The 72089-nt window shown below is 42.1% G+C and overlaps 1 protein-coding gene across 1 annotated transcript; it reads left to right on the top strand.

The window, feature by feature from the left end:
• Nucleotides 1-28383: 28383 nt before the first annotated feature.
• Nucleotides 28384-66981, top strand: dsc2l (desmocollin 2 like). Its single transcript, XM_030050361.1, has 16 exons — nt 28384-28638; nt 34398-34488; nt 35381-35577; nt 37980-38111; nt 38934-39089; nt 40854-40998; nt 42147-42301; nt 43050-43184; nt 44170-44355; nt 50378-50625; nt 51487-51629; nt 55044-55268; nt 59693-59914; nt 61827-61936; nt 62783-63103; nt 65798-66981. Exons 1-16 carry the CDS (start codon nt 28597-28599, stop codon nt 66005-66007), a joined length of 2718 nt encoding a protein of 905 aa, XP_029906221.1. The 5' UTR covers nt 28384-28596; the 3' UTR covers nt 66008-66981.
• The last annotated feature ends 5108 nt before the right edge of the window (nt 66982-72089 follow it).

Genomic DNA, 72089 nt, shown 5'->3' with positions numbered 1-72089 from the left:
CACGAAAAGGTTAAAAATAGAACAAACTCGAAGTGGTTTGGTCTCAGTCTGGGTCAACCAGACCGAAACAGATAACATGAACAGATTTATAGATTTACGTTAGCTAATCAGATAAGTTCCTCTGTTTTTATCACGGGCCAATACACATTTTTAGTCAAATGATATTTCTCAAACATGATTACATTTCATTTAGCCTATGGATTTATTTAGCAGATACGGCACAATGTGAATTTCCATCTGTTGGCCCCTGTGGTGTGTATGTATACAACGTAAATACACATAAAATATATAAGAAAGACACCAATACACGCACCTGTCGGCCAGGTGAGGGAAGTGTTTTCACACCTTAATGACACCATGACTGTCCGTCCTTCAGCCATTTTCAACGTGAGTTTTATCCTGACTGAAACTAATTCTTATATCTGTACGGATGGTTTTCCACTGTTTAGTTGCTGCAGCTGAAAAAACGATGTGAGCAAATTTTGGGGTTTTGTCCCACAGTCTGCCCTCGCTGGTGATCCTGCGTGTTCTGTTTCCCCATGAGCCTTTGCAGCAAACTGGTGGAGAGCTGGGGAGCTGAACCATGAAGGATCTGACAAAGTAAACACATGCAAGTCTTAATAAAAGAAAGAAAGAACAATAACCTGGACTGGCATGTGATCTGGCAAAACTTGTCTTTTTCTTCCAGAAACCCCAACCACCGTATTATCCACTACAATTTTATACAAAGGACATATCTCACTCCCCGCATTTTGTTTAAACTTAAAGCCTTGCCCTCTCCTAATTGCACCCTGTGTTCGCAAAAGAGCTTAGGCACTTTTTTACATATGGTTTGGGAGTGCCCAGGTGTTGTGGATTTCTGGAGGAAAGTTTGTTGTGTGCTGTCCATATTACTGTCTAAGCAGATCCCTTATTCGCCTACCATCTTATTACTTAATGATTCTTCTAGTTTGGACCTACCTGCTAAACTGAAACGCCTTTTTTTGGCTGGCCTCACTGCCGCTAAAAGGCTAATAGCATGCAGATGGAAACCTCCCCATTCGTTATCTCTAAAGAAATGGTTGTTAGATTTCATAGATATAGCCATTATGGAACGTTGGGCAGCTAACTTACATCAGGCCAATCCCGAAAACATTGCTTGTTGGGATGATGCCATCACTTCCTTAAAATCATTATTGTAGTTATCTCTGGTTTTTACCTTGGGTCCTGTGGGTGAGTGGGTGGAGGGGAGGGAAGGGAAGGGGATGTTGGCACTCCTTGTATATATTTTCTCATTTATTTTATCTCTTTTCATTTTTTTTTCTTCTATCACTCAATGCTACTGATTATAACTGATGTTTTATCAGTAATATTACTGTTGTTATCTTTTTGCTACAGTATCATTTCTTATTCTTTTGTATCACTGTTGCTATTTTTTTTTTTTTTTGTTTGTTTGTCTGTTTTGTTTTGTTTTGTTTTGTTTTGTCTAATTAATGTCTGCCACATCTCTGTTTGTCTGTTTTCTGTTTTATTAACTATATGGAAAAAACAATAAAAGAATTGATCACAAAAAAAGAAAGAAAGAAAAGTTGTATTTTTCGATAATATTGCAATAGCAGTAGGAGTTTGTTTGTCTTCCAGTGCTTTAAGAGTTGATGTTACACGTATGAAAATTAAAAAAAAAGTGTTAGTATTTAGTGAAGTTTGTAATGATAGCCTAATAACTTTATCTGTATAGCACATTAATACACAAACTTAATAATTAGGATAAGACAAGAATATGTCAAATAAACCAGATAGAAACAAGAGCAAGGTAAAACAGAGGCAGTGACAGGCTACTTATGCAGGTCAACTCGAGATGCTAACAACACTAAAAAAAAAAAAAAAATGAACATTTGTCATGTTTGGCTTGTCTTAATCCCAGTTTGCACTCTGACACTGATCCCACAAGGCTTGGCAGAATTTGAGGATCCACGTTTTTTAAGAGTTATAAATGCTCCCGCACTCCTCAGCACATGAAAACGTCTTGATAAAAGGTTTTACATGGACAAAATTAAAGTATGAAGCAGAATTCTTATGTTGTCCTGTTAGGTTTCCCTCTCAGAGCCTAATGAGCATGACGTTTGGTGTGCACATTTCCGTCTCTTCATGAATCCATGTTATTTCCAAACACTGCATCCCATCCCAGAGCATCTTGAGGTGTTACAGCTTGTTTCTCTGTTTTCTTTTTTCAGATGTTTCCAAAGATGTTGACTTGGCCTGAGAGCCGGTGGCTGTGGAGGGCAAGTCAGTACCGATTGCTCTTTCCTGGAAGTCAGAGAGGCCTGAAGTTTTTGGTGCAAGTTTAGGCCCATTGAATCCTCAAAACCGCAAAACAATGGCACGCCTCTGCAGAATAAAGGGCTCTCTGCGCCTTTTCTAACTGCTTCTTTTTAAAGCCGATAAAGGCTTTAAAATGAATATCGACATATAAGGACATCGGCTAAAGATCCAATGTTGTGCAGCCTTAAAAATAAATAAATAAATAAATAAAAATGGCTTTTCTTTTTACATAATCTAAATTCAAGTAATTTTCCTATTTTGCCCAGTGAATATGTCTGCATCTGCCAGTGGGCCTTCACAATAAGAGCGGGCATAATAATATGTTAATTCTACTACATGACAACCATGATGTTCTCTGCAGTTAGGGTGTCGCTTCACACTTATATCAGCAATCATCCAAATACTCAGAGAATACTGGAAAATATCATAAAATATCACTGGTTTGAAAGGCTGAGAAAGGAAATGTCAACTTCAGAAATGTTTATTTCCTCTCTCACTTTATTGCACAAACAGTTTTGGCCTTCTCATCTCTAACATGGAGCGCCGTCAGCAGCGTTGGCGTTTCTCAGTTATTGCAGAGCTTGTTTTGGCTAAATACCAAAATATTTCCACGTTGCTCATATTCCTGTGTTGCTAACTGCTATTTACTGATGCTATCAAATTGCTTCTCTCTGCTATTTAATTACAAGTTCATAATGCTCAGCTGCTCTAAGCAATAGAAGCTGCTTCAGAACCCAGAACCACCTGACTGGACTGTTATCACACCACTGAACGGATGTTATCAGTCATTCATTAATGACTTGATTACGGTTAGGGAAGGGTTTGTCATGACGGTTAGGGTTAGGAATATGTGATGGCTAAGGTTAACAAACTGTAAGGTTAGGTAAAATGACCAATATTCTTGCTTCAGTCGGGACTAGATCCTGGGTCTCTGGAGTGAAGATCCGTCTGATTTCTCCATCCACCCCTCCAACCACCTCCTTCAGTGACCAACTTCATTGGTCTTTAGTCTAAGTCTGGCTACAGGGTCCCATCTGATTGGTTAAGACAGACTGATGATGGGAACAGATGCTAACAGCTTCTACAAGGTGCAGTAAGGACACACTGACCCAAACCTGTGGAGGGAATTACGACTGATAATGTCCATTCAGTGGTGTGATTACAAACAAATCCAATACTGTGTATCCCTAATTATTATTAGTAGTATTATTCTCCTGGATTTCAGTGGAAAGTGTTAGAGTCCCATGTGGGAGTATTAGCGTCAACATTATTGCGGTTTCTGGTGTCATACCCGTTCAAATGAAGCGCACCAAGAGGGAAAAGGCACCTGAGTTCAGTTCATATGGACTAAACAGGTGAGAAAATGCCCTCAGGCTTGTTTTGTCTTACCAGAAGTACTCCTGTTTGGAAACTGTTACACACCCACTAAAGTGGCTGGCTAGTCACTGTTTGACTGTACCTTTACCAGCTGGATTAGGGTGTTGTGTATCTTGGATGCAGATGCTGTTCTGTCTTGAAAAGGTAAAACCTTGATGAACTGGTCTTCAGGTGTGGTGACTCTGGCTCTGACTGCTCTTGCTGTGAAAGAGAAATGCTTCTGATGTTGTGACAAAAAATATTTCAGTGGCACGCCATTTGTCAAAGTTGGAGCATGAGATCAAGTGACCATATTAATAAAGTCAGTTCTTGGTGTTAGTTGTGAAAAAACGAAAAAACAATTCACACCTATGCATTAGGAACACATGTATTAATATTTATTTAGATATAGTTCAGATTCATATGAGCATTTCTTAGAGATCTATTTGTGTCAGTTCCAAATAATATATTTTTAAATAAGAATAATTGACTGAATAAAAAAATGAATTTATTTTCAGCTCTTGGTGGTGAAGTCAATCTCGGACTTTACTGTAGTTAAATCATTACAGTTTGATGGATATTAGAAATTCAGACGCTGAAAGGGATTTGAAATGTAGACCATCATAAGCACAAATTGCATATTTCATTTTAGTCAGTTTCATAAATGATACATCTTTAAATTAAAAGTTAATCCGTTTCTGTGGTCTGCTGGGTGATGGAGAGGGAAACCTCACAGTGATGTGGCCAACATGGCGGCTGAGGAAGAACAGGCTTCCTCTCTCTGCGGGATCAGAGTCTGAGGAGGTCGACTGTGCGGCTCCGCTCAGACACACCTCAAACAGAACGCTGACTCAGCTGAAAACTGCACAGTGAGTTTCAGCCTTAAAGGTTTAGTGCAGCGAGAACCACATTTCTCAGTTTCATGATAATATTACTTAAACAAAGGACCTGTTGATATAAAATCACTAACATGATTAGAACTCTATGCTTTGTGGACATTTGAGCAGCGTTCTTTGGAAAAAAAACTCTCCACAGAACTGAACAGGTTCTGCGTTCCAGACGGCTTCCTGGTGTAAACAAAGTCACGCACGCTGCACTCGCTCGTGCAAAACGTGCAAGCGACGCAGCCCGAGTTTGCCATGTTTTGGTACAGCAGCACAGCAGTGCACAGAGTGAAAAGTGAACAGAATTCAGTTTGCATCAAAATGAATTCCTCGTTAAAGGTTAAGGTCACCATACTGTTTTAATATCAGCAGGCAAAAGGTGTGTTTCAGTGAAAATCATCCACCAAAGGCACTTCAAGCACTTTGAATGCAGCAGCAGTTTCAGGTTTTAATAAATTCTTAAACTGTAACCAACTGAATTAATATTCTTGAGTGAACATGACCATGTGTCTTGGCTTGTATTAATACGCATGTACTAGTTTTTGCTGTCTGCCAGTTGCTATACTGGCCTGTAGATGCCTGTACTCCATCTAGTTTGGTTCATTAGCTGGTTCCTCACATGTTAACTTTAATGAGTTAGTTTGTTGGATTGATAGTTAATTAGCTTGCAGAGTAAATTTTAACCACAACCGTATGCCTTTAAAATAATTTACTGGTGGTTCTGTTGGAAGCAAACAATGCAAAACATGAGCTAAAGTGCAATATAAGATTCATTTTGAGTTGAGTGAAGGAGTAAAAACTGTACAGCCATCCAGCAGGACCAAGGCCAGGTCTGTGCACTACATCTGGGTCACGACCTCAGCACATTTTCTTTTTAAATATTCACACCACAACCAATTATTCCTCACCCACACGATGCACACAAAGTGAAAACAGGAGAACAAGAGGATTGAAAAGAAAAAAAAAAAAAAAACACGTTATGAGTGGAGTGGAATTTACTAGTTGACCTTCAATGTACTTTGTGACTTTTACAAATTCAAGAAAAAACTCCCAAACATCTAACTGGAGCAAGGTCATGGAAGACGTGGTAGATTTCCAAAGCAACGCAGGTCGTTCGGTTTTAATTCATTCTGTTAAGAGCTCCTGTCAGCGGGAGTTTTGCCTCGTTCCCTTCAGCCCCTGCCCGCCCTGAAGGCCTGAAGGTTAAAAACTGAGAGTTGTAGTGCAGCTCAAACCCTAAATCAGCCTGACGGAGCGTTCAGAGCAGTTTAGCAGCGCATGAGGCCAAACCAGGTGACAAGGGCTCAGTTTCCCTTACCTGCGGCCACACACCGGCCTCTTTTTGGGGCCTGTAGGCACAAACAATATCATTTACAAGCCGTACGAGAGCAGGAAAGCCTGCAGCTCCTGGGCATGCCGAAGACAACAACGCTGAGATATACGAAGACAAGGAGGAACATGTGAAGTTTGTCTGCAGGATGTGTAGAACATGAAGGTTGGGAGCCCGCCAGCCAACCTCAGGTCTTTAGGGAAACCACAAAGAATCCAGCGTGTCCCTGGCTGATCCTCGTGGGTAAAAGCAGCCGGTGTTACAGATCATAAAACTGTCACGGTGCCGCTGCGACTCCTCAGATTTGCAGATTTGGATTGTGATAGATTACCGTCTCCAGCGGGTTTTGGACTGAAGCTGCCAGTTGAGCGATTCCATGCTAGGAAATCCCAAAAATGCAAAGTATTCCACATTTTCTTCAGAGAAAGTATTTCTGTCTCTGAAACAGAAATTACGCAACATGGGACATTAAACTCAGGATAATAATACAAATACTAAAGCTAATATTAATACTAATACTAGTGCTAATGCTGATGCTACTACCAAATGGGACCCTGAAACTATCCACTTAAATCCAGGATAGTAACACTAATACTAATAATAATGATTAGGGATGCACAATACTGGATTTTTTGCTGATATTCATCATGCAGATATTTTCCAACTCTTTTGGCTGATTGCCAGTGCCCGCAGCAATATATGCCCATATTTTTTCCACGTAATTGCAAAGAATATCAAGAAAAAAAAAAAAAAGAAAACTGCTTCACCTTAGGTTATGTAAAATGTGCCGCATTTATTTTTACATAACATTTTCCCTTTCACAAAAATGTGAGATTCATCCTGCTGAAACAGGCCTGGTTGATTTGCTCTGCCGGAGAAATCAACAGATCACATCAGCCTGTCATATCAGCAAACGTGTATTTCAGGCCAATAACAGTATTTCATTTTAAAGCCAATATCGGCCAACAGCGATAAGGCGCCGTCACTATTGTTTATCGCCCATCTAATAATAATACATCACTCTGTTCTGATCAATCTGATGAAAACGTGTCATTAGAGTTAGTTCAGTTTAGGGCCTCTCATGGAAAGCCAGTGGATTATTGATCACCTCTACAATGAATATGTGATCAATCAAAATCCAGTCATATTTATCGTGTTGCTCAATATCAGATCCATAACAGATGCCAGTCAAAGCCTGTGAATGCCCACAAGTTTACAAGAGACCGACATGTCCTCATTTAAACCTCACGAAACACACACACACACACACACACACACACACACACACAAACACACACACACAAACATCAACACAGGCACCTGAAAAGGGGAAGGTATGCTGTGAAACTGTACGACGTCAAATCAATTTTTTTCTCCCTTTGACTTTTACTTGGTCAGCAGATTTAGGGGAGAGAGAGTGGAGAGCTTAAGAGGTTTATTTGTTTCTGTGTGTGTGTGTGTGTGTGTGTGTGTGTGAGTGCTGGAGGGCAGGAGACAGGGTGTGGTGTGTTTTCTCCAGCGTGCTGCAGGTGTGTCAGTGTGGGAGTGTGCAGTGACTCACCACCAGCTCGGATTATTTACCGGCTGTTTACAGGGAGCCGAGGCACCGACGTGTTGTGTTTAAATCAAACGATGTGATTGGATCGGTCGCTGATCTGACGCCGCCGGCCGGAGGAGGCGTGGGCCATCAGAGCCGCCGTGCAGCAGCAGCAGCAGCAGCAGCAGCCCAGTGTGTCTCTCTGGCAGGAGACAGGACAGTTGCTTCTGTAAACATGTTGTGGTATTTGAGGTGTACATACAGCCGAGCAGCACCGCACCTCACTGCTGCTCACACACCACCACCACTCTGCTTTACACCCAAAAAATAAAAACATATGATGGGGTTTAACTCTTTTGGACGGCTGAAATTTTGTCACGTTTGCCAGATGATAAGCTATATATTGCCAAAATTTCACCGTAATGTATTAATATGCCAAATAGGGTAAAAAACTGTGTCAGTGTGTCGTTTTGCTTCGACTTGCTGTTAAAACTCCACACAGGAACGCAAAGTCATCAGGCTGAGCTAATGAGCTGACCTGTACATGTGCCAGCTAATGTTAGCCAGCAGGCTAACGTTAGCGAGCACGTTAAACTCTGCTCTTGTTTGGACTTGTTTGAGTTCTGTGTTAATTCCTTTATACGTTACTTTTGATTTACTTTATTTACTTTTACACTACATCACATTACTGCTGCTTTATACAGTGCATTCAGAAAGAATTCAGACTCCCTTCACTTTTTTCTTTTTTGTTATGTTGTAGCCTGATGCTACAATCATTTAAATTCATTTTTTCTCTCATTAATCTACACTCAGTACCCCATAATGACAAAGTGAAAACAGAATAGTAAATGTATTAAAAAGAAAAAACTGAAATATCACACTGACATAAGCATTCAGACCCTTTACTTTGTTGAAGCACTTTTGGCAGCGATTACAGCCTCCAGTTTTTTTGGGTATGATGCAAGAAGCTTTGCACACCTGGATTGGGGGATGTCCTGCCGTTCTTCTTTGCAAATCTTCTCGAGCTAAGTCAGGTTGGATGGGGACCATCGGTGGACGGCCATGTTCAGGTCTCTGCAGAGATGCTGGATAGGGTTCAAGTCAGGGCTCTGGCTGGGCCTCTTTAGGACATTCACAGAGTCCCTAAGCCACTCCTGTGTTGTCTTGGCTGTGTTCTTAGGGTCACTGTCATGTTGGAAGGTGAACATTCGGCCCAGTCTGAGGTCCTGAGCGCTGTGGAACAGGTTTTCATTGAGGATGTCTCTGTACTTTGCTCCATTCAGCTTTCCCTCAACCCTGACCAGTCTCCCAGTCCCTGCTGCTGAAAAACACCCCCACAGCCTGATGCTGTCACCACCAGGCTTCACTGCTGGGATGGTGCTGGACAGGTGATGAGCGGTGCTTGGTTTCCTCCAGACATAACGTTTGGAATTGAGGCCAAACAGTTCAATCTTGGTTTCATTAGACCAGAGAGTCTGGGAATCCTTCAGGTGCTTTTTTTTTGTGCTAAGGAGAAGTTTCCGTCCAGCTGCTCTGCCATAAAGCCCAGACCTGTGGAGGGCCGCAGTGATGGCATCCCTTCTGGAGCTTTGTCTCATCTCCACACAGGATCTCTGCCGCTCAGTCAGAGTGACCATCGGCTTCTTGGTAACCTTTATTACTAAGGCCCATGATTGCTCAGTTCTGCCATGCAACCAGCTCTCAGAAGAGTCCTGGTTGTGCCAAACTTCTTCCATTTGAGAATTATGGAAGCCACTGTGCTCTTGGGAACCTTCAGAGCAGAAGAAATATTTTTGCAGCCTTCCCCAGATCTATCCCTGCATTCCAGTACCCATACTACCATGCTATTTAGTATGCAAGAAAAAGAATTAGTATGTCCCAATACATAGTATGTCAGATGCAGTATGCCAAGAGTACCAGGATGTTCTACTACATCCAGTCAGATTTCACAGTATGCATGTCAGCATGCTTCTCTGGCCATTCTGACCCACAATCCTTTGCGCAGCGGAAGTTACGTCGCACTGACTGAGCTCCGTGTACAAGCCACGCCCACAGTCAAATGTGGCCCTATAGACAGCGGTGGAAGTGAGCAAGAGGGTTGGAGTTCAGGGATGACGTATGCAGTGTGTCCCAATAGTATGCATACACATGCATACTGCATACTACACCACATACTTTGTAAGGGCAGCTGCAGTACATACTAAAAGTAATAATGTAGAATTATGCGATTTGGAACGCAGCCTGTGCCTTGCAACAACCCTCTCTCTGAGCTCTGCAGGCAGCTCCTTTGACCTCATGGTTTGTGCTCTGATATGTATGTCAGCTGTGAGGCCTTCTATAGAAAGCTGTGTGCCTTTCCAAATCATGTCCAATCAGTTTAATTGACCACAGGTGGACTCAGCAGCAACCATCAACAGCAACCATCAAGATAAATGGGAGGCACCAGAGCTAAAGTTCAAGTGTTGTTATTTCAGTTATTCCTTTTTAATAAATTTGCAAAAAATTCTACACTTCTGTTTTCACTTTGTCATTATAGGGTACTCAGTGTAGATTAATGAGAGAAAAAATGAATTTAAGCAATTGTAGCATCAGGCTGCAACATAACAAAAGTGAAAAAGGTGAGGGGGGTCTGAATACTTTCTGAATGCAATGTGTGTCTTTCATGCCTACATGATGCAAACAGTGATGCTGCGATGTTTGACCGGCGGGTCTGTCGCTCGCTGTGTCTTGATGTCGGGCAGCGATACAGGAAGGCAGCTGTTGCTGGTGTGATTAACAGCAGAAACCTTGTCTGGACTAGTTTGCTTCAAATCGACATCACTCAGCTCTCATTCAAAATAAAGTTATGGACGCTGACAAATAAAATAACATTCAGCAAGTTTTATGAATGCAGAGTTTCACTACGTCCTGTCTCCTGCGTGACAGGCGCTGACTGTCGGCTGCCAGCAGCTGTCTGGACGAGGACGTGATTAATCATTAAAAAAGTGAAAAGCGAGGCTGCTGAAACCAAACTGCCACAAGCCAAGAGAGCAGAAATTTGTTGCCCCCAATCATTCAAGCAGATGAGGCACCAGGAAACACAGGGAGAGCAGAGCTGCAGATGTTTAGCTGAGGACCGAGCTGATGACCGAGGTGAGGACATGTCATGAGGTGGCGTGTGGTATGCGAGGCCTTGAGGCTTTTGCCTGTCTGAACCACTCTCTGCTTTCTCCGCTCATATCCACAGATTTGCAGCATTTGCAGTCAGGCGTTTATTCAGCCGCTCCAAAGTGTCTTTACTTCCAGCTGTGGGACGGGGTGTAGACTGTTGAAACAGGTATATTCTGTAAAGTGAGAAAAAAAAAAAAAAGCTGTGTGTCTGTTGTTTGTTACTCAATTGTGTTTGTCCACATTAAAATACAAATTCGGATTAAATCATGGACACACTGCGAGGTGCAGGCCTCTCTGCTCTTAAATGGAGGAGAGTGAGCAGGTGGACTAAAAAATGTGTTTCGGAGAAAAAAAATATCCTGAGAAATACTCAATTAATTACCTATTTTAAGAAATTTTGAGTCCTTTTGTTTACATCTTTAAACATGGAGATATTAATAAAACAAAATTAAATTATTAACAGGCCAGTTTTAGAAAGTGGAAATTTCAAGGACCATTGTGTTTTTATTTTATTTTGTAAAATGTATTTTTTTTTTATTTGTTTCTTTTTTTTATTTATGGTGGTTGTAGTATTGTGTTTCAGTGTGGAAGATAAATTTTCATGTCGTTTATATTTTTTCAATTCACTCTCCGTTTGTGTGTTTTCACCTCCAAGACAAAAAAAAAAAAAAAAAAAAAAAATCTCCTCAAAAATAGATCATGTAGTTATTTTGCAGGAGAATACGCACATGCATAAATGTGAATCTTACTGCAGCTGGTAGTTCAGCACTGCAGAGCAAAAGTAAACCAACCTTTCACCTGATTCGCTCCACGGGTCTGAAAAACTAAAGAAAAGACTTTTGCAGGCTTGCTATTGTGCGTGGCAGCAGGGCTGGTCTGACTCTGAAAGAAGGAGAACCGGTTTTATAGGAAACTCCCTGCTCCTCCTCCCAGGCAGCACTGTGTGAGTGACACACACACACACACACACACACACGTAGACAAAGAGGGAGCTGCTGAAACATGTTGGACAGTGTTACTGACGAAGGTGCAGCTCAGAGACAGACACACCTTGGTAACATACATGATGAACCAGCCTCCTTCCAGCACTTTCCCACACAAGAATTCTGACTCCAATTATATTATCATACTACGTACATGCCATTTTATATATATATATATATATATTTTAATATCTTTCATGCTTTTATGCCATTGCCTCTGGTTGAAAAATAAGATAAAGGTGCATTTCATATGGAAAATAAATAAATAAAATAAAATAAACTTTAATTCTATGCATATCCACTCAGTGTCCACTTTATCAGCTCCACCTGTATAATCTAATCTAATCTAATCCAGCTCTAATTTCACCTCCTGCTGCCTATAATGCTAAGCTTTTCTTGTTTCACAGTAATAGAGGTGTTCATTCACTTCTATGTTTGGCATTGAGCTCATAGTTAGTGCTGCTGTTGGACTGGACTGCACTTTACTGACAGCTGTTTCCACTATTCTGTCCTCCTTAATTGTATATAAACAGGGAGGGACAAAAAATTAGAAACACCTTTCAATATAATGTTGTCCAGTAGCAGACCTCTGCAAACTACAGCCTCAATAATAAACACAGAATTAAAGTGACACATTCTGCACAATGTCAACACAAACTGAACATTATAAACTTTGTTAAAAGGTAGAATTTATGGCAGAGCTGCTGTCAGACTGGACAGGTGGAGCTGAGAAAGTCGCAAGAGTGTAAGTCTCTCTCTCTCTCTGTAGATAGATAAATATAGATACTCGAAGTATATAATATAAACTATAATCTGATGCTTAAGTTTGGCAGAATTGTTCTTGTGCCTTTCATACCAGCCTCTTCATACCAGCCTTTCATAAAGGCCTTGATTTGAATTGAAAATCAAATTGATAGATAGATAAATGGAAAATGTATTTTTAAGTTTGTCTCCTCTTTAAATAAACATCCTGTGTAGAGTACAACCTGCAAACAAACAAACAAAAAAACATCCAAGGCACACTGTCCCGTAGAAAAAATGTTAAAAAGCCTGTATTACTACATGGCAAAGTGGATAGAGAAAGTAGATGCTTCTACTTGTGTATTTCAGTTATGTTATCGTCTACTAAAGTGGTTCTCAGCCTTTTTGGTGTGAAGTATTTGATAAGATTATCATTTCAAGGGATTCCCATCTCATCAGATTGAGTTATTCCAGAACTGTATGTGTGCAGATTAGCACATTAACAGGGAAGAGTGTGAACCCTGTGGACTGAATAGTCATTCTTACACACTCTCTCTTTGGGCTAAACTTCCAGTCAGTGAAGTAAAAAATTAAAATATTCCCCATTTTTCTAGGGACCCCCTGCAGGACCCCTGTGGGACCCCGGGGTGAGAGTCACTGATCTACACCGTCAACCTGCATTTCAAAACCAGGTCGGCCTGACCGGAAGAAAAACTGATAGCAGAAAGAGAGAGTGAATTTGTGTGTGCATATGTGTGTGTGTGTGTGTGTGTGTGTGTGTGTGTGCGTGCGCGCCTGCGTGTGCATGTGTAAAGAGAACAGGGAGCGCCCCAGCACGTGGTCTCTCTTGTTTACCATTTCTCCAGGACATTTTGGCCTTGGACAACCTGGCAGCGTCCTCCACATTCCTCTGTCCCTCTTTCTCCCTCTCCCTCTCTCTCTCTCTCTCTCTCTCTCTCCCTCCCTCTCCCTCTCTCTTTCTCTGCCTCTCCCTCTCTCTCTCTCTCTCTCTCTCTCTCTCTCTTATCTCTTCCCATTCAGCCTTGGTCCCTCCCTCTGTCTCTGTGTTGTTGTTTTGGTTTCTGTCAGGCTGAAACACAACCCTGGTCGTCATGGTAACCCCGCGCTGCGGTAATGCGAGCGCTCAGGTCAGTCTCGGAGTAGAAAGGCCCGCTTGTTCTGAAACTGCTGGTGACCCTTTTCCATGGCAGCTCCTCCACCTGCATTATTGAAGTGAGAGAGCGGCTCGCTGTCGGGCCTGAGCTGCAGCTGTGCTCAGGTCACAGTCTGAGGCTGATTTTCCTCTCAGCTATTTTTCTCAATCTGTAACTAAAATATCTGACTAGTGAACATTTTGAGGTGAAACATACGTTGGTAAATTGATATTTTGCACAGAATTGATCCTGTTTAATAGTGGCCCGAAAAGAGGATTAATTTAAACAATTACCGAGGCAGTTACTTTTCAAAACACTTCAAAACAGAGACAGTAATTACATCATTTGAATTAATCATTTTAATTTGGCAACATTTTTGAGTAACATCACTTTAATTCTTTAACTTCTGTCTGATTTTTTTAAAAGCGCAAATTACTGCCAAAGACCAAACCAAAGTGACTAATCAGCTGTGTTTTGATCAGGCAAAATATTAATAATTTTCATTCAGCAGAACCCAACCAAATGCATTCACTCACATCACTCTGAGAGGCCTTTTGTGGAGATGTATTTTTGATACTTGAGCACCTTTGTTGCCTTTATTTTGCCATTTCTCATTTTTCCACTCCAAAAGAATGTAGTTTGAACTCCATGCTCCCAAAGGATCAACCTGGAGCGCTGTTCTCTTTATTTCTAAAAAAACTAACTCAACAGCTTTTACTGCCACTACATTTTAAATGCGTGGGTTCAGAATCGGTGAATAACGTTTGACCTTTTTTTAAGCAGTTTTTTTTGTCATCAGTACTTTCTCTTCAACCTCTAAAACTGACAGTGCTTGTACCTGATGAGGATGTGTCAGTACCTGAGGCTGAAACTTCCTCATGCGATTTGGTTGCATGAAACTGAGCTCCAGTGAAAATCATGAACTGGGTTTGCATCATCGTTTGGGTTTGTTCCATGTGGGTTTGGTGACACAGCAATGGTATGAATTGTGTCTTTTTTATGCTGTGCTTTTTTTTCTGAAAGGAGCTCTGTGTATCATTTTAACATCGATAAATTCTTCATTTTGAGACATGATTACCGTAAACAGACAAGAGCGCTGCCATCAGGCCTGTCAGGGCCTGTCTGCCTCCTAAACCTAATTTTGCTATAGTTTGCTATAGTTTGGTGAGGTGAGACGAGAGGGGCGCTGTTCCCGCAGGGTGTGCAGGTCTTTATGACCCCTCTTGGATTGCTTTACCACACAAAACAAGAACAGGGCGCTGTTCTTCCCGAACAAACAGAGCTAAAGCTTTCAGAGTGTCTGGCAGATGGTGGAAGGAAAATACAAGACTTCAAGACTTCAAGATGCTTTATTGTCAATTCTGCAGTTATGTGCCAGACATACAGAGAATCGAAAAAAAAAAAAAAAAAGTTTTACTCTGACCTTATCCACGGTGCAAACAGTGCAAAAAAAGTTAAGTATAAAAACAGTGCAAAAAAACAGTGCAAAAAAGGTAAGTATAAAAACACAATTAAATACTGCAAAAGAAAAAAATTCTTTAAAAGCGATACAAGAAGCAATATAAAAACACTATTAAACAATAGGATGCAACAAAACACAAAAACAAAACAACAACTCTCCTTCCACAGTGTTTAAATTCATATCACGACAGACAGACAAACCAAGGATAGCAAGTGGAGTAGGTGCCTTTTTGAGCCGTGTTTGACGTTTGTTCCATACCTCAGTGTGTGGTGTAAAATAAATAAAAGTGAATCTGAATCAAATGGAAGCCAATTTTTGCCAGTCAAAGAAAAAAAAGGGTTCAAAATGATCAAAAGTGTTAGATAAAAAGTCATAATAATGAGATGAAAAAAAATCAAAATTATGAGATAAAAGGCACATGTGCTGTCTTCAAAGGTCAGTAGTGATATTCAGACTGTTCCTCTGTCTGTGACCAGCGTTTCGGTGCAGCCACCTGCAACCACGACACGGACCAGATGTTTCCAGCTGCCGTTCGATGAGGGTTCCCACTTCATCACTTTTTCTCTCCACACCGGAGCTGCTTCTCGCTTAAAATCTTTCCTAGAGGGCGTTTGTTTAGTTCAGTCGTGTGTGAGTCAGTAAGCAAATGATGTTCTTCATCTGCTGCAAAGCTACGTTTAAAGTCCTTTCTGTGTCAAATTGAGCAGGAGAGCTCCTAACAATCTCACAATTTGGACTTTCTTTATCATTTTTTTGGCGGAAATGGGCTTCCATAGATTCAGGTTTGAAAGGCCGGTGGGAAATCACTTTGAACATGTTGAACCTCTTCAGGGAGGCGAAGGGGGGACAGGAGGCAATGGGGCTGATGGGAAATTTTGTCTTAATGTGGAGAAACACCGGCACAAACACCACCACTGGGCTGAGACTTTGTAGTAAAGATCAAGGTAGTCACAGTAATTAGTGATGTATTGATCTCCTCAATCAAACGCTCTCATTCCCTTTTAAGTAAAATAAAAGTTAACATTTACAGCCGCTGCCACTGTGCCCTTGAGCAAAGCACTGCATCTTTAACTGCCACCGGGGGAAGAGTGTGTGTAAACGTGTGAATGTGGAGCTGGAAAAAAGCAAAGCGTCCCGACACCAGCCAGGCGCTAACCACATTTTGTTTCCCTGACGTCGTCGTTACCGCCATCACAGTTTCATCGTTTGTATTTGTCACACATTTAATGAACACGACACACCTCGATGACTGGAGTGTGTGTGACAGAACCGGACTGGGATGACAAGCAGGTGTGTGACTGCTGAGGTGAGTCATCAGCTGGTGATTGACACACACATCAGCATGCATGTGACATGTATGTGTGTGTCTAAAAAGAAAGAGGGAAATCTTTGGGTTGATGGTTAGAGACTGTAATCAATAATCAACAGTCGGTCCTCACAAGTGCAGCAGACACACAGAAAAACGTCCTTCACTTCCCTCTTCCCTCTCCGTCAGTCCTCTAAGCAGTTTTGCTCACAGTACTTTCTCTTTCCGTGTAAAACCCCTCCATGTTTCCCTCCACTTCAACACCGAAACAGAAACGCTGAACCTGTTTTTCCTCTGAAGCCCACAGTTGATTCCCAGGCGACCATTATCTGCCACACATTCATAAAACATTTACAACAGAAGACAAAAGGACGGAGTCAAACACAGCTGTGCATGTTCCACAACACACACAGAGTGATGGATTATATGTGACACAAATGATCATCTAAAATAATTATAAACTGCTATCCATTCATTGTTTTTGCACTCACCATGACTCTGGTTCATTTTAAATATGTAAGTGTTTATCTCAGACTTAGAAACATGTTTAAAAAGGAGAAAAGCATTTAGGTTGAAATAATAGACGCTGATTAATTTTATTCATTTTTGCAGCTGCCGATAACTTCACTATTTGGGTACAAATTGACATACAGTTTACATTAATCAGCATATTCAGTGCACACTGAGGGCAAAACAGCCCTGAAAGCGACAGAGGGGGATTAGGCTGGGTTAGTGTGCTTGTGTACTTCATATTGATTGGGTTATAATGCAGTTTAAGTGGGCTAATCATTAGTCTCTAATGGAATTCATTTTGAAAATAAACAGGCGTCCCAGGCCTGGAGCCGTGCAGCTGCACCACAGCCCAGCAGGGGGAGCCAGAGATCAGCGGCAGAGCTTCCAGCTTTGTTTTGGCAAAACTGTGGCTCCTGTTTTTAATGTCCAACCCATGTGTGCAGACTGAGATCTGAGTCTCTGTGATGCAACGACATGCTGTCAGTCTCACGTCCAGACACCTGAGAGGTAAATAGATGACATGCAGGATTTCATCGTCATCATCATCATCACTGTCATCATCATCATCATCATCATCATCATTATTGTTTAAAGCCTTTATTTATTTCAGGAACTTCAGCCGAGTTCCCTGTTGTATACAATTCCACACTTTCATACTGTACTGGGAACTGCCCAGTATAACCACAGTCTCCTACTGGTGGACACTGTCAATCATCACTGTCAATCGCCTGGTGGCACGTAAATTCACAGGACCATATCAAATGTCTTATAAATGCAACACATACAGTTGACTGGCACTGTTCCTTTTTTAGGATATATAGTATATCATATTATATAATCGGCCCCAGGTGTGTGTGACTCACACACACCTGGGGCTGATAACAGGCATTTAGTCGAATGCATATGCACCAATGTGCTCCAAATGCTAAGGAGGCTTATAATGAGATTTATATCTATCTATCTACCTACCAGCTTAAAGCTGACAGGGATGTGACTCTATGTGCTATAAAAAGGAGGAAGTATTAAAATAGTACTTTTGTGGTTGAAGCTCATTAGCCAACTTTAAAATGAAAAAAAGGAAAACTGAGGACATATCTTGTTAATTTTTTCTCTAAGTATTGTGAGTAGCGTTACATTATTTGGATTGAGTGGTACTTGTTTAAATTCCCCGCCCAGGGATTCAAACCAGCAACCCTCCTCCTTCTGTAACCTCTAAACGACTCATTTATACACCTTCATCCAGGGTGGGAGAAATTAATTACTCGTCCATAGCAAGTCTTCCCTGACAGATTCTGCTGGTTTCTCTTCGGGCTCTTGGCAGGATCCGGCTGATGCCTCGCCAGAGCTCCCACGGTCCGCCGGTTTGAAGCGACTTCCTCCCTCAGAGGAAATCATCAGCGCACAGGCTTTCTTCTCATTTCCTCTCTTTCTCCTGATGTAATTTGACTCTGTGGGAGGCGACCCTGCCTCTGGGCGAGAGCGGCAGAGCAGGAGGGGGACTGAGGAACAGACGGAGGGAGGATGTAGGGGGAAGGGGGAGTGCACTTTACAAGAAGAAAGAAAGGAAACTTTGTTTGGTTTGCACCTTCCTGCACTCGCACTCACTAAGAGCTTCATGTTAAAAAGACAAAGATGACACATGCATGACACATTATGATTATTAACGAGTCTGAGGAATTTCCCAAAAGCACAGACTCAGCTGACGTGGAGGCTGAGGCGCACTCACATTTTTTTTTTTTTTTTTTTTTGGCTGAGCACTTGTTGCTGGGGTTTCTGTAGGTGGCGCTCTTTTCTTTTTCTCTGTTCAGCCAGGGTGGCTAGCGCTGCTCACATGCTTACTACTCAATTCTTCCTCTGCTGTAAATAGCAACTAATATAACATGACTGGGATAGGAATTAGTGGTTGAGACTCTGGTAAATGAAGATTTCATTCATATGTGTCTTTTCATGGGCTCATCATTCAAACCCACAGATCTTTAATTCCAAATCTAATGGAGATCCTGTGGTTTCCAAAGATCCCAAATATGTCCTGGGGAATTAGAGAGAAATGTGTGTACAATTATGCACAAACCATCCAGATAGTTTCAGTTTGATGTAACGCTGCGGCCACAGCGGCATCTTGGCTTTGAATATTTCACCCAGTACAAGCTGCAACCAGCAGATACACAATGTGGATGTACAATTATGCAGGGGAAAGGGCTTTGTTTTTCTTGAGGGGAAATCATAGTCCAAGCGGTTAAATGGGATGTTTGAAACCTGCTCAGAAGTGTGAGCGGAGGACAGGAAGGGGGTCGAGGGTGGAGCAGGATGGGAGGGGAGAGGTGCAGGGCGGCTGCCGGGTGGGTTGGGGGGGTTGATGGGTGCAGTCCAACATCACAGTGCAACATTCCTGCTGCCTCGGCCACGCCCCGCTGTGGATTCCCAACCTGCATTCGCAAATCCGTGTTTGTGTTGAAATGCAGAACCAGAGCATGAATCTGTCTCTCCCTCCCCCTCTGCAGCCCCCTCCAACCCCCCGCAGTTCCTCATTCTCCTCATTCCTCCTTGTCAAATCACACCCTCCAGAAGAGAAATGCTTATCTGGCCACACAAAACACACACACACACAGATGCACGAGGCCACACAAATACACACACATGCAGAATATACAAACACACACAACAGCGAAAACAGTGGACAGCGAAGAGACCATCATCGTCACCGCAGGCCATCCCCTCATTTCCAAACAGATATGCACCACACTGCAATGGGAGCGAGCAGGCAACAATCATGTGGAAATATAATAAGTTACAGATGGGATTTCAGCGAGGCAGTGAACGCCTCAGAAACACACACACACACACACACACAGAGAGAGAGAGGGAGAGCTACTGTGCTGTGTTGGTGTCCGTCAGAGAAGACGGCTGCTCTTCATTCAGAGTTTGGGTTTCGGTCGGCGACTTGTCTCTAAATTCCTCCTCACAGAGCTGCAATTATAATTCAGGCCTTTGCAGGGTCAGACTGTCCCTTCAGCGCAGCCCTGATTTAGAGCCGCTGTGCTGGAAGGCATGAGCTCTTATCATGTAGGCCACAACAGCTCCCTCTCACTAGCAGGTTGCCCAGGCCCCTCTCAGCTCTAATGTTAGACACAAGCCTTCGACCCACATTCAGGCCTGATATTGTCTCTTCAGGCCTGATACTGTCTCTTCAGCAGGGACGGTTTTTGCTATGGGCAGTGTGGGCAACCGCCCAGGGCACAATCTACTTGGGGGCGCACAAGCGCCGTCCAAAAAAAAAAAAAAAAAAGTGCGTCCGCGAAAAAAAAAAAAAATCGTTTCTAGACTAATATCGCTCATTTCCATGTCAAGTTGGTGCAGTGGGCGCTAAGGCGCCCCTACTATCACGTCAACTTGCTGCTGAGAGTCATGTATACAGGCCGCGTGTGTCAGAAGAAAAGGCAAGGGGGAGGGGGGCGCGGGGGGTCAACTTGCGACTGCAGAGGCTGTGCGCAGGTTGTGAGTCTCAGGAAAAGCAAAGGGGAGGGGGGCGGGGGATAGACTAACCTCTGATATGAAAGATTCCAGGCCAAACAACACAAACTGCTGCTTCCAAATAAATTGTATTTCATTCATAAAATTAATTTAGACCCCTTATAGCTACATGTAATTTATTGGGTTATGTGAAAATGCCAAACAACAACAACAACAACAACAAGTCAATGGAGTGTCATGGACAAAAGGCCAAAAAAACAACAGGTGCCCAGTTCAGAAAGAGAAGGAGGGAAGAAGAGGAGAAACGTTCAAAAGATAAAGGTATGCAAGTCTCTATGCGTGACGTTAATTGTGCATGTAATGAAACAGTAGCCTATACCCTATTTATTAGCCTCTTGCTAATATGTTGACACACTTAGCCACAGAAGTTTTTTTTTTTTTTTTTTTTTTTTTTTTTTTGGTTTTTAGTTTTGCTGAACTAGCAACTATTAGAATTTTAGGCATCATGTCATGGAATTAATTTCACCCATAGGCTAGTTTGTGTTTGCAACACAACAAGTGCAAGTTCACATTGGCCTGTGGATTTGGTAAACAATACGTCCTGACTGTGGAATTTTTAATTTTTTTTTGCTATACGTGGGTCTATGGTAACCTAAATAACTTCCTATACACTGACATGACATTTTGTAAGCTATATGTGATATAGCTTTATGAGTAATTTCTAGTGTGTTATTCTTAGTTAATAGGATGTTAACAAATGATAGGCCTGATGTGGTGGGGGTGGGGGAGTGGGGGATGTTCGCCCAGGGCGCAAAACTAGCCAGGACCGCCTCTGCTCTTCAGGCCTGATATCGTCTCTTTCTGTCCCTCTCGGCTGAATTCTCCTCGGTCAGGAGAGGGACTAAGCTCGTCTCTGTTTGTTTGTCCATCTCCATCACATTATTTACTTGCCTCTGCTTTTCTGTTTTCAATGGAACTTGGGGAAATTATTGATTTTGCCACTGGGGGTCCAGCATTTTGAATATAAACCTGATTGGCCCACCACAGTGCCACCACCAGGCCAACAGGGCCCTGAGCCTAATGCTGAGTATGTCGGACAATACTGGGTCAGATATGATGAGCCTTTGGGGAATGATGCATGAGTGAGTTACACCCTGGGCAACTCCCACCAGTTGTGGGAGCTGTTATGGTCAGCGCTGACTTGTTAAAAATGATGACTGATCACATGTTTATTGATCAATACTACGCTGGTGTGTTGTCCACACCTCAACACAAGTAAATGTAATGTTCATCATAATAACTGTCCAGGACTTTGGCCCGGTGTCCATGAAAGACAAAATAACTGATCCTCTTAATCAACACTTTATTTCTGCTGGATTGTTATTTGAGAACGAAAATGTCCAGATAAAGGCTGCTAATATCCTGAACATTGTCTCTTGGCCCCGTAAGCCCCGCCAAGGCTCCTGAAAAAAAATTTAAAAATCCATTCTTGCTGACTCACTTGATCCTTTCTTATGAAAGCGTGCACATTTTCACCTTGACAGCTTACTGTTGTGCTTTTCCTAAGATGTGGAAGGAGGCTCTTGGGCTTGCACTTGACAAAGCAGTGAACTTAATGATTTAAATAATGATAGCCCAACCGCTGGGATGCATATCTGTACTCTTTGATATATAAGATATTACACCCCAAAGTGCAAAAGAGATTTTCTAACCCTGAGTGCAATCTATTCATACACTTGAAGAGGTTTTGAATTTACTGCAATCTTTGTGGAGCTCAAAATGTCAAAAATTTATATGTTAAAAACTCAATAATAGCAGCTTTTTCCAAAAAACATCTAGAGGCTACCCACCATCTGACCATCAGTGCTGCAAACTGTCTATCTGCACAGACAGAGGTGCTGACATTCATATTTAATAGGCAACTCAGAAACTTTTTGACATTAAACGGCATGGTTTTGTCTCAAACTGTTTGAAAGTGGGGCATTTAGCAGCTCCATTTCCTCCAGGGGGAGAAAAATTTGTCTGCATGTAAATTGTGTGCATGTGAATGTGGTGATAGACACCTAAATCATGTCTTTAATATGCACCAAACAGGTTTCAGACTAGGACGTAGCACAGCAACACTGGTTTTACATGACTTTGTGAAGTGTCTCGGCCAATGAAAAAAATAAATAAAATAAAAAGTGCAGCATTATTCCCTGTCAAAGACATTTAACAGAGTTGATCACGTCTTGTTTAGACTTTTATCAGCTGACTTGAGTCCTCGTGCCTGCAGATGTTTTATAAAGTCACTTTCTGACTGGTCTCATCATTGCATCTTTGCCGCTGGCGTCCCACAGGGGTCAATTCTGGGACCACTTCTGTTAGACATTTACACAAATGATACTGTCCTTTCTGTAACAACAATAGTGTTACTAATTTTATAGCAACTGTGTTTGCCACTTTTTTATTATCTACAGTTGGCTTTTACTCACACATGTAAAGCTTTTGATTTTAAACTAATATTGAATCCAGACAAAATGAGTGGATTTCCTAATCTGTGTGTGTATATTAGATTTTTCTCTCCTTGTGTGCGTCCCTGTCTGAAAGTACTTGATATCTGGACGGGTTAAAGCCTTTTTTTCCACTGTCACATATGAATTTAACAAAAGTTAAGAATCAAACTACGGTAGGTGTATTTTACGAAAATGAAATCACATCTGTCCTTGAATAACAGAAGAAATGGTTCATTGAGAATCTTTACCAGTTTCAGAACAATGGCAGTATAAATAAAAATGCTGCTACTACAGGTTTGATGTGGGTGCAGTTTAATAAAAAGTGCATTATGTTTTGCTACAGGTGACCAAGGTGATTCCAAACACTACTTGAAATGCTGGTGGGTCTCATGGAGTGAGGCAGTTTTGCTATTTTTATTCACAAAGCCTTTTCTGATAACCCTTTCCCTCCTATCTGAAGTCGGTGACGGATAGAAAGTCTATCAGATCAGAAAACTGTCTCGCGCTGGAGGTTTAATCACTTGCCTCTGAGCCGCGCAAATCGGCTTTCAGTTACTCAGCCGCTCATTTATGGAATTATCTTCAAAGCCAGTGAAAATTAGATCAGCTAGTGTCTCTAGCAGAATTATAATATAATATTTTATAATATCATACAAGGGAGTGTTTCACTGATTAAAGCGCTTGCTTCTAATGATGTTGCGCCGGCTTTCACCAGTTGACTTCCATTCTTTTCATCCTTTTTTCTGACCTTAATTGAGTTTAGATTAGACCAGATTACAGAAAAAGTAAAGAAATAATTGATAGTGGTGATACAACAGAACAGTGTGAACATGTATTACAATGCAATAAAAATGCTGTAATAATAATAATGATAATAATAATAATGATAATACTGCCTTGTCATTTGTTGTTGGACTGACAGCATTGTCTTTTCTTATTCCAAAACAGGACGGGGGCTGGGGAGGATGTTTTGAAAGCCAAAGCTTTCAGTAAAAATCCAAACAGCCTATGAGTCAGCAAAAACTGGATTTTTCTTGTACTCAACCCCGCCCCCCTCCACACCCCAATCACTGTGTGTGCTTACACAACCGTTACTTCAGTGACCAAACCTGACCTAAGTTGTAATTTGAGCAGACAGGAGGACTGCACCCTGTCCCATTCGGTGGGGATGGGATGCTGTTTGTTTTTACATTATTTTAAGATATAATCTTGTTTATGGCGGTATATTAGGATCATTGCAGGGGGAAAAAAATATGGAACTGAGAGGGGGGTTTATATCTCAAGAAAAAAAAAACCTCTATATTTCAGAAATTAAAGTTGTTAAAAAGGAGAAAAAAAACTCACAAATTTATGAGAAACAAAACTCGAAAGTTCTGATTACCAGGATTTCCTTGTTATTCTGATAGTATAAGGAAAAATATTTTTTCGAGTTTTTTTCCTGTAAATTTGTCACTTAATCTCAGAATTTGAGTTTTGTTTTGTTTTTTTCTCATAAACTGGAGTTTTATTCTCACAAAATTCTGACTGTATTATCTCAGGAATTTCAGTGTTTTTTGTCTCATAAATTTTTGAATTTTCTTCTTGTAATTTGCAAATTCAATCTTGGAAATTGTGAATGGTAAATGGTAAATGGACTGCATTTCTATAGCGCTTTTCTAGTCTACTAACTACTCAAAGCGTTTTACAATGTTTGCATCACATTCATCCATTCACACACACCGATGACAAAGGCTGCCATGCAAGGCACCTAGCTGTCCATCAGGAGCATTGAGGGGTTCAGTATCTTGCTCAAGGACACTTCAATACACTCTGGAGGAGCTGGGGATTGAACCCGGAACCCTCTGGTTACCAGACAATTGCTCTAATGGTGTTCCAGAATGGTGTTCTCTCTGAATAATACCCCCCTCCATGGCTCCATAATTTTATTTTTCTCCCTACTATGGCCCTGATTTGCCGTCATACTCTGTGCATAAAAGGATTACTGAAAAGATGCTGGTTAGTGAGACAGCAGTTCAGTGTTAGCATGAAGCCGAGGCTCTCGGAGGAAGTCTTCACTGTTTGATGAGCCTCAGTGAGACAGGAGCTGTGAGTGGGTGAGACAGGAGCTGTAGGTGGGTGAGACAGGAGCTGTGAGTGGGTGAGACAGGAGCTGTGGGTGGATGAGACAGGAGCTGTGAGTGGGTGAGACAGGAGCTGTGGGTGGGTAAGACAGGAGCTGTGAGTGGGTGAGACAGGAAGCCGTCGAGCAGAGCACCTTCTGGGGAGGCTGACTCACGTCCGAGGCAGCCGCTGCTGAAATGACAGGGAGGTGATATTCATCTTTACTCACCATCATGATGTGAGGGAGACTGAGGCAGGCAGACTGGGAACATGTCACAGCACATGTGAAATATGCCTTTTCACATGTGAAACTTTGAATCTCACATGTGAATTCACCATTTTCTCGTGTGAATTCCCCATTTTCACATGTGACTGGCAACATTCACATGTAACCTAACATTTTCACATGTGAAAAGAAAATGTCACATGTGATCCTTAACTTTTCACATGTGAAAAGAAAACAGTCTCACTCATGAACCGGGTATTTTCACATGTGATCTGCTGCTTTCACAACTGAAAATTTCCACATGTGAAAAGGAAATTGGTCAAATAAGGTCATGTGGTATTAACATTTTTACATGTGACTGGCCTATGAACTGGAATTTCCACATGTGAAAACATCATGAAATATCACATGACTAGTTTCTTTACATGTGAACTATAATTTTCACATGAAATCACACGTGAAATTTACATCTTCACATTAATTCTACACTTTCACATTTGATTGGATTCTTCCTATGTGGACTATAATTTTCACATGTGCAATAATCACATGTGGTTTATGATCACATGTGGAAAAACATGAAGAACATGAAAATCACATGTGAAAAAACACATGTGGTTTTGGAACAGGTGTTTTTCATTTTGTTTTTTCACAGGTGAAGTAATCACAGGTGGTTGCAGATCATGTGTGGAAAGAAACAATGTGAAAATCACATGTGAAATCATCATATCACATGTGGTTGTAGATCACATGTGCTCCAAACATTTCACATGTGATTCTGCATGTTATTTTTTTTCACAAGTGTTATTGTTGTCTGTTGTTTCAGGGTGTAATGTGCAGCGTTTGAACTCATCAGGCAGCCGGAGAGTGGAGGGAGGCCACGCTTTACATTCACATTTGCTTTATATATTTATACTGGAAAATCTGCTTTTATGGGATGTTATTCTGTTATTGCACTGCATTTCTCAGGAAACATCTTCCTTTTTCCTCAGTGATGTCACTCAGAAACAAGAAGCGACCCTCCCTCTGTCAGCCTGCAGCTCAGAGCTGAAGACCAACAGGCTAATTATCATGTTAACTATAACTACCACCACTTGTGTGATTATAAAAACTGAAAAACTGTCATATTTCTGCCATAAAACAGTCAAAGAACAGTTGGCTGACATTATCTTAGGCTTTCTGGCATAAATCTGCTAAATCTGCATTATTATCTTAAAATAATATTGAAGTACTCACTTCCATAGACTTGCTTTGAAGTGATAATCTTTTAATGATTGTGTTATCTTACACTCTTATATTTCTGATGTTGCTTAAATTGCGTTTGCTGTCAGTTTTCTTTTCTTTTCTTTTCTTTTCTTTTTTCTTTCTTTTTTTTGTTTCTACCCTCTTGTAAGAATATCCTTGAGCAGTGCTAGAAAATAAATATCACTGTCAGGACTCAGACGTTTTAACTTTTTATCTGACTCCAGAAGGCATTAGAAGTTTTTACCAATCAAACATTTTCCTTTACTGAAGTAAATGATTTACTCCGCCGGTGTGTGAGAATGCAGAGGCAATGAGGCGCCTGAACACAAGCGCTGCTTTCTGTCCAAGACAAAAGCTCTGTTGTCTCAACTGTATCGCCAAAGCAGATAACTAAATGTAAGCAATCTTTAACAAAAAAAAAAAAAAAAAAAAAGACATGTTGAGCTGATAAATGATATGGTGTGAAAACCTGTAGGCCTGTTACACAATACCGCATGAACAGCAACATCTACAATTCCATGACTTCACATGTTGTCGGTGATGTCGGAAAATTAAAAACATGGAAACTGTCACCTCTCTCGCTCACAGCGGAAAATAACCATCAACATGAAAGTCATTTGAATTTTCAGAAGTTCATTTTTTTCTATTTTCTATTATCAGTTTAATACTGTTTTAGAGCCTACAAGGAAGTCATACAGTCAGATTTATGAGCCCACAAAGCCAAATGACTATTCTGATAAAACAAAAATGTCATTTAATTAGATTAGATTAGATCTAACGGTGAGAAAAGCTAACAGCCACACTGTTCATAGACGGGCACCATGCACTTAAAACAACAACGTGAACACGGACAGAGGAGCTGAAATAACAAACAGACAAACAAACAAACAGACAATTAGACAAACAAATAAACAAAGCTGACCTGCTCCAAGTGCTGTTGCCCTTCATTTTACTCACAAAACGCTGAGAAGCCAGCAAGGCCAGGCTGGGCAATGTAGCAACTGCACTGTGAATGTGTGTTTTTGTGTGTGTGTGTGTGTGTGTGTGTGTGTGTGTGTGTGTGTGTGTGTGTGTGTAGAGAGACACACACACGACCATGAAGCCTGTCACCTGTGTCTTGCTGCACCTTAGCACTGAGCTCTGCACAGACATACAGAACAAATCTTTAAATATGTTCACTTAAAGACATTTTTAACTGCATTTTCATTTTGGTTATTTTATACTTTTCTCTAGACAGACAGACAGACAGATAGATAAATGCACTTTATTGGTCCTAAATTGGGAAATTCTTGTGCCATAAATTCTACCTTTGAACAGAGTTTATAATGTTCAGTTTGTGTTGACACTGTGGAGAATGTGTCACTTTAATTATGTGTTTATTACTGAGATTGTAGTTTGCAGAGGTCTGGTGCTGGACTACATTATACTGAGGGGTGTTTCTCATTTTTTGTCCCTCCCTATTTGAATACAATTAATGGAGACAGAATCAAGGCCGTAACACCCAAATACATTGAGAGGTACAAGTCCCCCCCAATGCTCAACCAGCAAGTTATAATGATGGACATGCCACCTTTTGTTCAAATGTAAATAAAAGCTGAGAAATAATCGTCTTATTATCTTTTTGGGGAAACCTGTGTCATTTCCGGTCCAAAAACAAACAAACAAACAAACAACAACAACAAAAAAAAACTTTAAGTCAAAATTTGCCAAGGGTATGAATAATTTCGGTTTTGACTGTATTATAAACACAGTATGACAGCAGGTTTCACACAGACACAGAGTGTAGCCTCCAAGCTCCATGTTTAATGATTAGAAACCGAAAAGGAAACAATGTATCAAACAATATTTTTTATGTCTCAACAAGATAAACACACACACACACACACACACACACACACACAATGGGTGAACTGAATTGAAATTGAGCTGAAGTGAAAGAAAGACAGCAAGACACACACACACACACACACACACACACACACACACACACACACACACACACACACACACACACACACACACACACACACACACACACACACACACAGTGGGTGGAGTCGAGCCCCCCCTCCTGTCCTCAGGAGAGCAGCTAGGTAACCGGTCGGACTTGAGGTGGACTCCTACCCCGGAGAACAAACCACTTTCCTTCGTGTGTGTGTGAGTGTGTGTGCGTGTATGTGTGTGTGAGAGAGAGAGTCACGCCCTTTTACAAGCAGATGACCGTATAGATTACACACAGCTCTATCAGCTGGAAGCAGCACCGACAGCACCGCAGCGCTCCCCCGCACACTGCGCCCTTCGCCCGGACAGCAGCGCAGGCTCGGCCCGCCTGATCCTCCGCCATGGCCCCGGGCCGCTGGATCTGCCTCTGCCTGCTCATCCCGGTGAGTGACTGATCGACTTATCGCGGGCTGATATTAATTCATCTGAGAAAACAAAAGCAGAGGACAAACTGGCAAGTAGCGCTCAATAATTGCGAGGCATCAACTTGATAAATGACGCTCATTCCGCTGCACCGTTATCAGAGGAAAGCTGCTGATATGGGAAGGACAGCGCTCTTATCTCAAGTTTCAAACTTTATTTTTCTGTTTTCTGCAGCTTTTCTTTCTTTTCAACATGTTCGTGTCCAAGCGCTCCGAGGCTGGGCTGGGAAAAATGTCCAGCGGTGAAAAGGCTACTTTGGCTTTAAAAGGGGGAGGCGCTCATATGTGCTTTTACTGTTAACTCCGCTAAAGTTTGGTGAACCGGGAGAGATATGCAGGCCTAATAAAAGAAGAATGCATGACCAAAGGCATTCAGCCAGGCCTTGTAACAGAGGAACAGCACAGAACAGCACAGTGGACTTCCTCCACTGAATACATTTAAAATCAACCCAATCAAAGGAAAAAAAAACAAGCTCTAATGTTGTTTATCTCTGGTGTGATGTCCTTGTAGAAAACAAAAGCAACTTTCTATTTTTTATCAGCTGGACATGAACTAAAACCACTCTTTTTCCCCCCCTGTTTGTTCCTGGGCTTCCAGACTTCACCAAACTGTTGATTTGTCACTATAATCAACACAAACACACTCAAATGCTGTTATGAGACTCACAAAAGAAGTCATTTGTGATGTTTTTATTTGGTCTCATGTTGACTTATGATTTACCTCTAAATGGAAGTTAAGAGGATTAACACGTCAGCACAGAGACGATCAGCTTGCTGGTTCAAATGTGGACTTACCTGTTTGGTCATTTTTAGCTCTCTGTCCTGCAGTGTGTGTGTGTATGTGTATGTGTGTGTGTGTGTGTGTGTGTGTGTGTGTGTGTATGTGTGTGTGTGAGTGTAAAGACGGAATGACCCTTTATGGGGAAGTTTGCTGTTAGCACCATTCACTGGACACAGAAGCCCGTTTTTCTTGAATGATCATAATAGAAGTAAAAGTAATAGACCTGTGTGAAATGCTTCTTGTGATTTAGACCCGGTATAGTGTCGTGTCGCACTGCGGTGTGTTTGCTGTTCAGTTTCTGTTGTCTTATTGTCTTTGCAGCTGCAGGTGTGTTTCCATCATGGAGATCCGCTGGACAGTTGGCAGTCATTTCCAGTCTAAATTTAGGCCTTAACTGCACTGTACATAACAATAACCAGAGGCAGGGAGCTGGCTGCAGCGTCTGTGGATCTGTTTAGTGACGTCCTCAGTCCCAGTGAGCGGTGTGATCAGGTCGATTAGTTCCTGTGGCTCAGTAAAGTCTCTACTCCAGAGCACAAACAGAGTCAGCTCAGCCAACCTGAACAAACAGAGCTCACTCACTCACTAACTAACTAAGTGGGAAACCAGTCAGGGCTGCCCTGATAAAATCAATGGTGTTTGCTATTTATGAGTTTGGGTCCTGCAGTGTGAGCGCGGCAGAGGCTGTGTGAAATTAAGGTTTTGCTGTAATGGAGATGCTATTTAGACACTAATCAAACTGATATGCATGACCTCATGAGCGCAGACTGCACACACTGCAGTAAGGGGGGTAAAACCATAAAAAAACAAACCATTCAACACACACACACACACACACACACACACACACACACACTACACGCTGCACGCTGCAAAGTGCAGTGTTACACACACATCCACTGTGTTTTCTCATGTTTGTTTTGAATAGTCTATTGTCTTTGAAAGTATTTCTGACTCTGATTCTGACAGAATATTTATTGACTTCATATTGTTATCCTAAATATCTGAATGAAAAAAGTTATTTTTGCAAAAAGAGAAATACATTAGAAATAGTTGTTTTTTTCTCCTTAACATGAAAAACAAACTGAATCGAAACTGAAATTGTGACCCAAAAGTTGCAATACAAATCAAACTGTGGGGCTAATTTAACTGTTACACCACTAATTGCAATTTATTAATTTTATCATAAAAATATTTTCATAAACAGTAGTTCAATAAAGCTGCATTCTGCAAAATCTAAGCACACACTGAGCTGATGAATTAATGAATATACTGAAAGTGCTTTTGTTTTTAAATAGTCTAAAACTTTTGTCTTTGTAAGAATCTGTTTATTTCATATTTTCCCAATTCTCTGAATGAAAAAAAAAGTTATTTTTTCAAATAAGAAAAAAAAAAAAAAAAAAAAAAAAAAAGATTTGGGTGGACTGATCACATGTCAGACTGTGCAGTGTCTGGCGTGAAGCTCCTCCAGAGTGACACAGATTGTGGTTTGCGTGAGTCGGCTTTGCAGCCTTGTTTTGCTTGCAGATTCATGCAAAGCACTGGAATGTCATTTGGACGCGTACATGCATTTCAAAATCCAAAGTCCTCAAGAGAATATTGTGTATTTCACTCCGGTTATAAATTACAGCTCGGTACCAAATGCATTACAAAAGTCATCATGGCCTCCCTGATCGGTGGCGCCCCTGCAGTGTCTCCTCAGGCTGGGATAATTCGGGCGGGGCCTCCCCGCCCGGCTCAGAGCAGCAGCTGTTTTGCAGAATTCCTTCATCATGGGTGTCAGTGAATTTGGCTATGTTGTGTCACCTGATGTAAATGCTGTTGCATAAGTGATCACCTTGCAAAAAAAAAAAAAAAAAAAAAAAAAAAAAAACAGCTCAGTGAGGCATTTTTGCCCTGTAACATCACCGTTTCCAGACTTGGTAATTTGTGATCTGCAGCCGTCCCGCCCGTGAGTCAGAAGAATGTCGCAGCCTCAACGGCGGCGTGATGAACCGGTTCAGCTCAACCAGTGATATTATTACTGATATCATTTCCATTCCAGCAAAGTTTCACTAATGCATGAATGACTCTCCAGTAGGCAGAGTCATTCATAAATTCATAAATCATAGATTTAGATGCTTAATTCACAGTTTTAGGAGGATTTGCCTTAGGAAAGAACCTACAGAAACCAGATGGCGGAAATTATGGCTTATAATCTACAATTATTTATTAAAAGAATGAATAAGTGACGAGCTTTCAACAGAACCAACATGGCTTTAGGCATCATCTCTGCAATGATACAGTAAATAATTGCTATTGCTCTGTCTTTGTATGACTTAAGTGTCTTTTTGTACGGGGTAACGGCTGAACAAGTGGACACTGTCATTGGTTTATGAACTTCAGAGGTTTGACTGTCAGCAGCAGTCGGGCCGGGCTGTTGGCTGAGGCTAGCATGATGGCGCCAGATGGGGGAAACAGACTAAAAAAATAACTGCGTTGAAGATTAATGTCATCAGCATATCATCGTTATCGTGGATGATTTTATCGGGAAAATTATCGAAATTGTTTTATCGCCCAGCCCTGTTTTCCAGTCTCATGTCAGCTGTTTGTGTGGTGGTTCAAGATGGCTGGTGCGTTCTTTCAAGGGTGAAACATCACAAATGTAATCCATGACAATATACCCTAAACATAACTAAAAATGCACTTTAGTTGTGTGGGAAGGTAATTTCTGCGACTGGTTGGATGTCAGGTAACAGCCACAGAGGTCAACTCCACCGGTGGTGATTTCTTTCCTGTCTAGATTTGCATTGAAGAGTTGACGCTGATTTTATTTTGGTTCATGTTTTTCAGTCTGTCACATGCGGAGGTAGGTAAGACTCAAACACAGAAGACCAGGCAGGAAAGCAAGTATAATAACTAAACCAGGAAACGAGGACCACAAAGAGCACTACAGGCACAGAGAGCACAGGGATGAATCAGACAATGAACTGACAAAGACAGAACTTTTACTTTCATCTGGACATAAAACTGTCTCCTAATTCTCTTTATTAGGTCCACTTGTCCAATGTAATGCAGTTCAGGTCAAATTCTCCCTTTCAACAAAGTTTATAATGTTCAGTTTGTGTTGGCATTGTGCAGAATGTGTCATGTTCTGTGTTTATTACTGAGGTTGTAGTTTGCAGAGGTCTGCTACTGGACTGCATTATATTGAGAGGTGTTTCTTATTTTTTTGTCCCTTCTTATTATAAACAATAAGTGTGGACAGAATATTGGAAACAGCTGTCAGTAAAATACAGTCCTGTCCAACAGCAGCACTAACTATGAGCTCAATGCCAAACATAGAAGTGAATGAACATCTCAATTACTGTGGCAACAAGACAAGCTGAACATTATAGGCAGCAGGAGAGGAAACTTTATGGTGCAACAGCTGGATTAGACTGGATTAGATTGTACAGGTGGAGCTGATAAAGTGGCCTCTCAGTGTATACATTCATTTTCAAACATAGATTTTAGTGTTTTGTCATGTATCATATTATACATATTATACTGCATGTTATGTATGTACACAGTTTGACAGCAAGTTTAACTCCATTCACACACATAGCAGTCAGAGAGTGCAACCTCCAAACTCCATGTTGAGTGATCAGAAAGAAAAAAAAATATATGAGAAAATGTTTTTAAAGTCTTTACAAGAGTTAAAGACATGAGAGTTGTGTTCCCCGTCTTCCTCCGCCCTGCGCCTGGCATCAGCCATCTCTGGACTGCAGGAGTTTTATTTAATCTGGAATGAATCTGCCCGTGATTTTTTCCCCCCCCCCAGCGAACCTGAGGAAATCACTGACTGTATTTTGATTTAATTCTAATGCCCCAGTGTTTCTCCTAATTACCAAATTAGGCATATATTGAAGAGAGATTGTTTAACTGTGCTGTTGTGTGATTATTACCTCGACGCCCAGGAAATTATATTTACCTCCAGATGTCTGACTAAAGTATTGAACTACTGATGTGCATGGGAAAAACTAAATTACTGACTTTCCCCGGTAATATCAATGTCATCCTGAGATGGATATTCTCGCAACTTCATTACAACGAGAGAGACAGTAATCATTTAATTAAGCTCCCTGAGAGAGCGAGAAACACCGGGACCGCTTAAATCAGCTGATTATTAAAGCTGCCAGCTCTCTGAAGACCTTTATTTTCTACAAAATAGCCTTTTTTTATGCTAACCGGCGTATTTTCAGTAAATGTTTTTGACCTTAAAGCAGAACTAGAAATTTATGGTTAAAAAATTGAATGATATATAAAATAACTTCTCTGGTATGTCAAAGAAAAAAAAAACGCCTCTGAAATCAGGTGCAAGTTTCAGTGGGTTTTATTTTGGAGATATTTCTGGACGAATGAGACAGAGGATTTATTTCACAGCTGAGATAAATGTGACATGTACGACGGCGTATCAGGGCCACTGTAGCGAGAAAAAAAATTACCAAACCGGGGCTGGGCGGGTTGTAATATTCTGAGAAAAAAAAACAAAAACAAACTCAGAATATTGAAGATTAAAGTCATAAATTTACAAGAAAAAAAAAAACTCAGATATTGTCTGAGATTAAAGTGGTAAAATGAAACGATGTGGTTCCTCGGGCCAAAAAATAAATAAATTAATTAATTAATTAATTAATCAATTAATTAAAAAAATAAAATAATCTCATAAGTTTTTTTCTCGCATGCCAGAACTGTGATCACTTTTAACTGGACATACAGTATGAGTTTTTCTAGTTGTGTATCTGTGTATTTGTATTTGTATATTGTTAACAGATGGAAATTAACAGATGGAAATTAGCATTCTTGGCAACTCACTGATGGCATGATCTTGTGCTTTTTATCAAATAAGCAAAACAAAAAGAGAGAAATATGAAGTGTTAAGTCTCTCTCTAATCCCGTCTCTCTCTCTGCCTCGCAGTTTCTCCTCCAACCCGTCGAGTCATGCACGCCACATTCCATCCGAGCCCGGGTTCCCGTCAGGCTCGACCCCGGCGACGTCGTCTCACAAGGTAACGCTCCAGCGGCTCGCCCGACATCTGACTGGCTAATGACGTGTTGTGACAGACGCGAGCGCTGCCGCGGTCATGTCTGCGGTCACGTGCCTGTCTGTCTGCACGTGGGACGGCCCGGCCCGGCAGAGAGACGGCTGCTGGAGATCCCGGGCGATACCGGCTGATTCATGAACTCAGCTCGAGAAAACACACGAGTCGTTGCATGCAGACGGCATTTGATGATGAAGTAAAAGTCCTTTTGGTCTCAATTGTTGGCGAAATTGGGACTTTTTGCATGACATGATGACATAACAGATGAAGTTTTTTAGTGTGTTAAAGAAGCATTTCATTTACACTGCCCCTCAACACAGCGCTGGCTAGTATATTAATATAAAATTCATATCGTGTTATGACAATGTGTGGATTTATATTAACATAAGATGATGATCTTAAATGTCTGTTCTTGGTCTTAAAGGCTGTATTAAAGGAAAACTTTATAATTAACTGAATTTATTTTACTCTTATCTGATTCATCAATTGCCTCTTTGAGTGTGATCCACATTACTAATGATAAAAAAAAATTGTGGGTGCAAATATCCTAATATTACCCTCCAAAATCATGCCGTATTATTGATATTGAGGCATTTTGTCACAGATGCACTGATGCCAGCTCTGTTATGGAAAGAGCCACATGTAATACTCCAGAATTAAAAGTGAAAAGTGTTGTGATTTTATTATGCCGTCATTTCTATCCTGTGAATCCACTGCATTAATCAGGAAATGCAGCACAACTTAGAACCTGATATTGGCATCAACAGTCAGGAGTATTGATGTATTCCTGTGCAGCAAAACTGATCGCCAGTGTGTGTGTGTCTGTGTGTGTGTGTGTGTGTGTGTGTGCGCCGACCAGTGCCCCTGGGTCGCTGCAGAGCAGAGGGACTCGTGCTGAGCTCCGGTGACCCTCACTTTACCGTGAGGATGAACGGCACCATCGTCACGGTTAACGGCATGGTGGTGACGGAGCCGACGTCGTTCCCGGTGTGGGTGAGCGAAGGAGGGCGCTCGTCCTGGAGGATGGACGTTCATCTCACCCCAGACCCTGAGCAGGTGAGGAGTACCAAACAAACAGAGAGAGAGAGAGACAGAGACAGAGAGAAAGTAGAGTTTACAGTTTACACTTCACATGATGAGCACAGCCCTGTTCTGGCAGACTGTGAGCCTCACAAGGTTCAGATTGCACCTGTAATCTCCAAAATGCTGTATTTACCTCTAGAATTATAGTGTTTGATGCATGTACATTTTCTGGTTAGACTTGCTCTGACAAAAGTGGACCACTCCTGCCAAATAATCCGCCATTGGGCAGTGTTCCTAGCTGGCCAACACCCTGACCGCTCTGTTAACAAATTCATGGCTGACCTTTATAAAACACTAGACTGGAAGTGCCATATAAACGGGGGACACATTGGGAGGACACTGCAATGAATAGAAGCAATGAATAGAAATATAGTTATGTGCACAGGTAGGATCCAAATACAAAATGCAGAGCAGGTGGACGGTGGACAAGATGAACAAGGTTTATTGTACAGATGGTAGTGGATGGAGACTTGAAGGTTTCTGGCAGAGCGGCAGGCAGGAGAGTAGCGATCCTCGGAGACGAGAGGAAAACGAGCGAAGGCGGGTGTCGAAACCACCGCAGGGATCAGGAGGAGTCACCGCCGCTGGGCTGAGACAACAGTCAGGTGACGAGTGAGCCGAGGTCGAGCTGCGGTGGATTCGCTGGTGGGTGAGGAGCTGATGGATGGCAGGTGTGCAGGCAGTAATCAGGGGTAATTGGAGGGCCACACCCTGAGATCGCACACACACACACACACACACACACACACACACACACACACACACAGGGAGAGACAGACAGGGAAGCAGCAAAAAACACGAGGGAGGAGGAGAAAACACAAGAAACACCAAAGGAAAGTAACAGCAGTTCTAACTGATGTATGCATGTAGATAGAGGTATAAATATAATATAAATACACAGCATACACCACATATAATACACCATACAGAATACTATACTATGCGAAAAAACGATGCCATTTACTCTATATGACATACCATGCATCATCTAATACAACAGGTACAACAGGAGACCATTTCTTGCTGTCTAACATTGCTAGGTAACCTTAACCCTAACCTTAACCTTACCATAACCATAACCTCATATTAGCCGGGTATGTTAGCTAATGTTAGCTAATGAGCTAAGAAGATAATGTTCAGTTAGCAAATGAGCTAGCCTAATGATCAGCTGTGGAGCTAACTAAACTAAAAACAAACTAAAACAAATTATAAATCAAATAAAAATTGTATTGAGGTCACAAAGCGGGGAGCATCTCCACTGGATACAGAGTTATACTGTAGTTATATTGTAGTGATTCACTGGCATGTGCAGGTGTTAACTGATACCTGGCAGGTGAGGCTCCTGCGATGCAAAGCGTGACGCTGACACGTGGTCCTGTAGCGGCCGGCGGGTCTCTGACATGTTTTGATGCCTGGTCGGCCTGGCAGAGCGTGACACTTCCTGTAGCGGACAGTCATGCCGCCGGTCAGGATGGAGCCCCCAGTGAAGGTCTTGAGGATCAGAGAAAGAGCAGGTGCTGCTGGGCTCCTGGCCAGGGACCCGGTGCTGGTGGTCCAGGATGGATCCTCAGACCCGGACCTTCAGATCTGGACCATCTGAGCTGGACCTTCAGACCCGGACCTTCAGACCTGGACCTTCAGACCCGGACCTTCAGACCCGGACCTTCAGATCTGGACCATCTGAGCTGGACCTTCAGACCCGGACCTTCAGAGCTGGACCTTCAGACCTGGACCTTCAGAGCTGGACCTTCAGACCTGGACCCTCAGACCCGGACCTTCAGAGCTGGACCTTCAGACCCGGACCTTCAGATCCGGACCTTCAGAGCTGGACCTTCAGATCCGGACCTTCAGAGCTGGACCTTCAGACCCGGACCTTCAGAGCTGGACCTTCAGACCTGGACATTCAGACCTGGACCTTCAGACATGGACCTTCAGAGCTGGACCTTCAGACCTGGACATTCAGACCTGGACCTTCAGACATGGACCTTCAGAGCTGGACCTTCAGACCCGGACCTTCAGACCCGGACCTTCAGAGCTGGACCTTCAGAAGTCAGCAGTCATCTCTTTTGTCCTCTCAGCGTTAGGAGACAGATTGTTGTTTTGTCCCCTCCTGCCTTACATGTCCTTTGCAGGGATGTTCTCGGTTGTTTTTGGATTTTAATGTATACTCCTCCTGTCCTACATTTGCCCCCATTTTTTCATCCTTTTTTTTTTTTTTTTTTTTTATTAGCCTTATCTTTTGCCAAGTGTGTGTGTGTGTGTCTGTCTCAGGGGAATATGCAAAGTAATTTCTAATCAAAGGCTCTGAAACGCTGGGAAAATGTTAAGCTAATTAGAAAGTTTTGACATGAGGCTGCCTCTGTTTAACCCACTAGGTGCACACTTATCTGCCTGCTGAAAAGTTCCCGTGGGATTTGGCCCGTAAGCGATCTAAGAGGAGATGGAGCCCTCCTCCGTTTGTCATCGTCGAGCACGATTTACCTCCTTTCCCCAAAGAAGTCGAGACGGTGAGCAGTGCATTCATCCCTGCACCTCTGTTGTTCTCCCTCTCTTGCCTTTTATTTCTACTGAGTCTCTTCTGAGAGTCGAAATGACAAATTAAATTTACTTTCACTGCTGTAATGTATTTCACTGCTTTATATATCTGCACATTTCTGTGTTTTTAAGTGTCACAAATGTCCCGTTACAACCTTGGCCGTCCTCAGTAGCATCACATGGCACCTTATTAGAACATGAAACATTAAATTTAGTATTTAGTGTTGAAATTTATCCCTGACAGAAGCTTTTTTTTGAACATCCGGTCAGCTACAGTGCAACTGCCTTGTGTTAAGCTGTAGTTTGGAAGCCTTGCTCGCTCGATTGTTCTCTGGCAGCAAAAGAAACATCACTGTGGTTTCGTTTTTGCCCTGAAAGTTGTGTGTAAGGCAGTATTGCTCAAACCACAGCCACAGTCCATCTGTACATTGTCGTAAAGTGAAGTTACAGCGTAGATCATGGCTGTTAATGCAATTAATGGGTATTACTGAATGATTGGTATAAAATAGAAAATGGTGTCTCTCAGGCTTCGTTCAGACAGCCAGTAAAACGTGGCTGAGATTCGATTTTTTTTCTTCAATTGGGACACAGATCTGATTAACTAAAAAAAAAACAAAAAAGCAGTTCCTAAATTGAGCCGCAAACTAGAGAATCATGAATCAAAGTGACAGATTCCCAGAGGCGATAAGAGAACAGAACATTTTACACAAGTTAATATCCAGTTTAGTCGAGTGTGTGTGATGAGCCATGGTGGCGGCTCCACCCTCACCTCCGTCTTTCTACCTTTCCACCAGGTGGGCTCGGACTCGGCGGTCAACTACTCCGTGTACTACACCATCCGAGGCCCCGGCGTGACGCTGCCTCCCATAAACCTGTTCTCAGTGGAGCGCGACACCGGCTTGGTGAAGGTTCACTACGCCGTCGACCGGGAGCAGTACGACCAGATTGTGGTGAGCGCGACATCTTCTGCTTTTGGTCATCCTCTGGCTGTTCACACACTGCTGTGATGTTTTCAACCCCCCATGTTGTTTCTTGTTATAGCATCAAGGTGCCACAATTACTGCAATTCATGCACTTTAATAAAAGGGTTACTCACCACGGACAGCAGTTACCTGATTTCTCTAATGCTGTTTGAATGAGAACTGTGGCTGCACCTATAGATCAGCCACCGATCGATCAATTTTATGCATGACCAGAACTGGCAGGTGTGCCTGACTGGAAAGCCGACTGTACCAGCTGATCTGGCGTGGCAGTGTAAAGTTAAATGGTCTTCAATGAAAGTTTCCTGTCGGTTGCTCTGTTCTTTTGCACATGCATACTTTAAAAAGCCCATCAGAAATAAATTGTCTGCTGCGTGGGAATCCTACATAGAAGAAAGTTGTTTATTAAAGAACTGGCCCATTAAAATGAAGTAATTCATTCATTAATACATTTTATGTAGGCTGTTAATTATATCAAACTGACGAAAATCAGTACCAGCTGGTGTCAGTGTCAGCAGGTCAGGCTTTTAAAAAAAATTGCAATTGAAACCAGCCCAGAAATATGCAGTCGGTGCGTCCCTAACGAGAACACCGGATTCCATAAATGGGAAAAGCGATTAAGACAAAAACAGGTGAAGATACTGCAGCTCGATTTCTGCTGGAGAAACTCGATCAGCGGGGCGTCTGACCTCTTCCTCTGCTGAGTGCTCGCTGTGTGTTTGCTGGGTTTAGGCTGTCGGCTTCTGTGTCCACGTTGTTTCCCTGCACAACGCTTTATGGCCCAGTGGTCGGCTTTCTCAGGGGCTGAAGATGCTTAATAACTTTTTTTTTTTTTTTTTTGTCAGCGTTAGCTCTGATCAAAGTACAAGGCACCAAAAAACACACCTGCTTCCACCCTGCAGAGCGGAGGGGTGGAGTTCCCAACAAGAATTTTGCTTTAGGTGCTGCAAATTCCCACAGGAGACCGACCGGCAGGTGCCCTCACCATGGTCACCGTGGTAACGGTCAGGGAAACAGGGAAACACCGGGGGTGGGACGGTAACCCGATAACTGAGGGAACGCATGAGCACTGGGGTTTAGAGTTATCAAACAAGGTAACACTTGCAGACACCTCACCTGGTGTCCTGCTGTGACACAATTGTTGCCCTCTTGGCTGAGAAACAGCCACAAAATTAATATTCTGCTTTCATTTGGGCTTGACTGTCATCTTAGTTTCAAAGCAGGATGCAGTAGTAAAGTACAGGGTGACGTTTCCAGGTGAAAATGTGTCGCTGCAGAAGAATGAAGCGAGCAGCGGGACGTCCGAGCCCACGTCGTCCTTCAATAAATTTTTAGACTGTGTTGGTATAAACCCACTGGAGCAGTAATCATACACGAGGCTATTAGCACTTCTAATTAATATCGTGTATCTGCACATCTATATTCACCGTGCATGGCTTTTTATTCTTGGTAATGAAATCCCCAAGGTGTTCCCCAACAGAACTGGATGAGAGGAAAAACGAGATACTGAAATGAGAGATTTCATCTGATATGAAAAATGAGATATTCCATCTTACTGGACTGTGGCCAGGATTTACTAAAACTATTACATGGTACTGAAGCGTTTTAATTTCTCTCTTTGTTGCACGACGTTGTCTTCTTAACCATGCCATTGGTTTTATGCACACTCAATGTTTTGGATGCACTAAAGGTTTGAATTAATGAATTAAACAAGTATGCTGTTGTCGTGTGCAGTTTGAGGCCCAGGTGTTTGACAGGAAGACGGGGAAGGAGACGGATCGACCTCTCGACATCACGGTGCTGGTTGACGACATCAACGACAACGCCCCGACCTTCTCTGGGCCGCTGCAGTTTCACGTGGCCGAGCACAGCGTCAGCGGTGAGGAGCCGGCGAACGAAACCTGTTTCTCATCGTCCTGTCGTGAACTGAATAACGGGAAAAATCCCATCTACCCTTAGCAAGTACAGATTAAAAAAAACTGTCAGGGAATTTAATAAATTGCAGCTGACAGAGTTTCAGAGATATTCTACCTGAAAGAATGATTCCACCTCCAGGGAGCGACACAGAGCACTAAAACTGAGCTAAACAGAGCCGAATGAACAGCGGATAATGGGACTTTTCCAGAAAATCAGCTCTCTAAATGCTAATCATGTTTTTCCTGTGTGTTGAGCAGCCAATGAAGGAAATTTGGAACCATTTAGGAAGCAGATGATTGATTCTCCTGTGGTTGTGCAGCCAGTCAGCAGCACAGAGCCTCAATGCCAGTGCAAATCTGCTCAAACTCACAGCATTTTACCGCCATGGATTTCAGCTCAGCTGTAGTGATCAGTTTATAGCATTTAGCTCCATTGATCACCATGTATTCTACTCTGTTTAGTGCTCAGTGCTGCCCCTGATGGACAAAACACTGCACTGCACTCAGTTTTTCTGTCTCACAGCAGACAGTGGACAAGGTTCTCTCTCTCTGTAGGTTTGTTTAGAGCCTACAGCAAAACTTAAATCAAAGATAATCAGCAGTCTTCTTCTATAATATGTGATGAATTATTCCGTTTAATTACACCATTTGGATGCGACTGTTCTGACGTGATGAAATGTCGTTCTCACGCTCCCGTGTTTAAGTCCCCTCTCCATTTTGGTGCATTAGAACATAAAATGAGCTGTTAGCATTTAAGTTTAAGTTTTATGGTCATTAGTTGGTACATTAAAATATTATAGATACGTTTCCTTTGTGGTTTTATGACGTTTACTTGCAAGATTAAATATTGCCAAGATTACATCTTTCTTTTCATCTTCAGAATAGCTGAAAGCAAGGAATGACAAACAAATTATTCCGTTTTTTTCTAGGGAATAATGATTTACATTCATGGATTTATTTGCTTTAAAAATGATGACGGAAACATGTGCAGTTCACTTTTTTTTCACATTTCATAAGTTTGAGGGGAATTTGCTTGACATCAGGATGGAGACTGAGCTCATGAAGGCTTGCAGGTGCTGGCGTTGACTGTGGGTGTGTGTTGGTGTGTCAGGCACGGAGGTGGGCGTCGTGACGGCCACGGACAGAGACAAGGCAGGCACTCTGCACACCAAGATCAGGTTCAGCCTGCTGACGGGAGGCCAGCTCTTCCACATCAACCCGTACTCCGGAGCGCTCAGCACCAGGTCGGGCGTTCTGGACCGAGAGGTGAGAAACCACAGCGACACAAAACCACGACTCACAAAAATTATATTTCAGTTTGTTTCTGACAGAGGAACAGCTGCCGGTTAGCTGCGTGTATTCTTCTTGAGAAAATCCCATCATTTTCTTGTTGATAGACTCTAAATTTTGCATTATTAATCATCTGTCAAACAATGACTTTACTGGACCAGCTGCAGATTTACATGAAGTTATTAAGAATTACAGCGAGCGTTATATTAGAGATAAGTTGGGCAACCGGATGAAAACTCTGTTTCTTTTAAAAATAAAATAAATGGGAAAAAAAATCATTAAATCAGCTTATATTCATGGTAAACTTTGTAATTTAATTTTGTTTATTGTGTCTTTTTCATGTGTCTGTTTCTGTTCTCATCAGTGTTTTAAGCAGATGTTGTGTGATCGTGTTGCTAAATGGGGTGTTGAGGGTGTTTTTTGAGTCCAGAGGCCTGTTTTGTATTTTTTTTATGTAGGTGCCAAGAAAACTGAAGTAAAAGAAACTAGCCTCTATTTCAAAACACTCTGAGTTGTGAAAATATGTGAGAATATTTATAGTGAGAATAGTAAATGTATGTGGTATGAAAATGAATGGATATGATCATAGTACTAGTATTATCATCTGTAGTAGTAGTAGTAGGCAGTCATGGGAAATATTGTAATAACTGTGACGGGTAGTAGTAGAGTTTGCAGGTATTATAACCATTATTTCTTTTTTCTTTTTTTTTTTGTGATATTTCAGGTCCAAGCTGCGATCCCGGTCGTGGTGGAGATCCGGGACATGGGCGGAGCCAAGACGGGCCTTTTCAACACCGCCACGGCGACCATAAACCTGGTGGACATCAACGACAACGTCCCCACCTTCAGAGAGGCCGCGGTACGTCTGACTTTATACAATTATAAAAAACAAAGAGCAAAGTTACTCCAGCTGGCGTTTTGGTGGAAACATTACAGAATACAGAGAACAGAGAACAGGAAAGAGTTCAGTATTTAGTTGTAAGACTTGATATCAGCCGGTCTGGGGAGTTTTGTTCGGAGGTGCATGGCTCACACTCATTTAAGTGGAACAGGGTGTGGCTGTTTTCCCTGAGGTCCCTGAGACCCCGTCAGATTTTTGACTGATTATCACTGAAGAAACTCAAATGAAAGTGAACCTTTGTTCTTTGTAACATTTAACTGGTGGAGCAGGTTTTGCAGGTTGCAAGAAAAAGCTAAAGAGTGGACTGAGGGAGATGTGCCGTATTTGTTTCACTAAAGCGTCGGTCATTTCTTTAAGGCAGAAATGTTGCAGCGACATCAAAATTTTCCCCTCAGGCCCGGTCACTCCAGGTTTTGTCATCTCTCCTGAGAGACCCGATCACAAGCAGCTCAAATGTGTCTCCAGTGACTTGTAATCAGACCTGTGATCGACTTCAGATCTGCTTCTTTCCTTTCTTTTCTTCATTGGACTCCAACTTCCTCCTGTTCCCTTCTTCATCCTCACTTCCTGTTTTCCCAGCTTCATGTTGTTTTTCCACACTTCTATTTAGCGCCGTCTACTTGTGATCGGATCACCAGACAATTTAATTAGGGTGCTTTTGTCTCTTCACGACCCACTTTGTGATTGAACTGATAACATTAAGTATAATTTCTTTAAAGTGATGCATTAGAATGTAGTAAATTGCCTTGATAAATCCTGAATATAGGACAAAGTGACTGAGATTTCCTATTTTATTGGCTCCTATCTCTGAGCACAGCCGAGGAGCCTGTTTGCTGATGATTAATGACATATTGAGTGAAGGGAAATGAGCCTGTCTCTGCTCAGGGTGTACCTGGTTTGACAGGATAATTTCATCAAACCAATCTTTGTGTTTTTCTGACAGTACAAGGCCAGAATAGAGGAGAACAAAGCAGACGTACTCGTCCTGAGGATTCCTGTGGACGACAAGGATGAAGAACGCACCAAAAACTGGAATGCCAAGTTCGTGATCACCGAGGGAAATGAAAACGGCAACTTCAGGATCGACACAGACCCTAAAACCAATGAGGGGCTGCTTTACGTGGTGAAGGTGAGGCCCAAACAGAAGACACAATCCGTTCCTTTTGTTCCCCACACGCTAAAAAACAAGCAGCATCTGTCGAGTCGCACGGCAGCCGGTTAGGTGTGAAGGTGTTGTTGAACTCATCACCGACACGAGGTGTGATCAAAAATAATAATAGCAACAACAGCAACCTAATAACAGTTTAATTGTACAGCTCTCATCAGTCCCCCAGCCCTGCAGAGTGGAGTGATGTGTTCACTTGTGTTGTTTGAGTTTAGCTGCTGTATCGCCTGCAACCTAGTTTGAATTATTTTGTGATTTATGGCTATTAAGAGACTATTACGGTATCCAAACATGATGCAAAATCATGACTGCTGATTTGAGTGTCACTAAAGAACACAATGTAAGCACACACTCTTGACTTGACTTGGCTGAACCTCGCTGCACTTGGAGGAGAGTGTATTTTTGAATGAAGCTGGTCATGGCCACAGAAAAGCATCTCTGTTGATATCTGCTAGATACCTGGTGGGACTGGAGAGGCTTAAACAGGAGGTGTACTGTCGCTGAGTATCAGCAGTGAAATGTTTTCTGTGTGATGTCGTCAAGCAGGAGCATGTGCAATGAAAATGAATCTGGACCCAGTATAGACCCCTGAGGTATTCCACAATTCCACAACAACCACCACAATAACGTGCAGAAACGTTTTTATGACAGCTTTAAAATATTCATCTTTTACAGTGTTGTAGGGCTAATGCAGAAACACAAAACACACAGAGGCTTCAGTATAAAGCAGAGCACATGAGAAGAGCTGCATTCATTCGATTCACTGATTAACGATTATTTTTTTGATTACCCAAATTATTATTTTTTCGATTATGGATTATTCTTCCATTATTTGATTAATATAGCAATTTATACATGCTATATTATGTATATCAATGAAAAAACATTAATTTCTTAACATTTCAGTATTTATTTGACTTTTTTTTTTAATACAACCCTTGCTCCTAAAATCTCCAAATTCCAAAATAAAATTCAAGTAAGAGCTTCCTTTAAGAACTACCAACAGTACAGTAGCCTATGTAAACTTTAGACACATCTCATGCCCCTTAACATTTCAATATTTAGCCTATTACACACTTCAGTACCGCCTTGCAGAACATTGGTGTTAAAGAAAAATATTTCTGCTACGTAATCGACGTAATCAATTGCGTTGACGCACCCCAGCCCTAATTTATGAAAGAAATCTGTGATCTGATTTTAAATGGAAAAAGGTAACAAAAATGACATCAAATAAACATAGTAAGCTCAACAAAAGATGTCCAGTCAGTCCAGTAAAAGCTCTGCAGGCCTGAACTTGATCTAAATTTCACTTTATAGGAGGTGCGGGCACAATTATCACTGTGGAGATATAATTGCACCTTGCAGAGCTCCAAGCAATCGCCATGACAAGTGGACCGCCGGGGCTACAGGAGCTTTTCAAAGTGCAGAGTGTACTTGCAAGCACATTCAAGAATACTCGTATTGTGCTCGAACAGCTTTTTTTTTTTTTTTTTTTTTGTTTCAGTCCTTATGTAACTCAAACCATAGAGAAGAGGGCGCCTCCCCACTTCAGAAATCAGTGTTTCCTGGGCGCTTTGCCAATCAGCACCGCGGAGTAAACCACAGAGCGAGATGGTGCCGCAGATGGAGGCGGTGATACAGATAACTGGCTGCTGACTGGGGTTTCTCTCTGCTGTAATACAGAGAACTGAGAGTCAGCTCCCCTGAGAGTGCAGTGTGAAAGCTGCCTTGGCAAGATTTTGAATATTTGTGTGTGTGTGCGCGCGCGTGTGTGTGTGCGTGTTGCTATCCGCATGGGTGTGTTTGTGTACGCTCAGGCCTGTGTGTACACATGCGTCTGAGTGTGTGTGGTGTTATGCCACCAAGGTGATAAGTCATCTGTGTTGTTGTTGTCATCAGCAGCTCTGACAGCATTGTGTTAGGTGGGTGTTAAATGTGTCAGAAGACATACTGGTTACTGCTGCTCACACTGGAGTCTGGGGAACCTTCCAGCTTCTCCTCTTCTTCTTCTTTTTCTTTTTCTTTTTGCCACAGAGGTAGTGAGCAGACCATGAGTAGGATGAACTCCTCAACATGTTCTCTGGACTCTGTGCCCATAATAATCAGGCCCAAATTGACCTTTTCTGTCCAAGGCACTGGGGAGAAAATGCTCGCCACTCAGTCCCAAGACCGTCTCAGACCAAACCATTTCTTTGAGGAATTTCAGTCTTGTTTTCCTGGTTTTCACCTCCTTGAACAGCACAGGTCAGGGTCGTGTGTGATACGCTGATGGCAGCTGATTCAGAACCAGAATCACAAATATTTTATTGATCCCTGAGGGGAAATTGGGTAAAGCCCTTCTCTCTTGATGCTCCGTTTAAAACTGCCTTTGACACCTGTGACCGCAATGATGAATGAAATGACTTTTAGTTTTAATTAAGTGTTATTTAATAATATATCTGTCTTCAACCAGGGAGGAAACTATAGAGTGGAGTTTCTAATTCTCGTCCATTTTATTTTGGCATCCTAAGGCAGTGTAAACACGGTGTCACCCACCAATACTGCAAGTTAATGTGTTCTTAAGCCCCTCACAAACTGGCTGTCAAAACGTTATGGTGTTACTCTTATCTGTTGGGAAATGTTGTTATTTTTTGTGGAAGGCCACGCCCGATTTGACCGAAAAGTGACTTGGGTTTCCTGTGGCCTGTGACACATCTGGTTTTTTGATGGCTTGCTGTCACAACCCGATGACATCACTTGTGTACACCCCAGCAACACCCACCAAGTCACTTATTTGTCCGTAGAAATATCAGTCATTCATTTTTTGAGGAAGAGAGGAAAGCAGGAGGAGGAGAGAGAGAAGTATGAAGGCACTTTCAGAGCAAAACATTCACATGCGTGATTTCAAACAAAATGAGGTTGTTCAACCCCTCGCCACCATTTTTCATCTGACGCCATTTGACTCATGCCTTCCAAGGCCTGATGGACGTGTGAGGAAACATACAGTATGTTTAGTGAATTTGGATGACATCATCTTCTATTCAGGTTTTTCCGAACTTCACTGAAGTTTCTGGGCCGTGTTGCTGGAGTAGAAGGTGACGCTGAGAAGACGAAGGTGGTACAGGACTTTCCTGTCCAGCAAAACATTCAGGAGCTTCAGAGGTTTCTTGGGATGGCTGGAAGGTACCATCGCTTCACGCCCCGGGTCTCTCAATGCCCTTAAATGTAAAGTTTATTTGGACTCACGCTTGTCAGGAAGCCTTTTAGACCCTGAAGCAACATCTGGTTTCTCCACCGATCCTCGGTCATCCTGATTTCAACCTACCATTCGTAGTTAACACCGACGCAGGAGCAGGAATGTCTCGCCGTTGTCTGGGCGTTGGAGAAATGGAGAGACTTACAGTGGTGATGGACCATTCGTCTCTTTGATCCATTGTGAAGTTATGAGCCTTTTTGTGGTATGCCACGCCCACTACCACGCCCCCTTTTGGCCAACGGGTGAGAAAAGTTACACACTGATTTATAATCCCAGTGGGAAGCAATGAACCAGGGAGTTGTGATTTACAGTGAGTCGGTTATTACAGCAAAATAAGGCTCGACGGGGGGATTCGAGACCCACTTTGAACCAAATGTTCGTTTAAATTAATATTACTGCAGCTTTTTTTTCAAGCTTCTACCAAAGCTGCCGATAGCATAAACACGTCTGCAGCTGTCATGCGTGGTTACACTGAAGCAGAACTGTAACCATGGAAACGTGTGAGGAACATCTGGAGCTGACATCCACAGAGACACCGAGGCACAAGTCTAACTGTGGTTGTATACTGTATGAACAGGTTATTTAAATATTATTGATACTGCAACACGGCCAAGTGCAGTATCCAAATCACAGCAGCTGGTCAAATGTGTGACTGTAAAATTTTTGTAATTAAAGTGCCAGTGGGATGCAAGTTGTATTTTCCAGATTTAAGAAAACATATTTGCTTGTTCCCGGCAAAAATCACTCAAAACTCCCACATCAGAATAGTTTCTCATAGTTTTTTTTTTTTTTTTTTTTAGTAAAAGAGCAGTGGATCCGGCATTGGTCAACAGAGACAGAGCAAAAGTCTGTCCTCTTCACTTTCAGTCAGAAATATTTAATAACAGCATTTTGGTACAGACACCTTCATTAGGTTGTTTTTTAAAAAATTAAAATAACCCCAAAAATAACCAGAGGAAGGTGTCTGAACTGAAACTACTGTTAGGAAAGAACTCCAGGTGAATTATAATATAGACTCACATCTAATCAGACATATGATATTTAAAAAAAAAATCATATTGCGATTAATTTTACAGATATTGCGATGTGATTCAAGATTTTAGTTGGAGTTGTAATTTGTGTGATCAGAAATAAACGACTTCATAATGCCTGTACGGGCCAATCAGAGTGGAGTATTCAGCGTAATAAGAAACAACAGGAACGTGCTGAGCGGTGCTGCAGTCTGCTGGCGTCTCTCCTCGCATGTTAAACACTCAGAGAGGTTAATTAGGTTGCTATGTCGATTGGCTGGACCGCCGCGGGCTCCGAGCACTCAAAACTCGCCGTAAATATTATTTATAATGGTAACCTTGCAAGTGGAAAATGTGGCCCTTGAGGCAACGGAGGGTATAGAGCGGTTCAGACAGAGCAAAACACCAGAACCATATGGAGACAGAAACTACAAATCATCACGACAGGCAGCGAAAAACAGCGAGAAGCATGCTGGCAAATTAAAGACGTGATAATAATGTGGGGTTTAAAGATCAAAAATGAAAGCATGCACACAAACACAGAAAAATAACGTTAGATGCAAGAAGCTAGGAGATGTTCGATGAAGATACGAGACGTGAGATTCTAGAAATAAGCCGAATACTAACTGAAGTGTGCAGACCAGTCGTACGTTCATGTGAGGATGAAGCGACGCTGCGGCAGCCAGAAATCAACCAAACAAACCAAACAAACCAAACAAACCAAACAAACCAAACCGCACCGAGATGCCGGGAAATGCTCGGTGTTGTCGTGTCGGTCGTTCCTCCCAGCCAGCTTCCACATGGCGACGTAACAAAACGCCGGCTGGGCGGATGGAGGTCGGTGGAATGGCCTGAAGTGCCCATATTCAGCGTCATATTCATATTCTCATATTCTCATTTCTTGTAATATTCATGTGTGAACACTGAAAAGGGAACATTACAACCAAGAGCACAGAGAAGTCCAATGTGCTTAAAGCTAAAATTACAGAGACTGGTGATTTATTTTGCTTGTAATTGGATGGTGTGAAAATAAATGAACCAAATACAAACGTGAGACCAGGGCCGGGCAATATGTTGATATTATACTGATATATTGTGATATAAGACTAAATATTGAGATATTGAGATTTTGGATATTATAATATCTGGCATACTTGGTGTCTTTTCTTTTCTGTGTGCTGTTATTTACCTCTACCTGCTTGTTCATTAAATCCATATTACTAATTATTGTTTTTGAAAAACCTCACTGTGCAAATATTTTTTAAAAGCATTAATACCAGTAGTCATCTTTTATATCTCCGCAATACGCATATCAAGGTACTCAGTCTAAAATATTAGTGATATTTGATTTTGTCCATACCCTACATGTGACCAAAATGTTTCAGCTACAGATAAAAACCAAAGGAAGCATCTTCAGTTGTTTCTGTTGTCAGCCTTTGGAGGGATCAGGAGCTTCATAACTCATCAGATGTGTAGAATGACCGTTTCCTTGCTTTAACTTGTTATTCTTAATTGTAAGTCAGAGCTTTTATAATAAATTCAAGGCACATCATAGTTTTTTTTTTTTTATGAATAAAAGGCTTTTATTTTAGACAGCAGAGCATAAAAAAGCCCAAATGCATTTAGATTTGATTGAGAATAAATGGTTAACACAAGGAAATGATCATAACCCAATCCTCGGTGCGACTACAAGCTTAGAAAACTTCCACCTTTTTTTTTTTTACTTGTCTTGTTCTTGCAGCCTCTGGACTTTGAGAAGGGCGGGGTGGTGACGCTGAGGGTGTCCGCCGAGAACGAAGTCCCCCTGGTGGGCTCGGGCGCCTCCTGGCTCTCCGTCCCGGTGGAGCTTACGGTGGGCGACGTGGACGAGGGTCCCGAGTTCAGCCCCCCCAACAAGGTGATCAGGGTGAAGGAGAACGTCCCCATCGGGCATGTGCTGGGCGTTTACACCGCACTGGACCCGGAGACCAAGAGCAGCAAGGGCATCAAGTATGACACACACACTCATGCACAATCTCTCACACACACTTCGTTTTGAAAATCCTCCCGCAAATCAAAATGACAAGCCTGTAATCCTTTGAGACTGAGCCAGAGATTAGGAGCTCAAAATAAAATTGAACTTAAAATCTATTTCTAGGAGGAAAAATGCAGAAAATGTCCTTTTCAGTGAAGAGGGACATTTACAGTGGAAAAACACTCCTGTTTTACCCTCAATTTTCCATTATTATATTATGTTATTTGTTGTTTGCTTTTAGTGCGTTTGTTTCCTGCCAGTAAAGCAACTTTTGAACCCCAAAAAATGACTTGCTCATAGACACAAAGGCAGTTTTATTAGGGCAAAGACAGAAGCAGTGAACAAAAACACTCAGTAGAGCTCATATCTCTGCCGACATGAGGCTGTTGTCAAGATATGGCAAATCCAAATGTTGGATATTCACCAAAAGTTAATCACACCCACCCCAGCACCCTCCCTTTGGCCATGACCAGCCCCTTTTCCACAGAGTTTTATGCAAATCCGTTAATAAATTTTGAGATATGCCTCTAACTAACAAACAAAACCTGCAGAAACCACCGTCCGGCTCTGTCGGCGGAGGTGATGCGGCCGTAGTTTTCATTCCACACCGTCACCAAAGCGGTTCTCATTGTCAAGCGACTTCACTTGAAGCATCGCCGGTGTGAGTTTGACCCAGACTGACCTTGTGTTCGTGTCAGTGTTGGGACAAAACGCCGGCGCTTGGTGAAAATCTGAAATTATTGAAAAGCCTCTTTTACCTGAAGCCTCTTTTCCTTCGCTAGACACAGTTTAATAAGTGTGTGTGTGTGTGTGTGTGTGTGTGTGTGTGTGTGCAGGTATTACAAGGTGTCTGACCCTGGCTCCTGGGTGAGTGTGGCCGAGGCTACAGGAGAGCTGACGGCGGCCAGCACCATCGACCTGGAGTCTCCTCTGGTCACCGACGCCAAGTACAACCTCACCGTCAAGGCCATCGACTCCAGTGAGTTTTGACTTGATGAAGTTTGTTTGGGCGCCGCGGAAACTGAAATAAATAAATAAATAACGCTGGATAGGAGAGCGTGTAACTGTGGTGGAATAAGAGGAAAAAAAAAAACTACAACTGATCCAAACTTAGACGAAAGCTATTGTGATGTATTCATTAGAGTTCTTTTTTATTTTGGGAAAGTGTGTTTCTCCCATTTTATGTGCTTCAAGACTTGGGTTGCAAAATTTTCAAAGTTGGAAACTTTCCATGGGAATTAATGGGAATATATGGGAATTAACATGAATTTACAGGAATAATCTGGAAATTTGCAAAATTTAAGGTTAGCCTTTAAGTGGGAACTTAATGTAGTTGAAGAAAAACCATCTTGCAGCATAATCCTGATTAAAACAACCAGGTTTAATGCAAGTTCAGTTGAATTTCTGCCCTGCACTGCGTTCCTCAAACCCACGCACACATCATTTCTAGAGTCCTGCACACGGCAGCAGGACGACTGAGGCCACACGACTCGACCTACATTTTAGCCCACAGACGAGCTCCAGGCAAGAAAGTTTTGATGATATGATTTGGGTAAATATATTTGACCAACGGTATTAAAGTTTAACTGGAAAAAATAAGTCAAAATGTGTTTATAAGAGGCATGGTGCCAGCTAGCTCCACTGTGATGCTGGTTCTTCTGCCTTCTGCTCGCCAGTTTTCATACAAATACAGTTTTCATACAAGAATGTAGGTTATAGTTTGTTTTAGCTGCTGACTGAGGAGTGTTCATCTATTTTATTGAGCCTATTTCTATCCATTTATCCACCATCAATCGTGAAGGACTGATAAAAAAATCTACTCAAAATAAGTCAAAGTCAAAAATGTCATTAGTTTGCACGCATGTCTTCTTATGACAAAACAAAATACCCTAATCAGGACACATAACTGCACTAATCAAAGTGCAAAAGTCCAGGTTGAAGTGGTTGAGGGTTCAAATCTGCAGGTGCTGAGGCTGTAAAGCAGCTCCTGTCAATCCAGCCGCTGAAGCCTCAAATCAGTCAGCACAGGATGTCTGCAGTGTGTGTTTCACATTTTTTAGAGGCAGAATCACCACGCCGCCAGCACACACACACACACACACACACACACACACACACACCCAGCCTTGTGTCTGATATAGCCCCTGGCAGTCTGTGGCTTGATCTTTGCACTCCATTATAACGATGAAACCTAATTAGGCGTCAGACAGGCGCAGGTGTGGTCGCCGCCACACCCGACTGATTCCCAAGTCCGGCGTCGTCGCTTTGCCGCTGCTGACCTCACGCCGGGGTTTCGGCTCTGGCTGCAAAGTGTAAATGTTCCAGCGAGTTGAATTTTTAGTGGAAAAGCGAAAGACTTTGCTGCAGAAACCTCATCAAAGAGTAACGTTCGTCTGGGATTCTGTGTGAAGTTGGCCCGTTTCCCGACACATACGGCACTTTGTTCTGCGCTTTCATCTGTTCATTCATCAGTAAGTGCAGCCTGAATGTGCAATTATAACCCCGGCATGAATGAGATACACGCAGCGGAGGAAGCATGCGCGGGATAAGCGTGTGTGGAGAACATTGCTTTGATTTCATTGACTTTTGTGTTATTTTTTTTTTTTTTTGTTTTGCAGCAGAGTCTGTGTTGCAGGCCTGTTGTCGGAGCGATTTGCTAACTGCAGTTGAAATCGGTCGTCCCGTGCATTTCAGTTTTTGGTGTCTTGTAATCCGGCTGTGAGTGCGTCTGCGTTCTTGCTGTTGTTACACAGTGAAGCTTATTACTGAAATCCTTCGTGGTTCCTCTGGAGGCTCTGTCTCTGATCAGCCCAAGGAGCTGATAACGTTTTGTAAGCCGCGGCACGCTTTATCAGTAATTCATTACTCGTTAAAGGTGTGTCAGCTCATAAATGTACTCTCTCTCTTTGTGTGTGTGTGTGTGTGTGTGTGTGTGTGTGTCAGATCTGTCTGGCTGTCTGTGTTTGTCCCTGAGCAAACCCAGCCGCGGATATTTGATCTTGATGTGAAAGTGCAGGAAAATGTGCAGAGCGAGGCGTTCCTGCGGTGCAGCGACGCAGCCGCCGCCTCAGCTGTCACAAATAAAATGTCGAGTCAGAGAAACTCGTTTTCTTCTTTTTCTTCTTCTTCTTCTTCTTCTTCTTCTTCTTCTTCTTCTTCTTCTTCTTCTTCAGCAGCACAACAACAACCACCTGTCTGTGGGCTGCTTTCACATGCCGTGATTATGATTATTATTAGTGCAGAAACAAGTAGTCAATTAATCAATTAGTCACTTGACAGAAAATTTAGAAATTATAATTTAGTAATCAAACGGATTTAGTCATTTATCAAGTAAAAATGCCAAAGATTTGCCGGTTGAAGCTTCACTGAGATGCTCTGGTTGTCGTCCTTTTCTCCATTTATAAAGTCATTAAATTAATACTTTGACAGTTTGAAGACATCACTTTGAGAATTTAGTTGTTTTTTTTTTTTTTTTGATCATCATCTAAATGTCAAACAGCCAGCAGAACAAATTCATTATACAGTAAGAGTAATGAGGCTGGCATGAGAAAAACAGGATTAATAAGAAAAAACTCGTCATGGTAAAAACAGTAAGGACTTGTAGACAGCATTATCATGACGGTAGCCAACTGACAGCAAATTAAAGGAAAAAAACATTAATGGAGGTCATACCATCTGTCAACAATGACTCATCATTTACTGCTCTTCATCGGCACAAATAATGCAAAAGAAACTTTCCGCCTCCATTCTTCTCCTAAAAAAAAGAAAAAAAGTTTAATTTCTAACATTTCATAGACAAAATAATTAATAGTTTGATCAAAACAAATTTATATCAACTAGAAATGGAAATAATCATTTGCAGCCTGATTTATGATCAAATTAATTGGACTACAAAAAGTTTTCTTTAAGTTTTAATAAAATCAGTGATTTCTCAGGAGCCTTTCTGAAGCGAAGAAAGGCTCAAACATCGTGAGGTTGTCGGCTCGGAGAGAATCGTGCGCGCCGCGGTTCAGCTGGCGATGACCAAGCTTCTGTTTTGCACCAAACACTGACCATCTCTGATGTCGACTGTCTCCGAGGACTCAGAGGCTTTTATTCCTGCTTTTATCAAATCTGAGCTGAAACACCAAATAATCCCTCTAATTAAACACAGCCATGCACGCAACTTAGTTCAGGTTAAAGGATAATGTTTTTTTTTTCCTTATCACCTCAAATACCTGTGAAGAGTCTTAATGCTCCAATGCGGACTTTGCTAAGATTTTTACCGATGGAAAAAGCACAGATTTGAAAAAAAAAAAAAAAAAGTGGCCTGTTAGCCTTGGTCCGTTTTCTGCAGGTAATTACAGAAGAAGCTCTGAAACTTTAATCTGTCCCCCCGCCGTCTTCTTCCCAGGTTTGAAATGGGGCGTCGGCACGGTGACGCTGCTGATCGAGGACGTGAACGACAACGTGCCGGTGGTGGTCCCGGGCGGAGAGCTGGTCCTGTGCGAGGAGGAGGAGGGGAGGATGGGGTCTGTGACCGTGCACGCCGAGGACGCCGACCTGCCGCCGTACTCCGCCCCCTTCCACTTCCAGCTGCCCGACGGGACCAAGAAGTGGACGCTGCGAGACGCCAAGAGTGAGTGCATGACCAAAATTCATATTTAAACCCCCCAAAAAACAGAGAAAATTGTGGGTGATTTTTCCAACCTTCTCTTTTTTTTAACTATGAAAGCAAACAGCAAAGTCATAACCAGAAATATGAGATAATGCAGCTCGATAACACATAGGTAATGTAATGAGGAGTATAATTAGTTACTTCCTAGGGAGTAATTAAAGTAATGCATAATTTTTTTTTTTTTTAAAGTAACGAGTAATGTGTAATACATGACTTAAGCTGCAATACAGTTCAGTATGCCATCAGTCTCTGGGGAAGGCAACGTGACAACATGAGGATTTATTTTTCAGAGAGGGAAACTCGGTGCAGTTTCGACACAGAATCCTGTTTCAGGCAAACACAGGTCTGATGAACGCTGACGAGAAACAGTCGGGGCGTGTGCTGCTGAGTTTTGTAAATAAAACGTGTCAGACGGGACGGTCCGGGCTCCAGAGGATTAACATCCGAAACTAAGAGCCAAACAACAGCAAGAAAAATAAAGGTGCTAACTGGAACCAAAAATGGTTCCTCGGATTGATGCCATAGAAGAACCATTTTTAAGAAAGTTATTTGTGGACTCAACTGGTTCAGTTTCAGAATAAAAGCCTCTCTGACCGTTTTAAATCAGATGACTGTGTGCAGGTTGAAAACCAACATGAACATGTTGTTGTCCGGTTCTCCATGTTCCTTGTTCCTTCATTGGGTTCCAGACAAGCTATTAAAAATGTTTTCTGATGGTTTATAGAGCGAGACATTAATCCATTCACTGAGGAAATAATCTGCACATTAATCCACAAGGAAAAGAATTGTTAGCTGCTGCCGCCACCAAATAACTCCAATAAACATGAAGAACCTTTAGCACTTTAAAGAACCACAGAAAGTGTGTGGAGAACCAGCCCCTAAATAAACAGGTTCTTCAGCTGCTGATGGTTCCTTGTAGAACCAAAGGGCGTTTTGTGGAACCATTAAGGACCCGGTGTTTTCTGAGTGTGAGAGTTTAATCCCTCAGCCGACGGCTGTGTGTTCATCTCTAAATTATAAGGTGCAGAACGACGTCGCTGCTCTGTTCTCTGTCGGTTTCTTTGTTCCAGCTCGTTGTCTTCCTGCCACACCTGCTCAGGTGTTTCTGTCTCCTGCTCTGGAATCAGCGGCTGAGGTGCGGTCAGCGACCTGCCGTCCCCTCCGTGTTCAAACGCTAAATTTGTGCCGTTATAATCTCAGAATTTTTTTGTTTTTTTTCTCATAAATTTACGACTTTCATCTTAGAATTTCTCACTTATTTCTTGCAAATTTCTGACTTTATAATCTCAGGATTTTCAAGTTTTTTTCTCATAAATTTTTGAGTTTTTTTCTCAGAATATTACCTCCGCCCCCAATTATTTTTTTCTCCCTACAGTGGCCCTGATACTCCATCGTACATACTTTACTTAAGATACTTTTCTTAAGTAAAGTGGCCCTGATACGCCGTCGTACATGTCACGTTTATCTCTGCTGTAAAATAAATCCTCTGTCTCATTTGTCTGAAATGTCTCAGAAATTAGAACTAAACCCACTGAAAGGTGCATCCTGTTTTCAGAGGCCAGAGAAGTTATTTTGCACATCATTTAAGTTTTTAACCGTCATGTGATCAGTAAATGTGTGTTATCTGGAAGCTGAAGGCAGTCCGGGCCGTCTGTGTGGCCTGAAGTCTTAAAGGGGCAAAGAGACGCGAGGCTCAGGCGTCTATAAACACATCGCTCTCCTGAGAGGACAGAGCGGCGGCAGCGGAAATGGCAGCGCCGCCGAGGTCCAGCGAGTCAGAGCGCGACGGGTCAGAGCCGGCCTCTCAGGACCAAATGTCACCGCAAATGTCAGGACCGGCAGAGGAAATGTCACCGTCCGACGTTTAGCGGCGCTTTTAATCCATCTGTGGAATCAGTTCCTCTGACCGCAGGGCGCCCTGAGGCCAGCAGCCTCTGCACTGACCACACACACACACACACACACACACACACACACACAAATATTTGTCTGACCGCGCCTATGAGAACCTTCCATTCAGCTGAACCCTCCACATTACATAAGCCCTTAGTTTTTTTTGTTGTGGCTTCTCATGTTATGCATGTTGTTTTTTATCATGTGCAATAACCCTGACACCACATGCCTAACCATAACTCTCACTCTGAAGCTTCACTCACAGCTTGAGTCAAATAAATGTCCAGAAGTCATATTCATTTGCTCATTTATTCAGTTCACCAAACTGTGATGGACGGTTGGAGGAGCTGGAAGCCGTTTTTATCCGCGGTCGCTGTAACATGGGCAGTGTATGATCATATGTTGCAGGGAATTTCATATTTGTCGAGCTGATGAAATCCCATCTTGCATCCAAATAGAGCTCAGAATTTTTGTAGATTTTGAGTTTGTGCATTACAAGATTGAACAAACTGAATTTGTCCTTAAAAAGACCAAACAGAGCATTAATTTTCTCTGTCGTCTGAGGTCTTGGTACGACGGCGTATTCGTGCCGCTATAGGGAGAAAAAAATAACGGAGAGGGGGGTAATAATCCAAGAAACCACAAATTTATGAGAAAAAAATTGAAAATACTGAGATTATAAATAGAAAAACTGGGAAATCGAGGTTTTTCTTCTACCATGGGATTTAGTAAGAAGAAAATTTTGGTGATTGTAGCCTGGAATCACAACATTATCATATTAATATTCAATATTAGTCGTTAGTAGTTTTTTCTCATCTCATGACACATTCACTTGCACTCAGACAGCAGAGTTTCAGTCTGCCGACCAGTGACAACTTTTGCTTTTTTTTAAAATAGTGGGTGGGGGGCACATCTCATTTAACTGTAGATCCTGTAGAGCTGAAGGAAGATGATTCACTCTCATTGGAGTGAAAATGGCTGCAGTGGGCCTTTTTTCTGCCTGGTGGCGTCTCTGTGGCAGCGGCGAGTTGTGACCCGACAGTCTGACAGTAAAAATGTCACTTCAGTTTGTTGGGAAGATGAGTGGACGGTGAAAAACAGCAGCGCTAATGTTCGCTGAGGCGCCTCCTCTTCCTCTGGAGTGATCAGACTCAGGAGCCGCCGAGTTTCAGCAGCGTCTCACTCGCCTCGCTGACCTCCAGGTGACCTCCAGGTGACCTCTGGGTGACCTCTGTCGTTGCGTCTCACCAGGAGCTGAGGGGAAGTCAACAAGAGGAACTGAAACATGAAACACAACTTTTCTCGTTGCCATGGCGAATCGTTGGTCATCAGATTACGCTCCGTATATAATCTCTTACTGGAATAAGAGACTCAGACTAATCTGCCAAGTTTTTAATCACAAATATGATAAAGAAAGTCTCCTTTAAAATTATACTTAAGCGCAATTAATTAGGATCAGTGCACATATTTTTACATAATACACTTTTTTCCCTAATTTCTAATGTACATATTTTTATATTTTTATATTCCCTTTCTAGTTCTTATAATTTCACTTATGTTTCTATAATTTTTTTCTGCAAAGATTTAAAAAGGATAGAAATATTTACAAGTTTTTTTTTTTTTTTTCATTTGGCATGATATACGTATTTTTGTAAATCAAAATATTTTCTTTTTTCTCTTTATGCTTTTAACAAGTACCGTGTTGCTTCTCTCCTTATACCACCAATAAAACAAATCATTATTATATAATGAATCTCATTATATTATGAGTTAAATTCCATATTTTTACTCCAGTAGAGGTTTCATTCAGAGTTTGTGCGCTGTGGTCTGGGTGGTGAAGACGAGAAGAGTCGGGCTTCCCTTCATCGTGTCACTGGGTGTTTTCTTTTTTCTTTCTTTTTTTTTTTTTTTTTGGTTCCCTTCACAACAGAGAATGCAGTGACATTTAGTTTCCATGCAAACAGCTGAACGGCTTTTGTGTATCAAGCCTAAACTAATAAACTAATCCTGATGTTGAGTTCAACTCTCAACCCAAGTCTCACACACAAGACACACACACACACACACACACACACACACACACACACAGCTGTGCAGGCGCGCCTCTTCTTCGGACTCTATCCTCCATTCCCTTTTTGTGTTTCACCCTAAAACTTTCTCTTGGTTCCTCACAGCTCTTCATCGCTGGACTCGCAGTTTGACCTGAAATATTTAGCGAGCTCTGACCCAAAACTGAAAAATAAAAAAAGAAACTCTCTGAAAAAGGCCCTGAACTGCACTCGAGGCCTGTGTGAAACAGCTGAGCCGGGAGTTTAGTTTTCTGTCCATGCAGGATCATGTGACTTATTTGGAGAGAGATGCTTGGAAAAGGAGGATAATCCTGAAGCAATTTTTTTGTTTTGTTTGTTTCATGATTTTATTGTGACCCGTGTGGTGATCATCAGTATGTCATCATGAGAAAATCCCCGTGTGTGTCCTGCTTCCGTCCTCAGATACGTCGGTGGTGCTGCAGCAGGCGGTGGACATGGCCCGGGGCGTCTACGACGTGCCCATCCTCATCTCGGACCTGCAGAACCACGGCGACGTCCAGGTGGTGAGGGTGCGAGTGTGTCGCTGCCTCGGGGGCGAGTGTGTGTCGGCACGCAGCTCCGTCAGCTTCGGGGTGTGGGGCGTCCTGGCCATGCTGCTGGCCCTCGCCGTGCTGCTGCTGCTCTGTGAGTCCACACACACACACACACACACACACACACACACACACACACACACTCATTTTTAATATGTTTACTGGTGGATGAGAAAATGTTGGCTCTGCAGTTTTATTTCCACCGAACGCTGAGGCTCACAAGATGCAAAGAACAAAAAAACAAAAAAAGTGAAATGAGAGGAGCGGTTATTATCGTTGAAGAAAAATTAATTACTGTCAGAAAATTAATGAAATAATGAAAACTAGGTGTGACATTCATTAACGAAAGTAAAAATAAAAATGAGGCTTTCCCAAAAACAAAAAACAAACCAATAATTGACTGGAACTGTATTATTTGTTTACTAACTAACTTACAGAGAAAATGTCTTTTTAGTTTTCTTCTCTGTCAGTTTATTTGGTTGTTTTTTTTTTTTTTTGTAATATTTCGAGTTTTTTTTTTAGGTTTTACTAAACAATATTTTTTCTGGCCTTGACCTTTGAATCTGGCCCCTGACAAATGTTACCAAAAAAAAAAAAAAAAAAGACTAAATCTATCACTGAAATGAATAAAAACTAATCTAAAATTAAGCATTTTCCAAAAAAAAAAAATGAAACTAATTAAAACTAAACTAAAAGAAAACAATTGAAAACAAAAAGTCAAGACAAAATAATAGTAAATCACTAAAATTTAAAATAAAAATAATCTAATTAAAAACATGTAACTGTCTGTAACTGTTTAGGATCACACACCCACAACAAAAAATATTAATCTGATCGGCCCAGCAGTGATGGAGATTAGCTGCAGACACACACACACACACACACACACGACCAAATGAAAAATCAGCATCGATAATCTGTGAAAATAATCCCAGGCCAGACGCTCGGTGATGAGAACGTCACGGCGATGAAATTCAGACCATGTTACAGTTTAAAGTGAAACCAAACCGAGATTATTTTTTGAGCTCGCACTGACATCTGCTGGTTAAACTCTGGAACTGCGGCCTGCTGCCGGCTGATCGTGGTTGCCATGGTAATGCAGGTTAGTTGTGGATCAGCTGACAGTGACGACAATAAATCAATACGCTGCAAAGAGAGGAAATCAGTTTTTACCAGCGTTCAGTCTCATCTTCAGGGTTCAAATCTGGTTTTCTCTGTGGATAATCTGAGATAATCCCACTTGTTTGCAGTGCAGTTTCTCTCAGTTCATCTCAATCCCACAGGTTTTGGTTTTGTTTTTTCTCTGGTTATGATGAACAAGATTTTAGTGCTAAATCTGATTGGCTTGTTAGAGTGTATTTTGTTTTGTTTGTCGTTTAGCATTTTAATCTGCAGCGTCGTCGCCATGGAGACGCTCTGCCTCACCTTCCTCTCCTCCTCTCCTCTTCCCCTCCTCTTATCTCCTCGTCTCCTCCTCCTCCTCTCTTCCTCTTGTCCTCCTGTTCTCTTGTCCTCTCTTCCCCGTCCCTTTGTCCTCTAATCCTCCCATCCTCTCGTCTTCCTCTCCTCCTCCTGTCCTCCCCTCCTCCTCCTCTCCTCTCCTCCTCCCCTCCTCCTACTCTCCTCTCCTCCTCTCCTTCTCTCCTCCTCTCGTCTCCTCCTCTCCTCCTCCTCTCCTCCTCTCGTTCTCCTGTCCTCCCCTCCTCTCCTCCTCCTCCTGTCCTCCTCTCCTCCTCCTCCCTTTGTCCTCTCCTCCCCTCCTCCCCTTCCACCTCCTCTCCACCTGTCCTCCTCCTCTCCTCTCCTCCCCTCTTCTTCCTGTCATTTCCTCCTCCTCTCCCCTCCTCCTCCGCCTTTCCTCCCCTCCTTTCCTCCTCCTCTCCCCTCCTCCCCTCCTTTCCTCCTCCTCTCCCCTCCTCCTCCCCTCCTCTCCTCCTCTTGTCCTCTCGTCCTCTCATCTTCCTCTCCTCCTCCTCCCCTCCTCCTCTCCTCTCCTCCTCCAGGTGTGCTGTTTGTGTTTGCCTGCACCACCAAGGCGGAGAAGCTCTACCTGGATGAGTCGAGCGGTGGGATGCTGCTGAAGTCCAACACGGAGGCGCCGGGGGAGGAAGTGGTAAGCTCCGCCTCCTGCTGTCGCTCCTCACGGCGCTGCGTCGTTCAGGAGGAGGAGACTTGGATGTTTTGTTTTGTTTTGTTTTGTTTTGTGTTTGGCTCTGGAAAATTACAAACATTCATCATTTTACACTCAACTGAGAAAAAAAAAGTGGAATGAGCATCAAAATGATCTGAGTCAGGCCACTGATGAGAACCACGCAGACTCAGCCATTAAAATGTCATCCTCATTCCATGTTTTTTTTTGTTTTGTTTTTTTTGTCATTTGAGTCTAAACGGTCCTCACCTCAGTTGACCCTTTAGCAATTTTACATACTGCACCTTTAACACAACTTCTGCAAGATGGAGGATAATATTCTGAGAAAAAAATCTGATTTTCTGAGATTAAAGTCATAAATATACAAAAAAAACCTCAACAAACATTTTTTTTTTCACTTTTTTTGTAAATTTGTGACAGTAAAATCTCACAATTTGAGTTTTTTTTCTTATAAATTTGAGTTTTTTTCTCATAAATTTACAACTTTAATTTTGGAATTTCTGAGTTTTTTCTTGCAAATTTGTGACTTTATAAGAAGTATTTTTAGGAGCGCCACAAAAAAAAAAAAAAAAAAAAAAAATCTCTGCTGTAACGAGTCTCCTCTCATCTTCATCGCTCAAATCTTGTTCCCAGAATTTTATTGAATCAAGTGTCTTCTTTTTGAATCTTGTTCTGTCTGGTTTCAGCAGGTTGTCTCATTTCCTTGTTTGAAGAAAAACGAGATTTGAGCTCTGAAGATGAAACTAAATGTTTTGTTGAGATGTTTTTTCCGTTCATGTGTAAACCAGCTGTTCTGTTGTTTCCCGTCAGAAATCGGCCACTCTGCTCATGGTGCCCGGCGGCGGCGGCGGCGGCGACGTGGACGGTTTGGACGGCTCCGTGAAAGGGGCGGGGCTTCTGGAGCAGAAAGCCAGCACGGCGGTGGGCGGGGCCGGGGCCGGTCTGCAGACGATGACTCGGCAGAACATGTACCAGTCCAACCGCCGGGACTTCACCATGACTCAGGGCCAGAGCGGCTTCTACACCACCGGGCATTATGGGAACGCCAAGTACACTGACTCGCTGTATTACAAGCAGAGCCACCTGTCTGCCATGCACACCTGGGAGACCAACGGGCTCTACCTGGACAAGGTGCGCCGCCTCAGATTACACCGGGGATTAGATAGATAGATAGATAGATTTACTTTATTGATCCCAAACTGGGAAATTCCCACGTTACAGCAGCATCAATAAAAAAACATAAAATAAAATTAAGAAGTATATACAATAAACTAACCTAAGAATATGAGATGTGAAATGTGAAATATACCTTTGGTAATAATAAGTATGAAATATGAAATATATTTTATACTTACACTGAGTTACATTGTTTACACTGAGTTCCCTTTAATCTAGTTTAAAGAGGTGGTTTTGTATTTTAAAAATTCAGAAGCAAAGATCAGGAGAGTTTTCGTGCTAAAATGAGTTGAATCTCGATCCCACCTGAATTTTGTTGTCGTCGTGAATTTAAATGCATTTTATGAGTTTTTAGCCTTTTTCCGTCGTCGTCGCAGCGCCTCGGGCTTCAGGCGTCGCACAAACTCCTCCGGCTCATTTGTGCTTTTGTTTATTCAACAAGAGCCGACATTAATATGTTTTTCTCTTATGAACAGAAGAGCTTGGAGGTCATAAAACCAGAACCAGTCCATAAAATGTTTGAAAAACTCATATAAATCCCATTAAAAATCAATCAGAGTAATTACAATCATTATAATATCATCTCTTTTCAAACTGCACAACCATAAAAGTCCTTCATATAAAATTCATTAAAAAAAAAAAAAAAAAAACAGGTCAGTATCAAAAAAAAAAAAAGAAAAAAGATTGCTGATGGTTATTAAAAATTACCTTTTCAAACAGAATGTGTTTGACAGCAGTTAACAGGTCTGGTTGGAACTGGTTTAGAGAAAGTTGCAGGGAACAGGTCGGTTGTGGTTTTGAGTTCTGCAGGTTCGGCTCTGGTTCGTAAAACTGGACCCGCATTGCAAAAACTCAAAATCTTACCAAGATTATTTGTCTTATTTCAAGTCAAAAATGTCTTATTTCTAGTCAAAATATCTCATTACACTTAAAATAAGACATGATCACCTCAGAAGTAACTTGTTTTTGGACAGTTGTCTCTTGTTTCAAGTGAAAATTTGCTTGTTTCATTGGCAAAATTTGTTTCTTGTTTCTAGCTAATTTTCACTTATTTCAAGTGAATTTTCACTTTTTCCACTGGCAAATTTTGCCAATGAAACAAGCAAATTTTCACTTGTTTCAAGAGAATTTTCACTTGAAACAAGTGAAAATTGTCTAAAAACAAGTTTCTTCTGAGGTGATCATGTCTTATTTTAAGTGTAATGAGATATTTTGACTAGAAATAAGACAAATAATCTTGTTAAGATTTTGCGTTTTTGCACTGCGCAAAGACCTGCGGCTTCTCCACAGCGTTCTGCAGCCCGGACGAGGGACGGTCCACAGGTAGAGGAACCAAGACCCGACAAGTTCATGCTGCACGCTCCAGCTTCTTGTGCAAAACCACAGAACTTAACTTTAAATTCTAGAGATCCCAAACATGAAACATGCGCCGCTGATTTTCAGGGAAAAGTGTCTGAATGCTGCACGAGACATGCAGATCTTTTCTATTTGATGGGATTCTGCAGCCATAAAAGTGTCCGAGTGATGGAGCCTGTAACTTTGAAGCTCCTGGAGAAATTTCGGAGAGTTCATGTTGTTAATACACATAAAAAAATAGCGTTAAATGTTTATGTTTTAGAAGACAGTCAAATCCGAGAGTCAGGCTGCCTCCTTGCAGCAGCTCAGACACTGTCGCTGAAAAAAAGCAGGACGGTCTTGACTTTTACATTTAGATAGATACATAGATACTTTATTCATCCCGAAGGAAATTACAGATTAAATAAATAAAAAATAAAGAATAAGATCTAAGTACAGCACACTAGAGATCTAGGTACAAGAGTGTGCAAAAAGCAATGTGCAAAAAAAAAAAAAGAAAAAATTTGTCATCCCTCGTGACGTTTTGGCCCAACAACATTATTTGTCCAACAGTTTTCTGGATTCTGGATTCTTCCGTGTTCACCTGGATCTGGATCAGCAGGATCCATCTAATTCCTGCCTGCGAGGGAGCGGATCGGAGAATGTGTCTCGCTCTGATTCGATTAAAAGTCTGAAACAAACCGGGAACGGACCACAGGGAGGTTCGCCTCTTCTGCAAGACGGCAGCCTTTGATGTGCGAGGGGAAAAAAACAAAATGACTGAAAAGCTGTGCCAACTCATTTTGCGTGCAACACACACACACACACACACACACACACACACACACACACACACACACACACAGAAGCTGGAGGTGCTCAGCTCAAAAGTGAAAGTAAGACGCCAAAGGCTTGCAAACTTGCAAAACATGGAAGGATGAAATTAAATTTAGAAAAAAGAAATGACATTGATGGAAAGTGAGCGTGGCCCGGAGCCGGAGCGAGGGATTCTGTTAGGAAATGAAAGTTTCTTAAAGAGTTGTTTCATATTTCAGGGTGAGCGGCGGGTCAGAAACAGCAGGAAAATGTGAAGTGGAAATCAAAATGAGGGAATCAGTTATGGTTAATCAAATAATGTGGCCATAACGAGGGAGGGATAAAACGGTATTGAGGTAAATTGACTTTTTGCAGCCGTTTTATTTCAGCTCTTTCTTTCTCCTAAAGTGGAGAAATGGTAAAGCTGAAGCTGTGACACATTATGATGGTGATTATGACGCTGTGCTTCACTCCCTCCTCCTCCCCCCTGTCCTGCAGAAACTGGAGTATTTCGGCGGCGCGGCGGACGAGCGCTACGCCGACGACGTCCTGCGCGTGTACGGCTACGAGGGCGAGGGCTCGGCGGCCGGCTCGGTGGGCTGCTGCAGCGAGCTGGGCGACCAAGACAACCTGGACTTCCTGGACTCCCTGGGGTCAAAGTTCAAAACACTGGCACACATCTGCATGGACGCGAAGGAGGAGAAGTGACGGACGAGGGCAGGGAGGAGCGAACGCCCCGATGTTTGTGCCTCCTCCCGGGTTTCGGATCAGTTTGAGCCGCACTGGAAACAGGGCAGGATGTCTTTCAAGGTGGTACCTACTGTAACTTCACTTCCTCCTGTAAAAAAGTGAGGAAACGCTCCTTTTCTTTCTCTCCCGACTCGCTGATGGATGTGAAATTCCCTGCTAAATGTGTGTCAGGAGCTCTAACGCTGCAGAGCTGCAGGCATCGTGGAGAGGAACATCGACCACCAGCTGCCTTCTCACTGCCTTTACGCTTCAGAAAAACAAAAATCTGACTTTTAACCAAAGGTGTGGTCATGTTTGCAGTTTTTCTTGACTTTTTTGTGCTTTATTTAGAATCACACTGGCCAATTACAAGCAACCCGGGGCTTGTAAACTAAAGTCACATGACTCACAAGTTGCTCATTTATCCAACAGCCTGTCGTCTTTTGGTGGAGTTGCTGAGGAGGTTTTAGGGCCAAAATAAATTCACTTTCACTCCCATGAAGAAGCTGCTCAGTCCAGGCTGTGGCCAGGCTGTGCTTCACTTTATCGAGTTTAAAATAAATTTTAAAAGTCGCTCTGTGAGCTCGTTCTGCAGTGGAGGGTTATCTTCTGTCATATCAAGTGTTATGCTCCTCCTGTCCAGCAGGGGGCGGTGCTCACTGTGTGATCATGGGCTGCAGAGAGGTGGTGCTCTGTGTGTGTGCAGTGTCTGTCCAAACGGTAATCACAACGCTGATTAATATTTTGCTCACAGATTAAAATTTAGCAGAGAAACTAGAAGAAGCAGAGAAGAGAGGAGAGTGTTCAGCTGCATTATCAGGAGTGGAAAAGATCATTATTTTGTAATTTGTTGTCCTGTTTGTGACACAGGGCTGCTCTTTTCATGGCCGTGCAAATTAGTAAAAAAAAAAAACAACAAAAAAAATCAGTCTCCATGCACCCGTTCAGAGAGCCATGAAAAGATCAGCTCTGCGCCTCGAGGTGTTAAAAGTTGTTTTTTATAAATTCTGCCTTTGTACATTTATTTCTGGGCTTTAATGTGAAAAAGTGTGTTCGAGTGTTTCTTTGAGTTTGATTTGGGTGTGAGGCATTAAAATGAAATTCAGCAGATAAAATTCAACGAGGCAAATACAGATTTGGTTCAGTCCCGTGTGTTTGGCGATGGCTGCTTATGATTAATGAACTAACCTTTGGTAAAAACCTGTAATTTGATTTTTCTTTTTTTTTTTTTTTTTTTTTTTTTTTGCAGCAGGAATGTTTAGTTGGCAGCGAGGTTTGCATGACTCAACACAAACTGTTTTTATTTTAATATTAGGGTTACTGAAATTTGGTCCAAAAAGGAAGAGAAAACACTAAAAACTGTAAATACGATGTAAAAATTTGGTGCCGACACACTGTAAAAAGTGAAAATATCAGAATTGATGGTTTATAGATTTGTACTTATATATTTTTGGATATGGAATAAATTTAGAGAAATAGCCAAAGGGATCAGGAGCAGGCGGAGTGGCTCCTTCTGAAAACCTGAGCAGGTGGGCGGCAAACTGACGATTTATTGCTGTGGTTCAATTTGTAAAATAAAAAAAAAAAAAAAAAAAAAAAAACTTGTCGGACATTTCTTGCTCTCCTTGCAAAAAAATAAATAAATAAAATTTTTAAGAATAAATAAAAACTAAACTAAACCGGTCTGAAGACTTTTAAGTTTATGGTGATTTTTCTTTTCTTTTTTTTTTTTTTGGTGTTTATTTTTACTTTATTGAACAGTCGCTGATGTTCATCATCGTCATGGAAACAGGAAAATACAACAGGTGAGAGCCCGCTCCAATGATAATACCCCCAATTTGTGTGTTTCTGTTTATCCAAATCCATAACAATAATAATAATGATAATGATAATAAAAAATTAAAAGGCATACAAATACATGACTGTAATTGTTATTAATTTAGGAGATAAGAATTCAACAGGATCTGAATTGAAATGTTTATTTGTTTTTTTATTTGATCATTCTTATTCTTAGTGTTTGTAGGGAAAAAATGGAGCTGCGGGGGGTGATATGCAGAGAAAAAAAATCTGAGTTTCTGAGATTAAAGTTGCATATTTACAAGGAAAAAAAATCATACATTTATGAGAAAAAGTAGAAGTAGAAGTACTGTTCCTCTGCTGGTATCTGACTGCAGTAGAAGTAGAAGTACTGTTCCTCTGCTGGTATGTGACTGCAGTAGAAGTAGAAGTACTGTTCCTCTGCTGGTATGTGACTGCAGTAGAAGTAGAAGTAGTGCAGTAAAAATCTCCTGCAATAAAAGTTCAAAGTGTCTCATTTCAAATGTCCTGGCAGTAAAAGTGACTGAGCTCCTTTTTCCAAACAGTAACTGTGTTAGCTGGGATCTTTTCCATGCAGTTAGAAAAGGAGGAGAGAACACGCTGCACACTGCATGCTTTTAAAGGGGCATTACGCTCAACTGAAGTGAGGACCCTGTAGACTCAACTGAGACATGTGGAGTAAACACATCATGCGATGGTTGAGTCTACATGGTTCTTTGGTTTTTCATGGTGCAGCTTTTATTGTGAAATTTGGGAAATGACAAAAAGTAGAAACAAGAAAGTAGAAGCAGGTTCCTTTTCTTGTCTTTGCTGACTGGGCTTTTATTGTGAAAGGTTCCTCAATCTGTCACTGCCCTTTTGAAAAAAATCATGTGAAATAAACCACATGTGGTTTTCGAAAACATGTGATGTACATCCACATGTGATTTAAGAATTTCACGTGATTTTCATTTTGGTTTGTCCACATGCGGTCTGGCACTTCACATGTGAAAAAACAAAATGAAAAACACATGTTCAAAAACCACATGTGGTTTATTTCACATGTGATTTCATGTGATGTGCTGTTTTCACATGTGAAAATTTATCGTCCACATGAGAGGAATTCAGTCACATGTGATGAAGTGGAATTCACATGTGAAAATGCAGATCTCATGTGTTTTCATGATGTTTTCACCTGTGGAAATTTTAGGTCAGAAGCCAATCACATCACAAAATATCTTCTGCACATGTGACATTGTTTTCTTTTCACATGTGAAAACGGAAAATCACATGTGAAAAGGTAAACTTCATATGTGAAATTGTTTTCTTTTAATATTGCCAGTCAGATGTGAAAATGTGCATTCACATGTGAAATTTAAATTTTCCTCGGCTGCAGCAGCTGTAAGCTGGAACATGTGAAGGCTGTGCTGTAACTGCAACCTACGTGTTGGGGTTTCCCACTTTCCTTTGTGCCTTGAACGCAGCGTGGCTGTCCTGTTTGTTTGGTGTGAGGTCAGATCCTGACATCAGGGTTAGTTTGTTTTTGTTTTGAAGGTAGAAACACAAAAATCAGCGGCAGCTCTGCGTCATCGCCGGCGCTCAGCTCAGTTGTCAGTTTGTTAAAATGTGTCTCTCACAAGCCGAGTAATTACTCAGGACGGCGTGGAGCAGCGGAGGCACTTTACTCCCAGCTAAATGGAAATGTGACGACTCCCATCCGCTGAGAGAGCTGCTGTCACATCCCTCTGCCTGTCACGCTAACGCTCGCCCAAAAACCTCACAGCTTCAGCAGAAGATAAGCGCTGCCTTCGAGGCCCTGCAGGAAATACCGGCGCCTGTGGAGCGGAGAGCGGGAACCCGCCGCCCGGCCAGTCAGCGTGGCCCCGCCTCCTCCAGTCCAACCAAACAACTTCCAGTTTGACCCTGTGTGTGTGTGTGTGCGTGTGTGTGTGTGCGCTGAGGATGTTTGATCAGATTCCCTTTCATTTGTGACTTTTGCTGAGAAATGGTTGATGCAACATTCGTAGATGCAACATTTGACATGTGAACTGACATTTTCACATGTGAAATGAAAAAAAAAATGAAAAATTTAATTTTTCACATGTACTTTGCTTTTCACATGTGATTTTCCATTTTCACATGTGAAAAGAAAACAATGTTACATGTGCAGTAGATATTTTGTGATGTGATTGGCTTCTGACCTAGAATTTCCACATGTGAATATATCATCAAATCACGTGAGATTTGCATTTTCACGTGAATTCCACTTCATCACATGTGACTGGATTCTGCTCATGTGGACTGTAGTTTTCACATGTGCTTTTGGAACATGTGTTTTTCAATTTGTTTTTTCACATGTGAATAATAACAGGTGGTGTCAGACCACATGTGGACAAACCAACATGAAAATCACGTGAAATTATTAAGTGCACATGTGGTTTATTTCACATGTGATTTTTTTTTCATAAGGGTAGAACCTGTTAGAAAGTTTCAGTAGACAGTTTTAAGACGTTTTTGATTCTGCAGTGAGTTTCTGTTTAAAAAGAACATTTTTAATGTTTTGTAATGGTTTGACCCCGTCCAGCTGGGAGCTCTCCTGCTGGACTGTGTTGAAGGCCGGCCAGAAGCCTCGGCAAAGCACCGTTTCTCCACAACAAACTGAACACTGAGGTTGTGCTGTGTACGATTATCAGAGGTGGAAATCAACATTTCAGAGATTCACTTGCCTCGGTTAACAAGTACCAAGTTTATAGGTGTAACGGGTGTGTTTTTCCTGCCCAGTCAGACCATCATATATCTGCAGGCCTCAACAACAAGTTTGCCAGCAGCTGCAATTTCTGAATTTAAAAATTCAGTTTCTCACAGCCGCATACAGGACATAAAAACCTCAGCTTTTGGAAAACTGTTTATTTATGTTCATGTTTTTCAAATACAGCAAACAAAATGTATGTTGTAGGTATAGTTTTCGTAACGAGTAATTTTCTGCTCTGATCTGAACACAGAAGATGCCGCAGCAAATCACAAACACATTACTTTCTGGATTTTCAGTTCGTGGCTGACGTGGCTGCGTTTGGTTTGGTGGAAAACATGACGATATGTGGCTGAGGAACTAAACCCTACAGAACAAAATGTTAGCTGTGGCTGCAACGGTTTGGAGCTGTGCAGACTGTTATGTTGTTAATACAGCGAGAGGAGCTGGAGATGTTCTGCAAACTGCTAAATTCTGCGTTGTGACTCTCTGCCCGGTGACGGCGAGGAGGAGCTGCTGTGTGGAGAAAATCTCTTTTGCACCAGAAAATAAAGAGGAAGACAGACAGAGCGAGCTCGACAGCGAGGTGCAGGAGAAGGGGAAACAGGCTCAGTGCTTCTGTTAAGTTTTGTGCATTATGCAGAGAAGCTCATGAAGCTCTTCCTCACTGGAGGGTCATGTACAAAATGCCTGTAAGGATTATTTCCTATACACTCCCAAAGGGTCCAATTAGGAAGTTAAAGAGTGCTCAAATATGTCTCTAAATTCACACGAGCGCCTTGGCAAGCTCCCACATGGAAGCCATGAGACTGTGGCTCTGGCCCCGAGCATTCATTCCGGGTTTGAAGAGGGCAGTGGCCAGGGGCTACCATCAGCCTCGGCGCCCCCTCCCTCGGTGCTGCTGGTTTGCCGGGTCAAGGCCTGCATGGACAATGAGACAGCAGCGGCTCCACAGGGACGGCTGATTTACCGGCAAAACCCGGCTACGCAGGTTGCCATGTTGTCTGCGCGCTGTCCTTACAAATGGAAGCACGGGCTCGTCCACAGCGAGGCCAATTAAAGCCTGAGACTGCAAAGTGTTTCATGCATCCTCAATGTAATTCAATGTAAATTCCGGTCCATAGTCGGTGAATCTACGCAAGCCTGCCGAATAAGAATTGGCTGTTAAAGCGCAGTGAGGGCTGAGTTAAATGCAGCGGGAGTTCACCTTCCTTCCCGTCAGCCTAATTGTACAGCAAGAGCAATTAGGAAAATGTACATACAAATAGGATCTGACTGCTGCATTATTAAATATCAGATTCATCTGCCTCTGATATGATGGAGCCTCCTCCCTCACACACAGGGGCTGCACATAAAAACATACTGGAAAATCTGCAGTGAAATTAGATTTTTTTTCAGGTTGACAACAAACAAAACAGCTGACGTGAGCCGTCACAGGAGCCAAGAAAAAGCTCTCTCTCTGTCAGAGCCCTTCCTGGATCGATGGCACGTTCAGTATAATTTCACATCAGGCAC

This window comes from Myripristis murdjan, chromosome 4, assembly GCF_902150065.1.
Source record: "Myripristis murdjan chromosome 4, fMyrMur1.1, whole genome shotgun sequence".
NCBI classification, from domain to species: Eukaryota; Metazoa; Chordata; class Actinopteri; order Holocentriformes; family Holocentridae; genus Myripristis; species Myripristis murdjan.
This window is presented reverse-complemented; position numbering and strand designations above follow the sequence as displayed.

Coding starts and splice junctions, on each gene's coding strand:
- dsc2l (XM_030050361.1), top strand. CDS start 28,597: ATGGCCCCGGGCCGCTGGATCTGCCTCTGCCTGCTCATCCCG. Junction 44,356..50,377: donor GGCTGCTTTACGTGGTGAAG/GTGAGGCCCAAA, acceptor TTGTTCTTGCAG/CCTCTGGACTTTGAGAAGGG. Junction 61,937..62,782: donor AGGCGCCGGGGGAGGAAGTG/GTAAGCTCCGCC, acceptor GTTTCCCGTCAG/AAATCGGCCACTCTGCTCAT.